The 59,081-nt window shown below is 40.8% G+C and overlaps 2 protein-coding genes across 2 annotated transcripts; one reads left to right on the forward strand and one right to left on the reverse strand.

The window, feature by feature from the left end:
- The first annotated feature begins 316 nt into the window (after window positions 1-316).
- On the forward strand, window positions 317-29,479 carry NUFIP2 (nuclear FMR1 interacting protein 2). Its single transcript, XM_036889850.2, has 4 exons — window positions 317-711; window positions 5,339-7,057; window positions 19,093-19,125; window positions 20,995-29,479. Exons 1-4 carry the CDS (start codon window positions 429-431, stop codon window positions 21,045-21,047), a joined length of 2,088 nt encoding a protein of 695 aa, XP_036745745.1. The 5' UTR covers window positions 317-428; the 3' UTR covers window positions 21,048-29,479.
- Window positions 29,480-29,651: 172 nt separating this feature from the next.
- On the reverse strand, window positions 29,652-35,884 carry CRYBA1 (crystallin beta A1). The gene is made up of 6 exons (XM_036889852.2): window positions 35,815-35,884; window positions 34,819-34,883; window positions 33,739-33,857; window positions 32,335-32,476; window positions 30,870-31,012; window positions 29,652-30,435 (listed from the first exon to the last, which is right to left on the reverse strand). Exons 1-6 carry the CDS (start codon window positions 35,843-35,845, stop codon window positions 30,288-30,290), a joined length of 648 nt encoding a protein of 215 aa, XP_036745747.2. The 5' UTR covers window positions 35,846-35,884; the 3' UTR covers window positions 29,652-30,287.
- Window positions 35,885-59,081: the final 23,197 nt, after the last annotated feature.

Consider the following 59,081-nt stretch of genomic DNA (forward strand, 5'->3'; position numbering starts at 1 on the left):
GCAAAACCAACATGTCCCAGAGCCAGTGGACTCCTCAATGGAATCTGCTACACTCGACACGAGCCTGCTTGCGGCCGAGGAGTGTAGAAAGTGCTGTTCGCAGACTGCGCGGTGAAGGAGAAAAAGAGGAGAGAGAGCCATACTGCTGACGTTGAAGGCCCGGCCCTGCGAGGTTGCACAGGGTAAGTGGCGTTGGCCAGGAGGCAGTGGCGAAGGGGAAGGAAAGAGGATTTGGGTTGGGGGCGGGGCCTGCGGCACAGCATGGCTCCTGATTGCCGGAGCGCGGCTGCCAATCTCACAGAATCGCTGGGTTAACCAGTGCGCTGGCGAGACGCGCTCAGATATACTGAGTGAGCCCTGAGAAGCAGTCTCAGATCCTGACGGTGCAGCAGCCCGCAGCCTCAGCCGGAGAGTCCCAACCGCTTTCAATGGAGGAGAAGCCCGGCCAGCCACAGCCTCAGCACCATCACAACCACCACCACCCGCACCATCACCCCCAGCAGCAGCAGCCGCAGCAGCCGCCGCACCACCATCACCATTATTATTTCTACAACCACAGCCACAACCACCATCACCACCATCATCACCAGCAGCCTCACCAGTACCTGCAGCATGGAGCCGAGGGCAGCCCCAAGGCCCAGCCAAAACCGATGAAACATGAGCAGAAACACGCCCTCCAGCAACACCAGGAAACGCCGAAGAAGAAAACAGGTCTGGGAGGGAGGACGAGTGGGGGAAGGGGAACGAGGTTGGGGGCAGGGGAGATGGGGGTGGGGCTGCATCGGGAGAGCGCGGCCTGGGTCGGGGTGTGTGTGTGTGTGTGTGTGTGTTTGCGTCCTGCGGGCCTGCGAAAGCCCCCTTTTATTCTAGAGCTTGGGCTGGGCCCGAGGGTTTGCAGCGCCCTCTTCCCCCTCAGCATGGGAGAGGCCCAGCCAGGCCAGTGTGACCTTCCCGGCCCTCGCCCGGACTGGAGGGAGACCCGGAGGGTCGGCCGTGGACGTCTAGCCGCCTTTTTACCTTCCCGCGCGGCCTTGGAGGGACCTTTTATTTTGGAGGCCTGAGTTGGGGTGAACCTAGCCCTCCCCCCGAGCCCTTCGGGTGTATCTCGGGAAGGCCTAGCGAATCCCGACTGGGGTAGTGTCGCGAGACCCTTTTGCGAGCGGCGAGGAGGGTAGGTGGGCAGAGTGAGGAAGTGTCTCCCTCACCCGCCACCCCACTCCCACCTGTGGCCTTGGGGTTCTCCGTCTGGGGGGACGATTGGGGCCCCTCGTTCTGTAGATAATGTCCATTCGTAGATGCCCCTTTTGGGGACCGGACGCGGCAATTTTTTCCCGCGGCTCCTTTCGAGCCCGGCGCCCCGGGCCCGCTCCCCCCAGAGCCGGCGCGGCTGGAATGTTCTCTCCTCCTCGCGGGGCCGCTTCCTGTCCGCCATGTTGGAAGCCGATTCCTGTCACCGACTCCGGCCCACAGAGGAGCGGAGGGGGAAGGGTGTCGAGGGGCACACGGCGCGGCGGAGCCGGGTGGCTCTGGATCCCCATGGCGGTCGCCTTGGCTGGCTGAGGGGGCGCCGCCGCCCCAGGCCCGCGGTCGCCCCTCCCCCCGTCGCCCGTCGGATTGTGTAACCCGGTGGCGGCCGCGCGGCCCCGGGCGGGTCCCTGGGGTGAGGGGCGGGGGCGGTTGGGGTGGAGGAGGGAAGCGGCCACGAGGGGAGCGGCCTGCCCCGGGCCCTGCGCGCCGGCGGTCGCGTTTCCCGCTCCCGGCTGAGGCGGGAGGCGCGGGGAGCCGTCCTCGCGGCAGAGTGCCGGGAGAAGGAAGCCGCGGGCGGAGGCCGCGGCCCTCCCCAGGGCAGGAGGACTTGAGGGGGATACATTTTGGGTAGAGGCGGTGCCTGAAGGCCGGGTGGGGTGCCCAGCGGGAACCAGGCTCCCCGGTCACGAGTTTCTCGGCCACAGAAACCTCGTCTCCTGCCAGGTTCGCTCACGACTCCGCGCCTCAGGCTTTCACTTGGGCCCTTTCCTTCTAGCAGCTCATTTTTACAAAAAAAAAAAAAGCTTGTTCTGTCTCCTTCCAACATGCACCCTGCACCTCTCCTCCCAACCCCCAGTACTTACTCTGTTGATGAGGAGAGAGATTAGGGAAATGTTGGATTGGATGGAAGAAAAGGAGAAAGGTTTTTTTTTACCCCTATTTCTTGTTCTTAAGGGTGAACCAAGGTTGCTTATCCATGAGGTTGGTTCATTACCCTTTTGCCTCGGAAAGAGACTCTTTTCCGTGTTAGTAAGAAAGGTTTTCCCATTTTAAAATCGATATTGATACCAAAACTTAACGTTTTTAGCAAATGTTAAATTAAGGGTAGGGTAGTCATTTTAGAAGACATCTGAGAAGAAACAAGTTTATAACCATGCAGATTTTAAAAAACGAGATCTTTTTTAATTGAAGAGAAATGAAAGGAATGGTAGGCAAATGAAAGTTAAACCCAGCATGTCAACTCTGATAAAAGCAGTTACTGAGGTTTGGAGAAAAACTGATGTTCTATTGCAGTCAGTTTAACTTGAAGACTGAGATTGAAATGCCGGGTTTTCCACTTTTGCGGGTGGTAATGGACTGATAGTGTGTGTAGTAGAAATGAACATAGAAACGTGTTGAGTGTTTAATTCTAGGGATTTGGAATAGTTTAGAAACTGTACCACACTAGATCGTAGTAATGTGAGGTCTTTTTCAACTTAAAGGTGAAAAAATCTTAACCTTATTGAGGGTTGAAATATATGTATTGTTGTTCAGACTGAAAAAATTGTATTTTGTCAGTCAGGTATTAATGTACTCCTGGAGGACTCCTCTCTACATACAGAAGTAGTCCCTGAACTATTCAAGGTGGCATTTTTCAAATTAGTATGTCTTATCCTGGAAGGGGATAAATAGGGGACACTGGCTTAGCAATTTGGAGAGAAAGTAAACAATTTGGGATGAGCAGTTTTTCAGACCTGTACAGGCCTAGTCACAGTACTTTTGCTTCAACATGCATAATGCTGATAGAAAATTTGTGAAGATTTTTGAGATGTAGCTAATGGGTTGGGGTGGGCTTTTATGACCCATCATTACCCCCATAAACAGTAGTAGTTTTTCCTTATCCAGAAGAGGGCGCAAGAGAAGGCCAAATGTGCTTAGTAATTTCGGTTTCTAATTCAAAAACCAGATTTATCAGGACTCAGGTTTTACTGAGTCCATTTGAAGTACGATTAGATGCTTTAGCATGGAAATCATGAATAATAAAGCTCTAGGAGTCCTTTGATTTCTCTCAGTAATTCTATATAGTATTTGCATTTTTCTTAAATACCTAAAGTTTTAAAAAGAAAATGCCTCTCTGGCTGACTTTTGCATACCAACAAGGTTGTTGTAGGAAACATTTTATATAATTAAATGAGAAATGTTTTTTGTCATTAAAACTTGGGGGTGGGAGTATAGTGGCTTCTGAGTTGTTTTTAAATTGGTGATTATGTAGTCATCTTAGGGAAAATTACTCCAGTTCACTTAGAAGTCTTGGCTTTGGTCCGACTTTGTTGGACTTTTTTGTTGTTTAAGAAGACTCTTGCCTTTGAGATCTGAAAAGTTATAACTAATGGGCCCAAGAGTATAAACCTTTGTTTAGCCTGTTAGAGTGTTAAATGGTTATATAGTTCTTCTCTTTGGTCTAGAGTTGTATATGGGTAAACTCATACCTGTTAAAAATGTTGAGAGCCTCTGTGTAGGAACTTTCTGGTTTTCTAAAGGTCTCTAATTTACTGTTCATAGTTAGGATTTTTCCACCAAAAGTTTGACTTGATTGGCTATCATAGCTTTTTCAACAGCCAAAAAAATAAAATGTAATTCCACGGTAGACTTTTACAAAACATATTCTCTAAGTTACAGGTTTCGTGCTATTCTATGTAGGAATGATTATGCCCTAAGTATGTTTTCTTACTTCCTGAAAGTTAAGATACTAGTAGAAAGTGACTTCATTTGCTCATTTTTAGTGTTCCCATCTTTGTCTCTGATACAGAATGAGTGACTTAAAATTATCATAAACCCTGTTGTAAGTCTTCCCAGATTGTTCTATTCCCCATCAAGTTCTTTTGAAACAATGGTTCTCAAATTTAAAAAGTCTTAATATCTCTTAATACTCTTAAAATACACAAAGGTATTTTGATGTGAGTTACAGCTATTGATATTTACTATATTGGAAATTAAAACAAAAATTTCAAAATAAGAATATGCAAGCTCATTTGCCTTTTAGATTTAACAGGCTACAGGCTCAAGAGAATGAATGAAAGTGCAAGGGCAGATTACTTGGTATTACTATTAAATACCACCCCCTCCTTGAAAAGGTACCTGAAATGAATGTGTATATCCTGTTTATCTATTTCTAATGACTTGACTTCAAAATCTTTTGGGCAATATATCACAGAAATTTAGATAAGTAATACCACTATTTTACTAGTAATCAAATGGGAAAAGTTGTTGGCTCAGTTGAATCACCTATAGTGTAGTAAACTGTTTGTGTTAGTTGGCGGTCTTTAAACTTGAATACCATAATGCTTTTTAAACTTAGAAGACTTTCAGTGTAGTTTTGTTAGAAAACATTTCCTTACTGCATCATTTGGTTAGGCAGTATGACAGTGATAGGAAACCCTGCTCTAGACAGACTGTGTAGTTCAGATTTTTGGGCAAGTTACTTAATTTCTCTGAGAATTTGTTTACCCAAATGTAAATTGAAGAAAATATGTAAGATGTAGAAACATTGGTACATAGGCATTTGGATTTCATACATTAATAGTATGATCTAATGTTTAAGAAATGTCAAAATGAATTTAAGACTAGTTTAGAAAAAGTCCACAGGTGTTATATTTTTGTTCAACAGGATAAAATAGAAACTGCTTATGGTGACCACCAGCCATTTATGGTTTCAGAGAAATGTACCCTTTAACGTCCCTGTAATACTTAAACAATTACTGTATCAATGTAACTTGGTTTTGCCCAGAGGGTAGCTTTGCTCTTCATTGTAAAGAGCCTTGTGAGAATGATGGGAGGTTGATTCTGTTGGATGAGAGGTTTTATAGCTTACTGCTTAAGAGATCATACCATGTTCTTTCTGACCCTTGGAATCCCAGCTCAGTTCTCTTAGTAGACCTTCCAATCTGTTGAATGGGGCTTGTGTGTCTTAGAGAGATGTGAGATAAAAATGTAAAGTAAAGCTAAAGCTCCGTGGCAATAATGTCTAGCTAATAAATAAATAGTCGTTTAGTGTTAGGTACTACTGTAGTTCATGTATTGTAATTTTTTAAACTTTTCTTTTTCTCCATAGGCTATGTTGAACTAAATGGTAATGCTGGAGAAAGAGAAATACCTTTAAAGAGCCTGGGTTCTGATGAAGCTACCAACCCTATTTCCAGGGTCCTCAATGGCAACCAACAAATTGTAGACACTAATCTGAAGCAGACTGTAAAAGCCAACACCTTTGGGAAAGCAGGAATTAAAACCAGGAATTTCATTCAGAAAAACAGTATGGACAAAAAGAATGGGAAGTCTTACGAAAATAAGTCTGGAGAGAACCAGTCTGTAGACAAGACCGATACTGCAGCAATTCCGAATGGTGTTGTGACAAATAATTCTGGGTATATTACTAATGGTTATATGGGCAAAGGAGCAGATAATGATGGTAGTGGATCTGAGAGTGGATATACCACTCCTAAAAAAAGGAAAGCTAGGCGCAATAGTGCCAAGGGTTGTGAAAACCTTAATTTAGCACAGGACAAAATAATGCAGCAAGAGACCAGTGTCCCAACCTTAAAACAGGGACTTGAAAGTTACAAGCCTGACTATAGTGAACAAAAGGGAAATCGAGTAGATGGTTCAAAGCCCATTTGGAAGTATGAGAGTGGGCCTGGAGGAACAAGTCGAGGAAAACCTGCTGTGGGTGATATGCTGCGGAAAAGCTCTGATATTAAACCTGCTGTGAGCAGCAAAAAGTTTGATGATCGGCCCAAAGGAAAGCATGCTTCTGCTGTTGCCTCCAAAGAGGATTCATGGACCCTATTTAAACCACCCCCAGTTTTTCCAGTGGACAATAGCAGTGCTAAAATAGTTCCCAAAATAAGTTACGCAAGCAAGGTTAAGGAAAACCTCAACAAAACTGTACAGAACTCGTCACCATCTTCATCTTCATCCTCTTCATCATCTACTGGGGAAACTCAGACCCAGTCTTCAAGTCGGTTATCCCAAGTCCCTATGTCAGCGCTGAAATCTGTTACTTCGGCCAACTTTTCTAATGGGCCTGTTTTAGCAGGGACTGATGCAAGTGTATATTCTCCAGGGAGTCAGCCACTGCTAACTACTGCTACTAATACTCTAACACCCATCTCTTCTGGGACTGATTCAGTTCTCCAGGACATGAGTCTAACTTCAGCAGCTGTTGAACAAATTAAGTCTAGCCTTTTTATCTACCCTTCAAATATGCAAACTGTGCTGTTGAGCACAGCACAAGTGGATCTACCCTCTCAGACAGATCAGCAGAACCTGGGGGATATCTTCCAGAATCAGTGGGGTTTATCATTTATAAATGAGCCCAGTGCTGGCCCTGAGACTGTAATTGGGAAGTCATCAGATCATAAAGCAATGGAGGTGACATTTCAAGGGGAATATCCTGCCGCTTTGGTTCCACAGGGTGCTGAAATAATCCCCTCAGGAACTGAGCATCCTGTGTTTCCCAAGGCTTATGAGCTGGAAAAACGGACTAGTCCTCAAGTTCTGGGTAGCATTCTAAAATCTGGGACGACTAGTGAAAGTGGAGCCTTACCCTTGGAACCCAGTCATATAGGTGACCTGCAAAAAGCAGACACCAGTAGTCAAGGTGCTTTAGTGTTTCTCTCAAAGGACTACGAGATAGAAAATCAAAATCCTCTGGCGTCTCCTACGAACACTTTGTTAGGCTCCGCCAAAGAACAGAGATACCAGAGAGGCCTAGAAAGGAATGATAGCTGGGGTTCTTTTGACCTGAGGGCTGCTATTGTATATCACACTAAAGGTAACTCATTTGTTTACTATACAAAGATTTGTATTGGTCATTTTAAAAATCGTATTGGTCAATTTAATATATACTTACAGCTTTTGTAGTAAGGGTGAATTTTGTAAATTACCATGAGATTCTTTAAGAATTTCAGAGCTTAGCTGAAAATAAAACAATGTGGATAAGCAGCTGATAACAAACTAATTCAGGGTCTTTGGAAATAGTACAGTTTAAGTTTGGAAATGATGTTCACTTTTCCAACTTGTAAGCAGTTCATTTTATATAGATAAGTGTAAGTGTAATTGACCTCCTGTCTGGTTCAGTGAATAAAGGGATGGGGGAGTGCTTAAAGGGATGAAATTATATTGTCTCTTGAACACACTTAACATTTTTCTTTGAACGGATGTTCCCTGTCCTTTGTTTTTTGTATCATATGCTTTATTAGTGAGCTACTCAGTAGTTCTGATGTGCTTAAAATGAATGGGAGCAGTGTTTTTATTGAAGTGTAATTGATATACAATATTATATTGGTTTTCAAGGGCAGAACAGTGATTTGACAGTTACTTACATTAGGAAATACCCCCCCAGCTAGTGTAGTTACTGTACTATCTGTCAACATGAAAAGATATTACAGAATTATCACTGTATTCTCTGTGCTGTACTTTCAACCCCAGGAGCACTGTATTTGAGAAAGAGTCCAAAAAGATAGTGTCAAACTATTTTTTTCTCTTTAAGAGAAGGAATGGGTGCTGAGTGGTAACTAGGAAATAATAGCGACAAACTACTATGGCAAGACCAGTTAGCGTTATAGGGACCAGGCCCTTGGGAGTCTGTAATTTTCATAACCCCAAAGCCTTTGTTTAAAAAAACGAACCATCTTTCATATTCCATGCTAAAAACTTCCTTAAGAGTACGGTGTATTTATGTCTTTAAAAAACTTGCTGTATGAGATGTAAATACTTAAAGCAAATAATGAGGTTTTATGAGTGATGTTACAACCTTGGTGCTTTAAGAGCATTGGTTTTTAGTCTTCCACCTCCATCCCCCAACCCTGCTTGCCTAAAGGAAATCCATACCCCGTGCACGTGTGCACAAACCTAATACATACTGTGAATTCCCATTTTTAACAGTGGCTAATTTAGGCAGTGATTTGCAACTGTAGGGAAGGGCCAGTATATCAGATAGTGGGACTAGTTAATTACCATATTCTCCCTGGGAGAATCCTTGTCACAGATGAATAACAAAGCTATGTTGTAACTTTTAAGCAAATTACCTAGTTGGCATACCTTTCCTTATCTGCAAACTGGAAGATTTTTAGTAAAGTAGATGTCCTATTTCTATTTTTCCTTTAAAAATTGAGAGTAAGTAAAGTTGCCTCTTAAGAGTTTAGGAGTAGAAATCCTTGCAGATAAAATTACCTGTCTTTTCTCCAGCACTGCTCTTTGGAGGCGATCCAGGAAATGCATGTTCTTAGGAAAGGTAGGGCAAAAGATGTTTCGTTTCTTAATACATGGTTAACAGTTCTGCCAATGGAGTAGTTGGGTATTCGTAGTGTTCTTTTCTGTGCCGTCTGCCTTTTCCATTATTTGGAAAATCTTTACTAAAGTATTTTGTACTGATGGTCATTATGTGAGCTTGAGAGGATAATCTGGTTGTGTTATGTTGTCCCACAACCTGTCAAAAATTTTGGGACAGGTTGTTGCATTAGGTGGTTTGTTGATTGTAAGTATCATTTTTATTCTGGGAAATTTCAGGGCTTTTTAGGTGGGAATAACTCCTGTTTTTTTCTAGGTATTCTGTATGCATTTTGCCTCTATAGATGGGTTACCAGATATGAAATCAGTGGTATTTAAATAAACTAATGCCCCTACATGGATTCTTTTATGTTTAATTTTGCTGGTGTTACAGAAAATTTGCTTTAGTAAAGTGCAGCAAATTGAGTTTTTTACATGTACATTTTGTTGGAATTAAATTGGTATTGATTGGGGTTTTTTTACCCCTTCTAGAAAAATAGGGAATGTTGTTAAATTAGGTTGTTAAGTGGCAAGTTCTTTGAATTCCTGCCAAATGTAGATTGGTCTATAGGTCACTGATTTCTCTTCCCTTTGAATTTGTTTTTAACTCACAGGTTTTTGAAGATTTGAAGATCTTTTTCATAAGTGAAGGCTTGTGGGGGGTTGTTATTTCTAAGTTTTCTTAAACTCTAAAAGGTAATAATCAGTTGGGCTTATTGGAATATCCTTTAGAAGAGCCACCTGTATTATTTTATTGTTTCTTTAATATAGTCTTTTCTTTAAATGTTCAGAAGTAGTCTCTTACTGAGTTGAAGTTAGGTTTAGAACAGCTTTCTTTGGAAATTGGTAAGCAGGTGTGTTACGTCTGTTCAATAGGAATATGGTGCATTTTTTTAGATTAAATACTAATTACTTGGAGCCTTAGAAGTGCTGCAGAATTTTTAAAATCTGTTAAGTAAAATTGAGGATATGAAATGATACATTGAACCATCAGAAGAAATTGATGGGAATTCTAGTGCTTGGAATTTTCTTTTAGCATTTGGTACATATGCTACCAACTTCTCTTAAGACTTAATCTCTGTGTTATCTGGGAAAGTATTATACCATTGCAACGCAGTCAGTGTTTAAGGTGAGATAGGCCCTCTTTTCCTGTTTACCTCAAGTGACACTTAGGCAAACTTGTGATACTTGTTTAATTGATTATGAAAAAATATAAGTATACACAAAAATTGAGCCAATAATACAGGGAACTCCAGTGTGTACCCATCATCCAGCTTGAATATTTCAAAAGCATTATCATTCTTGTTTCATCTATCTACCTTCACAGTTTTTTTGGTAGAGTTTTTTAAAAGCAAATTCCAGGTATCCTAACATTTTACTAGTCAATACATTGCATATGTTAGCATGATGACTTTTAGTGCACATCCAAGGACATATTTTCAAAGTAGTTATTCAGAATGTTTAGTTTAGTAGAACTTTTTGGTTTGTTGTCCCAGGCTTGTAACAGTAGATCCTAACTTTTGAGGTGAATCTTTGGTTTTGAAATGGTTTAAAGTCATTCAAAGCAAGTCTGTTTGAATAAAACGGATGGGTGTGAGTTGTGTGTTTAATCATAGGGTTAATTTAAACCATGTTGATTTATCTTGCCTGGCTAATACTGCACTGAAGGATACCAAGCATTCAGAATGCTGATGCCTTGGAATATTCACTAAAAAACAATTTGATATGGTAGATTTTACCTAGCAGGGAGAGAGACATGGGGGAGATGAAGAGAGAAATAAGACTTAATCCTTGATGTTTGGGGTGACTTACATAAAAGTTGTCTAGTTTAAAACATCTCTGAGGCAACTCCAGGCTATTACACGAAAGTTTAAAAATTTGTTTCTGTATTACCTCCACAGGTGACAGGTTTACTGGCATAAGTGATTTGATTCACTACATCTGGGCTGGGCCCTCGAATTTTTTTAATTGTTTTAACTCACTAGGTGGGTTCCAGTTGCCAGCTAGGACTGGGAGCTCTAGGTTGAGAGTTTTGTTCAGCTTAATCCTGCTTTCCTTTCCTCTGCCACTGTTTTCTATACTGTTAAGGAGTTATACAATAACTTGCATATGTTTGTGTTTTCCTTTCCATAATCATGTGCCTACGACAGGCAAAGTACTGTGCTTAGTTATAGAAGACTTAACTTTAACAGAATCTTTTCCTTTACTTTAAAGAACTTCAGCAGAGGAGAAAATAATATACAAGTTTATAAGGCAACATACTAACTGTCATAAGGATAAAAATAACTAGGAGATTTAAGTGGAGGGAGAGAATTTCTAATGGAGTAAACGTAGTAAGAGTAAACCCAGGATAGTATGTTTTCGTGGAGGCAGCAGCATTTAAACTGGGTTTTGATGTCTGGGAAAGATTTTTGACTTGGAAATGCAGAGAAGAGGAAGATAAAGAATAGAAAAGTTGGAGAATTCATGAGTAAATGTAAATATTGAAAGGGATCCACTTTGGATGTGGTGAGGCAATACAAAGGAAGGTAAATGGAAGCTTTTAATTTCAGTCTGGAGGCAGGTGAGCCATAAGATGTCAGGACCATAGATTGTAGGAATAGAATTAACTTAAAATGATGGAAGACAGGCATTTTAATGCTGCTATTCCCAATTTCTGTGTCCTTGGGCAAATTACTTTTAAACCTGGATTCCTAACTTTACAAAATAAGCATTTCAGCCTATGTTTTGTTGTATCAGATTGTACTCAACATTAAAAACTGAACTGGTGTTAAGCAATTGACTTGTAGACCTGTGTTCAGGTAGGTTAATATGGCACCAGTTTGTAGGGTAGATTGGAAGGCATTATTCTGATGACTAGAAGCAGAAGATCAGTTAGAATCTTGCAGTAGTCCAGGCATAGAAATAGAAATAACAAAGGTTTTCCCCTTTGTATTTGCAGTCATGTGAATGTATTTATCCAAAAATAAACAAACATTTTTAAGTTCTTGGGTAAGGGCACACGGGAACTGATAAACAATTCTACGTCTGTAGGATTTGGGAAACAGAATAGGGTTAATTGGGAAAAAGTGTAGGTTAATCGATGCATAAAACTTGACAGGAATTATGTAGACAGCTCAGATACTTGTTCACAGAAGTACCTGAATAAGTTTTCTCCTGTTAACACATTGCTTAATATAATTATTTGCACCTTTACTATCCTTTTTTTCCCCCGCAATTGCTCCATGATTACCAGTGGCATTACAGCTGTCTTTCTCATAACCTTACTGCAGGTGTCTGCAGACTGACTTTGGTTTCAGCCCTAGTTGAATTTCCTAGATTTGGGTAGGGTTCTTATTTTTCCCTCTAATATGGGACATACAGGATTATATATAACAAGTAACTGTAATATGGTGTTAAGATCCTTTTTCCCCAATAACTTGTCATATAACCATCCATACTGGATGCTTTATTTCTCTTTAAGTCTGCTTTTTTAGTGCAGTTATAATAAATTTACTTTGGTATTAGTCTAAGGAATTTATAGAAGTTAAAATTTAACACCCATATTTCAATAGCTTAACCTGAGGGTGAGGGAAATAACCACCCATGTTATAAAAGCAGAAATTGTCTGTTACTCTCATAGTAGCAGTTTCATTCCAAGTAACTTGAATTTGATGTTTTACCTTTAAGAGTAAACCAGATTAGAATAAATAACAACAGTAGACATGAGCAAAGAAAACAAAAACAAATCTTGAGCTTCAAGGTTCTAATGTGAGTATTTAGAGTGGTCCAGACATTTCTGTTTAGTATGTTTTGGTACAGCTCCAAATCAGGAATATAGGACAGAAATTGATTCACTTAAGAATTTGTTAACCATCTGCTGGAACGTTGATGACTTCTAACTACCTTAGCCAAGTTTACTTGAAAACGTGTGCTGTATGTAGATCTATGGGTGAAGTCAAACAGAAGGGAAAAGGATGTGGGGAAATAACTGACAGGCTTCTGCAAAAGAATAGGCAGGTACCATGGACTGTTTGAGAAAGAGGAAATCTGAATAGCAAAACATGGTATTGGGATAGCTTGTAGTCATCAAAAGATGGGTAATCCGGATTAGGAGGGGGAAAGGTTGAATTTAAATTTATGTCACCAGCCCTGCTAAATTTTACAGAATTTGATCTGAAATGGCCTAATAAAGAATTGGAAGGTGTGGTTAGTGGTAAACTGATCTGGGGGTTCTCAGTTGGGGGAGTCAGCTTGGTTGGCCTTACATTCATTTTCATTTTGCAGGGGAGCTATTACATGCTTTTTTAATTAAGTTGTCATTGATATACAATCTTACGAAGGTTTCACATGAACAAATATGTTAAAATGATTTTAGATGTCATTGTAAATGTTAAACTGGGACAGTAGTAATCATTCAATTGTAAAGGCAACAAAATAAGCCTCTAGTTGGCTTTAACTGCTCTTAGCTTTGGTCTTTTTCTTTGAAGGATTTTAGAATTGCTGAATCTGGTTAGTTGGCCTATGTATGAAATTGCTGTTTTTGTAGGTCAAAGGAGGTTGAATTATCAGCAGTTTCAAATGGGTCAGTCTAATATTACTTTGTTATATTGTTACTTCCTGACTGATTTGTGGGTAGTATTCCGTTAAATCAATATCTATTTGTTGCACCAGACTGTGTGAAGCAATTGTGGTAAGTAGTTGAAAGAGTTCATGTCATTAAGGAACTCAGTCTAATAGAGGAACATAGGGGGGAGAAATATATTGCTAGTGTGATTGCTCTGTAGAAAAATACATAAAAAGCATTTGGAACATAGTGGAACTCTCTGGGATGGGTGGTGAGGTCAGGAGAGGGTAGTTAAGATTCAAAAAAGAAGTGGAAGTTGGCTTATTGCACAAGGAGAGTCAGAATGTTTTAGGTGGAGGAAATGGAATAGTGTTCAAAAGATTGCCAGCCATTCAGTTTGTTTCAAGGAAGCTAAATGGTGCAAGTTAAAAAAAATCTTTACCTTGATCATCTAACTTATTAATATACCAGCCATGTGTCAAATGCTAGAAATAAATTTTATGCAAGACAAGCACAAACCCAATATCCCTGTAGGTGGTGAGAATCCACTGACATGTTTTGAACAGTTGGTCTCTCAGATTTATTTATTTTTTAATGAAAAGAAAAATAGCCATGCCGTAGAACATAGAAAGTGAGGCTTGATTGATGGCAAAAGAGGCTTGTTAAAACTTGGGAAATGTTCATAAAATACCACTTCTTAAACCAGGGTAGTGGATTGGGCTAGAGAGAAAGGAATAGGTGACTAGAAAGTTACAGGTGACTTAACTTTGGATAAGAACTGCAGCAGTTTATAGTAACCACATTGTTTTTCATGTAAAACCTTCATAAGGGTGTACATCAGTAATACCTTAATTTAAAAATTTCATATAAATAAAAGTAATACTTGCTCATGGTGAAAAAAAGAATTGCAGTAGTTGAACATTTCTTTACTAAATTCTCTAATTTACATTTCCTTAACTTCTCCCATTCCTGTATTCTCCATCTTCACTATAACCTTCCTGGTATAATTGTCTTTTCCTCAAGTGTTGGTGTTCATTCAGTCCCCTCTTCATTCTGCTCAAATACTTCCAGGTAATCTTGTCCAATTCTATCACTGTATATTAAGCTCAAAACAAATTCAACTGCTCTTACTCTGAGTTCAGAACACATAAATGTTGAATATATATTACTCCAATTCTATGTATATATAAAACTAAACTTATTTTTTTTTTTCAAAACCAGTTCTCTCCTGTCTTCCGTTTCAGTGAATTAGCATGTAACTTACTGTTAGGTTATATGGATCCTGTTCTAACATCTCTATTTTTTTCTTTTCCATCTCTAATACAACTGTCCTCTTTTCTTCATTTTCACAGTAATATTTACTGGGCTCTTTCTCTGTACTGTAGTCCCTCCTTATCCATGGTTTCACTTTTGCTCAGTCAGCTGTGACCCATAAGGAGATGATCCTCCTGACTTATCATCAGAAGGTCATAGTAGCCTAATGCTACATCATAATGCCTACATCATTCACCTCACTCCATCTTACCACATAGGCACTTCAGCACCTCAGTCATCACAAGAAGGTTGAGTACAATACAAAAAGATACTCTGAAAGAGACCGCATTCACATAATTTTTATTAAAGGATATTGTTACAAAATATTCTGTTTTATTTTACTGTTAATCTGTTACTATGCCTAATTTATAAATTAAACTTTATCATAGGTATGTATGTATAGGAAAAAACATTTTTTTTCCTATACATAGGATTTATATAGTATACATAGGATTTAGTATTACTGTGTTTTCAGGTATCAACTGGAGGGGTCTTGGAACATAACTCCTGCAGATTAGTGGGGGAACTACTGTATTGTCATTTTATCCATTCATTTCAGTTGCCTGGAAGAATCATTACTAATATTTAGTATAGTAACCTCAAATTTCTTCAGAGGTTTCCCTTCACCTAGATGATTAAATAATAAACTTCATGTGTGTGTCTTTGTGCCCTGTCCCCTAAATAGCAGAATAGCTTTTTTTCTTTTTCTAAACCTTACCTTCTTAGTGATTTTCAGCCCTGTTTCCTGAATAGTGTTCTTTGTGAAAATTTTTTCCTCTTAGTGACTTCCAGCCTTATAAGCTACTTGGGACTGCTGAAACATGGGTCAGCAAACTTTGTATTAAGGATCAGAAAATAAAACTTTAGGCTTTGTGAGCCATAGGGCCTCTGTTGGAATTACTTGATTCTGCATTGTACACAAAAGCAGCCATAGATAATATATATGGTGTGTCGCTCTCTTACAGTAAAAAACTATTTGCAAATACAGGTGGTGAGTAGAACCCTGATCTAGCACACTTCATAATACCACCGAGCTTTGTCCATGGTGATGCTTCTACCTAGAAAAGATGCCTTCTTTTTAAGCTCAGAGAAGCAGAACCTATCTATTATTGTATCTGTACCCCCTAAGTATTTTTAATCCACCTGGAAATAATAACTTGCAGGTATTTGGACTTCACTAAAGAATCACTGTGATAGGGAGCTATGTAGAAAGTAGTCTGCTTTAGAAAACTGAATGTTAAATTTTCTTCATTTTGATAAGTGATGTAACTAAGTATTTACAAGTTTTTGATACAGTAAAATTTCAATTTTGGATGGTGGTGATCTATAAATTGTGAATTTATAGAATTTTAACAAAATTACCTATTTTGGTAGGTATATGTTAAGAGCAGAAACTTACGATAGCAGGTTTTGCCCTGTGGCCATTTCTCAATAACTATTTGCACAATTGTATGTTTGATCCCTCCTTAAAAAAAGAACTGGGAAGTTAAAGACTTGGATGTGTGTGTACAAGAAAAGGTAGGATTAAAAGTAAGTTACTGTTAGGATTTTTTATAGTTGAATGTGCTTCATTCATTTGTTCAGCTGCTTCAGTAGTAATTAAAATTACGCAAACGCATTTCCTATTTAGAATCTGAATCAAGACTTTTGTGAAATGAAAGAGGGCAAAATATAGTTTACTCCTTTCCTTTGTGTTTTATATCACTAGCTTCCTATTGATTTTAGGATTGTTGAAGCATGGCATATAATGATGCAAACAATATTTGATTTATTTCCCTTTCTTTATGATTTTATCTTTGGATTTCATGGAAACTTTTATATTCTAATCAAGGAAATAAGTTGCTGGTAGTTACAGAAGTAATTAATATTAAATAACCAGAAGGGGAATTGCATTCATTTCTCAGTTCACCACTTAAGATAATGCTGACTTATTTCTTGGCTAGAAGTTAGGCTGGCCCATGGCTAATTTGTTAGCTAGGTCATGCATCCCTTTTTCCCTCCTCAAAAGTCAATCAAATTTACTACTCCAGAGCTTATATTTGAGGGTAATAAAACTTTCTTGCAGAAATCATTTAAAATCCATAGTATGAGAATAAAACCTAAAGCTGAATGTTTCCGTTTAAGCTAAGGAAGTGTCTTCAGTTCATTAAAGAAATTGGGTATTTGCGATTAGTTATTTTTGTCTTTATTCTAAAATTGTATGTTTGCTTTGCTTTTAAAATAATATGATTGCTACTGTGACTGCATATGTATAGCTGACCTCATCCCTCCTCCCTCCAATAAAAAGGGCAGGGGCAGGTTGATGTTTCAGGTAGGGAGGAGAAAAGGAAATGTTATAGCATAGGTTGGTTAAAATGAAAAATTTTATTATTTTTTGCCTTAACATACAGCTAAATATACATTATATTTGCATTAAGCACACTTAATGACCATTCAGTAATTGATGCATACAGAACTCCTCAGGAATTTAGTAGGTGCAAGATAGGGGATTTCTATACTCCATTAAAAGAAAGATAGTATTGGTTGTGTTGGATTAATTTCTTAGTAGTAAGACCAGCCAAGGAATTCTTGGATTTCTTAAAATAAGCCATTCTGAGACAAATTTGTAAGATAATATCTCTAATGAATATTTCAGCTATTTCTGATTGTCTGAAACTAGGAATTAGAAGTTATATTGGAGTATTAGGTAGGAGTGCTATGAGTAGAATTCCCTTTCTGTATCATCTTTTTTTCAGATTAAATTGGTTACAAGTCTCTCCCCTTCTTAGACCTCCTAGGAGAAGGGAACTCCCAGTCTTTGGATGGGCATCTACCTATTTAAAGACCATAGCATAGCATCCAACTAAACTTGGACCAAGTGACAGCCAGTGCATTACAGGTCATGGACTTGGTTCCAGACCACCCTAGTAAAGTGACTATCACAAATAAGCAAGTCAATGAATTTTCTTGTTTCCCTCTGCATATAAAAGTTATACCGTAGCCTATAAAGTGTGCAATAGCATTGTGTCTGAAAAAAAAGTACATACCTTAATTTGAAAACTACATAATTACTAAAAAATATTAACCATCATTGAGCTTTCAGTGAGCCCTAATCACTGATCACAGATCACCATAATAAATACTATAATAATAATGATAAGGTTTGCGATATTGCAACAATTACCAAAATGTGACACAGGGACATCAAGCAAGGGCTATTATTGGAAAATGACAGTGATAGACTTGATCAACACAGAGTTGCCACAAACCTTCAATTTGTTTTTTAAAAAAAAAGTGGGGGGTGGGGAATGGGTGGGGCAATATCTGAGAAGTGCAATAAAGCAAAACGCATTAGAAGGAGGTATGCCTATATTTCCCAGTTTTTGTTTAATCAGGGAATTCAGTGGATTCTATCTGAATAATTACTTGAATCATTTTAAATAACCTTACTGCTCCAAACATCCAATTCTGGTAAATTTTTTTTAAATCTTAGTTTTTCAGAAGTCAAAGAAGACTTTGATGGGGGCTGGGGGGAGGTAAGGAGGTTGGCAAAGAAAATGTGATTCTACCATTCCTTACCCTCATCCATACACAGAAAACAAAAGTAATAATTTCAGATCTATATCCTTATTTTAGCCTTGGGGGAGGGATTATGTTGTACATTAACTGTAATCCATGTTCAGATACATCCTGTTTTAATAAGCTCCACTTTTATTGTTGGTTGCTGATAAATTTTACGTAAGTACAGCTACACAGAATCCAGTTACAGAATAAAATCACCTTTGTCTTTTCAAAATGGTGGAAGTATGGTGGAGGGAAGAGCACTTACTCTCAATATTATAGTTCATTCCTGTTACTCAGTAATTTAATTTAATCTAGTAGAGTATTTCCTTTCAAGGTTCACTTCTTGGGTTCTTGTGGTATAATGGTCATCTACTGCCTTTACTCATGAAGACTTCAAATAACCTCTCTGTGAAGCTTTCTCATATGCTTCTAGGTAGTTCTTCTTACCTCGTCTGTCACTACAGTTTGGTCATATACATATTTTCTGTATCCTAAGACACCAGCATGAGCACATTGTAGATTACCACATTTTAATAGAATTATACCATATAAGAATTGTGTGTTACTAGTAAAATGGGTTTTGTATTGGCACTTTGAACTTTAATGGCTTAAAATAAGAGTAGGTGTTGTTTGAAAAACAGAAATACCTGCCTATACCAGAGTTAAGTAATATTTTAGTAAGGTATTTTAAGGATCAGACTTAGTTAATCAAATTTGATGAATGCTTCTCATTAGAAGACTTGGCCACTGCAGTGGAGGGTGATGGGTTGCCAAAAAATACTTCGTGTTTTTTTATAACAATGAGCTATTATGAGAAATAAATAATTTTCTCTATAGCATGCTTCTCCTATATCTTTGCTATTTGTGTAGACAGAATCGCCCTTGGCAATTTGATTTCAGATAATAATTGACTTTATGCAGTCAACACTTAGCAGCAACCTGAATAACAGTCTTAGGAATTATAGGAAAAAATATGTATTTTGTCTGAGCATTTAGCACTGTGCTATTTCAACCCTTCCTCCAGCTCAGCAGTAAGCAGTCTAGGTTTTTTAGATTTAAAGTGAAAAGTATATCTTTAAACTTTGCTGTACAAAACTTAGTGTATAAAGTGATCCTTCTCATTTTTTTCTTTGCAGAAATGGAATCTGTTTGGAATTTGCAGAAGCAAGGTAAGAATGGTTAGGTTACCTGAAATGTTAGTGCTAATCACTAATTGCAGTACATTATTTTTGAGTGGGAGTAATATGAATAGTGGCCTACCAAATAAATAGACTTTGTATTTTGTGTTATTTAGTGCTGCAGTCAAAAAACACTAGTTATACCAGACTGCTAAGGACAGGTTAACACTGTAAGTGAAAAGAATATATGAAATAACTGCCTGCTGGGTCAAGAACCTAAGTACCCCTCCCTTGCCACCCTCCATTGGTAATTAAGACATAATATAAATACTTTTAATCTAGGAAACCAGCATGAGTAAGTGTTTCCTCTTATGGCAATCTTCCTCTGTATTTGTGTGGTAGACAAGGGATAGCCTAAGGACTAAAATTCATACTTCAGGAAGATACCAGCTGTTTTAGAAACCTATTTGGGCTCTCTATTGTCTTAATATTATAAAAATATAGTGGTTGTGGAATATCTGAAATAAAGTGAGTTTAGGTTTGTAGAACTAGTTGCTGTAATAGATTTGGGCTTTTAGAAGCCTGTAATTGAATTGTATCCCATTTCACATCCACTTTGCTTGTTAATATAAGTGAATTTCAGAAGAATGTGAAATTCCTAGAATTTCAGAACTTGAAGGGTGTTAGAAATTCTCTTCTGTCTTCGTATTTGACAAATTAGGAAACTGAGGCCCAGAGAGGTTAGTATAAAATCTAGAAAGTGGCAGGACTAGAGTGTAGGTTTCCCTGATTTCCCAATACTCCTTCCATCTCTCTCGTTCTTAGGCCAGATCTTTTTTATCTAACACAGCTGTCGCCTGAAGATAACTAAGAAGCTCTTAAACTATTTTGAGTTGCATTCTGTGTACCTTCTTACTCAAATACAAATGAAAAAAGGTAGACTAGAAAATACACCCTGCAAAAATAGACCTACCTCTTTTTACTGTTAAAGTGACTGTTAACTACTAAGCATGGTATTGTCTTCACGGCAAGTTGCTAGTGGATGGCCCTAGAAGAGATAATAGTATTATCCCTGGACTAAATCAGATTGGCTCTTAGGCTGTGGTGAGCTTGAGTTCTTGAATATTATTTTTAAGCCTTCATACATTTCCATTAGGTGACAAATTTTATTGGTTACTTACTTTTCATTAAAGCATGTATGCTTTCAAAAGTTCTTGTGATAAGTAGAAATAGCGTGTACTAAAATCACTGCTTCTCTAGATGAGGAAAACAAACAGCTAAATAATAGGAATTTAGAATAACACTGGAGTCCTTGCCCAGACAAATTCTGTTTCATGCTTTGAACCAGGAGATCCGCAGGCTTTTACTGTTGCTGAGAATAAAGGCTGGTGGTGCTATGGGAAATTAGGAAGAAAGAAGAAATGTCATGATTAGGACTGCACTGGTAGTTTTGACAAACTAACTTAACCTGAAGTTTTTAGTATTGGGTGTTACTTGAATAATTCCTTACTAGATAGTCCATACTGATTAAAATAAATTTTAACTTTATTTTGTTGAGAAGAACAAAAATAAATCGGAGTGTTTATGTTAATGTCGGATGATTGACAAAGCTTTTTTGTTTGCTCTTTTCAAATGTATTTAAAATCAAGAGAAACGCTTAAAGAAAACTCTCAACCCTCTCTAATCTGTAGGAGTTGAGGCTCTTACTGGCTGGAGGACCCTGTTGCTAGAATCTTTTGGGTTGAGAAAAAAGTGGATCATACATGTGTTAATACAAAGAGGAAATAAATGATCTTTAAATTGTGTTTTCATAAGAAAGGGGGCAGTTTAATGATGGGTATTGGAGATTTGTTATTGGAACATGGGTTTTCTGGGATTCCAGGCCTTATTTTTAATTTATGTTTTTAACCTTTCCTCCAGATCCCAAAAGGATAATCACTTACAATGAAGCCATGGATAGTCCAGATCAATGAAGAACCAGACTGCCTATTTGTAACTTTTCTGCAGCATTAGAGCCACCATTCATGGGGGACACAAGGCTTTTATGCTCCTAGATCTTCAACGCAGCAGAGGAACCATAAGTAGAATCACAGGATAATATATACAAATATATATATATACATATATATATATAGTTATTTAAAAAAAGGCAACTGAAAGTAATTAGACTTCTTAAGGAATCAAATTTATTTCAAGAGACTACACATGGTTATTTAATCTCCGGTACCGAATAGTTTTTTTATTTTTTTTTCTTCTTTTTTCTCTCGTTGTGTTTTTAAGTGTGAATGCAAGTGATTAATGAATACAGACTTATTAACAAGCGTGGTTCTAACGTTCCTGCTGTCATCAACTTGGGCAACAAATGACCCACTGGAAAGGCAGATCCACTCAAGAGATCTCTGTATCTTGTTCTGTGACTAAAGTGATACACTAATCACGGGAAACCCAGAATGATTCAACATTTTCCCCCATTCCTTCTTTGATCTTTAGTTGTATTTTGAGCCCTGCGAGAATGCTGGATAAATGCCTTGAAGTTTGCAGGGGGTATATATTTTTTTTAGCGATTATGATTTGCATGTCTTGCCAGGAGTTAAGCAGCCTCTGTGGGGTGTTGGGGAAATACTTCTTTTATTTTTTTGTGGGCTTGGGGATAGGGGAGGGCATTGAAGTTCTACAATTCTGGAATAGTTGGTGATGTAGTTCACTTGGCTTCGGTTACATATTGGACTTAAACAAGTCAAGAATCCATGTCATTTTAAAAAGTTACAGAACAAACAATTGGCTTTAGGTATTTAATATGGAAAAGTACTCCTGTGCCCATATTTTATGTAATTGTATAAGTGGGAGCAAAAATATATTCTGCTTTTCAACTGTAGGTGCTCCAGACTTGCTCTCTTGTCACTAACACTAAATGTGCTGTTTTCCTTGTTTTTCATCAAACATCTAAAGAGAAACTTCCGTACTTTTCTGAAATTCTCTTTTTAATTTCTCAGAAATAGCTAAAAGGGGAAGAAAAAATTCCATGAAAACTATAAAACTATTCATGTTTTTAGCAAGTTGAGGAGGTAACAAACCCTGCCTATAGAAGGTATGTTTTCATGCAAACTATACTTCTGAGCTTATTAGCTTCTAATTATATCTTAATAAGTATATTTTATTACTAGAGCAAAATGGGTTTTTTAAGGAAAATAATGTGAAATTCTGGAAATTTTCTTTTGGGCAGAGAAGAGCATTAGCCCTGTCTTATCATCACATTGCCATCCTGTTGCACTGCAGCTTGTATATAGCATGCTAAAATAAATTTTTGTGTGTGTGTGTGCAGAAACTAAGGGTCCAATTTAAGATTGGGTGATGTGTTAGTGGCATAAAAACAAGTTCTCTGGCCTGACATAGCATCACATCTCACACACACACAGAAATGAGTATATCCATGTGTGTCAAATACAGGTTAAAATAGCAGGGCATTTAATATAGAGAGATGTAGTCTTCTAATAAAAGTAGCCTGGATCCCCTGGGGTATTTGGGGGGAAAGTAACTACTTTTGTTCAACCCCTTTGCTTAAGAAATGTCCAGTTTTGAGCGACTGTAGTACGGATGAGTTTTTTTTATTTTGTTGGTTATATGAGGCTTTTAACAAGTAGTTTGTGAAAGAAGCTGTTGGATTCAACATAGAATAGAGAAAATATCTTTATAGTTTGAATTTCTGCCCTGCTTAGATTTTAAAAGTATAAGCATGGATTGCCAATTCCACTTGATGTAAACAACTTTTTATACATAATATATATATATATACATATATATATAATAACTTATTGTATCAGTCCAGGTTCAGAAACTTGTGGTAGGCCAGTTCCAGATAGTTTCATTTCACCTGTAAACTGTATCACTTTTACTGATATTGTAATTTTCAAATGTATAATATGTTTACAGATGTGCCCTGCATTTAGTCTGCCTTGTTCCTATTTTGATTTTTGTTGAGTCTCCTGCCTGCTTGCCAAAAGCTAGGATGCTTCAGGCCCATGTACAATTGAAAGCAGAGGCATCCTTGAGCTTTAAAGCATTGAACAAACTGGAAAATGCAACATACCACATAACTGAAGTGAAAGAAGTCTGTGTTTTTGTGTTTTTTTTAAATAAAAATTTTCAAAAAGTTAAAAAAAAAGATATATAAGGTTGATTAAAAGTATAAAAAGGCTCCAGTTTGTTTTATAGGTTTTAAAGTTCTGCTGTGTGTTCAATTGCCTTGTGTAACCACTTGTCGCCTTAGGGCCAGATCCCCTACCCACCCCACCTTGTTCCCCTCTCCTTTTTTTCAATGTCCATTTTGTTTGCCTGGAACTTAAAAGCTCTTCTGTCTCACAACTCACAAGAAACTTTCTGGGTTTGTGACACATAGAGGTTGAACAAATATGTATTTTAAAAGGGAGGGGGGAAAAACCAGCCCCCATCTGAATTGGGCTTTTTAATTTAGAAGCAACACTTACTTTAAAAGTATCTTTTAGGAAGCTGTTACTGGCTTTCCTTTTTCCCTTCCATATCCCTCAGGCCTCCATGTTGAGAGAAGCCAAAAACAGAATGTATTCCTTCTCTGTCCAAAGGTCTTTTGAGAGTCTCACTTCTAAATGAAACAATGCAACATTTCACTTTTATTTCTCCACTGAAATGTCCTTGATTGTATGGTTAGAGGTATATAGTTAGGAATGTCTCAACCTTCTGGGAACCCTAGTGCCCCATCATATTAACTGTCAGTATTCTTTGGGCATTGGGTTAATGGACTTAATTGCCTAGGTACAAGCAGGACTTTGGGACAAATCTCCTTTGTGCTGTTTGGTAACACTTAACTCTACTTGTTGAAGTCTTTCTCCTTAGGTCCTCACACAATTCCTTATAGAGCACTTATTAAAAAAATCTTAAGAGTTGATCTGTTTTCTGATTATTTTTGTGTAAGCTTCTAAACAAACTTCAGCTGTGATTGATTTAGCACATTTAAATTAACAATGTGTTACTATTGCGTATAAAGAATTTTCCTTCAACTCCGAGTATTAGTACTGTAGCATAAACCAAATACAGTCTAGAGGGGATTTTTAACATCCCTCCATTATAAGGACTGAAAAAGGTGTGTATTGTGTGTGTGTATTTGTTGAGGGTGTGTGTGAGGAAAAGAGGGAGATAATAAAAATTAGTAAGTGAATGTGTAAAACATTAGTATTCAGAGAATGAACTTGTATTTATTTTGTGCCATTTGTTTTCATTACACAATAAAGTCAGGTGGTTTTAATCCTTAAAAGGGTAGTAGTTGAAAAATGGCACTAAGAATGAAATCATGACCTATATTTTTAATAGCTATGAAGATACTAATTATGGGTGAAGATTTCTTTTTAAGTGTGTCTTGATTGTAGGCTTCTGTGTCACATACCACTCTTACAGATGTCTTGAATAATTTCCCTTCCCCACAAAAGACAGGGTGTATTTATCTTTCTCTTTGTTCACCCCTACTTTGCTGAACTGAAGTTAATTGCATAGCCTTTCCTCTGACCTTGGTAAAGAACTTTCACATAAAGTATTTACAGTATCTGTAGTTGGCCCTTCCTCCTCTACCTTCTAGGAGGAGATAGACGACTAAGAATTTGTTAACACGAGGTCTCCATTTTGAAATTTTGCCTTTCTCCTTAATCATCTGCTTGCCTAGCAATTACTCAGAATCTGCAAAAACTTTATAAAGGGAAAAAAAGTGCAGCATTGTTTTTCCACATAGTTTTTAGGGAAAATATGATGAACCTGTTATGAGTGTTGTCCACAATACAAAATGTTTTCTTAACAAAACATTACATAACAGCTGTTGTTTCATACTTGGTTGGTAGGCTTGTTGCTAACTCAAACAGAAGCATCTAATGGTTTATCTTTTGCTGTCAACTTATTTAAACACATAAAAGCCATTTAGTGTAAAATGGTCATGTACCAAATGGCCACAGGCAAGGAAATCTGGATTTTAAATTCCACTAGTCATTCAAGACTAAGATAAATTGATTTAAAGTGTCGCTTCCAAGGATTATGACTCTAATTATGCCACTGGGCCGTACAACACATGATCCCTCTATACCTATGCTGACTGCAAAACATACTGTAGTGGGACAGACAAATATGCACAGTAGTTATGATCGGGTCTGTTGGTGCCGCATAGCTGAGGTAGATTCTGAATAGGCAATGTCTTATCCTACTCATAACTGCTTGATTTTAAAAGGTAGGATTTGCTCATTTTTTTCCTCCTGAAGTATTGGTGTTTGTTTAAAGGGGAGGGGCAGAGGAGAGAAAAAGACTAGAATTAACAATAGCTGCTCTTAAGTTTGCAGAGATGCTTAGGTTATTGTTCTTGATACTGATAATATTTTTATTGTGATTCATCAACAGAGCACCAGAATTCTTTTATGGTGAGAAGGATGGGCTTCTGCTTTCAGTATCTTAAAATGTTTTTTTTATGTATACTTAAATCTGTTCAGATGTCTAAGGACCACCCTGGGTTGATTTAAAGAATAATGAATCATTGGCTCACTCAAAAGCACTGCTTTCTGGAGTTTTAAGTTGTTTCACACTGTTTTGCTACTCGAGAAGGGTTTTATGAATAAATAGTTTTAAGTTGTCTGCGTAATAGAACCATGAATGGTATGTTGCTTTTGCGTTACTGGGAGTGTCAAATAGCAGTTACAGGCTAGGAACCTATCGAACAGCCATCCTTACTTGGGATTGCTGATTCAGACTTCCCTATTACCCATAAAATTTTCATGTCCAGAGTTCTAAAGCCATTTTGTAATACTGCAGTGTCCCTTTTCTTACAGCCTTATTAAAATAGCTACAAACATTTTTCAGTGCAGTGTCCCTTTTCTACAGCCTTATTAAAAGTAGCTACATTTATTTTCCAGTTCAGTTTCACTTATATTGTATATCAAAGTTCTACCCTACAGACCAACAAACCAACATGAGGTACATCACATAGCTTTCCATAGACCCCTTTATCCTCAGGTGCTAAGTAAACAAAGGCTCCAAAAATGGATACTGCTTTAGTAATGTCTGCTTTATTAAAACTTCTTTTGCTAGATGTAAAGATTTGGTGTTCACAGAAATGGTTTTAATATGTAAATATGATACCCGTTTGTCTAATACTAGTCTGTTTCATTTATCCTCTAGAGGAGGCTCCCTTCATGATTGTGAATACATTTCATTAGGTATTGTTGCATTTTTTAGAGTAAAAATACAATTGTTTTCTGTCTTGGATTAATCCTGCTGCTGCTATGAGAAACTGAAAATCAAGAATGTGATGCACTTTTTCCATTACTATATACCATACCTTTATAGGTGGTTTGATACCTTTCCTGTAGCACAGCCACTAACAAAAGTGAATGAATCTTAAAATCGTTTTTGGGAGGGAATCATTACAAGTGGTATTGGCTTATGAAGGACAATAATCTAGGAAAATAATTCTCTTACACTTTTTGGCCTTAAAATGTCTTCTACTACTGAAAATCTTTTAAATCTTAATTTTGTTTTTATTCCCTCTCTGCCTCAAAAAGAGGAGTTGGGAAAAACGGTTAAAAGATGTATCATTGATTTGTTTCTGATCTGTCTTTTAGGAAGAAAACAATTGTCTACTATATAAGCTGGGGATTTATTTTTTGTTTGTATAGAGGAGAAATGCCCTGAGCAAGTCAGCTTTCATTTAATCAAGTCAATCAAAAATCCCAACTATTCTGCTTCTCTAGTATGTTTATACTTAGCAAAGATAAACTTCAGTAGGAATGATACTTAACAAGAGGAAGATTCATATCTCAAGAACATAGCCAAACTTGAAGGAGTTTGAACCCAAAATAATGGAGGGAAAAAATCACCAAATGGGGTAGAGGAATATGAGAAAGATGTCCAAAGTTACCTGGTTATTATATTTTGATGTTGCCAATATTGCAAAGCCAAATTTTTAATTTGCTTATTCGCTATATTTGTTGGCCAGAGATCTATTTTTATATCAATGTGCCTTGCATGTATACTTAAAAAAAAAAAATTGGAAAGGCCATGTAATAATGCCTGAGATAGTTGATGGTTCTTACCACCTCACTAATTTTTATGCAGTATATGATATGCTCATTCTATCGCCCAACTGGTGCTCTCTGTTTAAAGTTACAGATCTTGTCACAAACTGGAACTATTTTGTAAACTGGGGAAGTGATTTAATTTACTATTTTGTTGTTTTGGGGGGTTTTTTTTGTTTTGGGTTTTTGTTTTTTTGTTAAGTCTGTTAGTGGCTGTTCTGTAGTAGGAAATAGTAAAGGATTCTTCCCTATCCTTCCCCCCTCAGCACCTTCAAGTAATGTGATGACACCATTTTTTGTGTGCTTTGAAAAAATTTCAGCTTGCTGTCTCCTTTAGTGTTACAAAAAAGTGTTATAAAAAGCATTTTTGCAAAATCTAGGGAGATAATGTCTAAAAATGACAACTAAATTAAGATTATGACATTGATAATATTTTTTCAAAGGGTCAAAGTGTACAAATTAAATCTTAAATGTGCTGTAGTTTTATGTCATGGCTTTTAAGAAAAAAATGATACAGGTTATTAAGGTGCTTCAATTTGGAATTCTATGTGAGCTGTGATCCAAGTTACTGGCTCTTTCCAACTTTAAAATTTTTTATTGTTAAAGCACCTTGCTTAGAAAATTTTAAATATGTCTGCAACAATTGTCTCAAAATAATGAACTGTGCAATTCTTGTCATTAAAAAAAAAATCTGAACTCTCCCTAATGTGACTTGTTAGTTTCTCTGTATTTCCTGCCAGTGTAAATGTGAAAAGCTTTGCTTGCATTACGTTTTAGAAATGCATTTTGCACACTTGAATTTTGCCGAGGCTCCATGAGAAGGTTAGATCTAAGTAGATGAATAAAGCTATGCACATGTTTTGAAAGTTTAATTTGTGTGTCATTACCAAAAGTGACTTATCATTTTGCTGTTCTTAACTTTACTGTCTTTAGAAACATGGCTGAAAGTTACAGTTCTGGGCTAGCTCCTCTGGAACTAGAATAGAGGAAAACAGGCACCTGTTTTAATAAACTTAAGTTTAAATGAGAGCTTGACATATCTTCTAAATAAAGGGCTTTTCTTGAAACAGGACAGCTTTACAAACTGTTGAATGCTCTGACTTCCTCAGTGAAACTGGTTTATTTTGATCAAATAGAAATAGGAAGTAATTCAAACTGAAAGGAAGGACCTTTGCCCCATGGAGTTCTGTGATAATTTTATGTCTTAAACCTGATTTAATGGTAGGATAACCTTTTTACCTTTGTTGCTTTAGCATAAATTGGGTTTACTGAATGAATGATTGACTTGAAGTTAGAATCATTCACTTGTTCAAAAATCAAAGCACAGGTTGTTTAAAGATAATGTATGCCTTTAAAAAATTGCCCAAGCTGTTTAGAATAAGCCTAGGAATTGGGCAAATTTGGTTAATTGCTACAGTCTGCATGTACTAAATAGCTTTACTTGTATGTGTATTTGAAATACTATGTAGATGTCCTGGCCAGGTTTTGTCAAATCACCTTTTAAAAGATTGTTTTGTAATCTCTTCAGGACCTTTGTAGACAAGGCTAATAAGCCTAAGAAGATAATAATAATGGCACTTCTCCATGCTTCTAGATAAAAAATACTTCCATTTTATACCTTTTTCCTATGTGTAAAGAGGATTACTTCTCCTTCAAGTGTACTCTTGATAGGTGTGTTGACTTGCAAAACAACAAACCACATCTTCTGAAAGTGACAGTTAAGAACTAAGTATACTAGTCAAGACTAAATAGGTGGCCCATAATGCATGTCCATAACAGCATAAATGTGGGAGTGTGGCATCATCTTAGATGACTGTGGCTACTACTCAGCATCTGTCAGAAGTTGACTTGTGTTCAGTCTTTGAACTTATGGAAAAGCAAAGCAATTCCTGCGTCTTGTGTGCATAGCATTTAGGAACTGAGTTACCTCAATCTGGGGAAAAGGATAATTAGCACACTACTACTATGTTCAAGGATGTTTTTTCCTCTCTCTCCCAACTGAAATTTTTTCAGTGTTTGGTTAGCCCAGTCAAAAAGATAGGCCTTTTCTAGATAACAGAACAGTGGCCAGGAATTTACCCTGTTGCTAAGTGCATAGGTATTTGCCATAACTGTTTCTGATGTCATGGATTCTGAGGAAGTGTCAGTTACATGATGATCTTCCTTCATTAAAGATGTCTTCATGTTCAGTGTTTTAAAAATATATATTACAAACACTCTACATCCACACCCAGATTTACTTACTTTATCAGGAAAAAAAATTCAGAAATTTGTAGATCAAATTGAGACAATGAGTGTACATTGTTGAATAAAAAATGTTAAAGTTTCCTAAGTGTTTGTGTTACCATCTTTTGTGTGCTTTAAATTTTTTTTAAATGACAACTAAATTAAGATTATGACATTGATAATATTTTTTCAAAGGGTCAAGTGTACAAATAATTTAAATCTTAAATGTGCTGTAATTTTATGTCATGGCTTTTAAGAAAAAAACCATGCAGGTTATTAAGGTGCTTAGATGTTTATTGAAAAATCGAATGGGAGAGCAGCTATCCTGCCTTTTTGCAAGATATTGATCCTTAGGTTTTTCCAGCTGAAATAGGAAACCAAAATTGAACTACGCAATTAAGCAACTAAAGTAAGTTGCCAGGATTTGGGATTTATGTAGGAATATATGACAGTGCATATTTGAGAAACTTCTCAAGTTTAGCATTTGAGTTGGTCTCAAGGTGAAAAAAGATCAACATTATTAGAGTACAGAATAAGGAAAAAAGATGAAAAAACATTTACTGAAAGTGTCACTTTTAGTCACTATATATAGTCTGATATATTTGGGTTACGTGATTTAGTGGCCTTTGAGATAGGTAATTGTCCTTAGCTTGGTAAGTAACTTGCAAGGACACAAAAGGGAATTTGGTTTTTACTGAAACTTGTCTTGAAAAGTTAGGCACTTCAGTGTGATTTATATAAAGCATGGTAGTTAATTCAGTCTACAACTTTTTTTTTTAATGACATTTATTGTGGATTTTAGCTAACATTCGGAAGCAAGTCTGTGAGCAGAACATAAAATTCATTCTAGATTGCTTATTAGCAAGGTCTCATGCTTGAGTTGTTCTCTTACTTGGAGCTTTTAATCCACTACTGTTGAATGCGGCGAATTGATTGAATCTGGGAAGTCTGGGCATGAGAACCCCACTCTCTCCAGTGTTTATAGTCTCCTCCATGATGGTCACATTCCAAGATATACTGATACCCACGGTATCCAGGATACTGGTAACAAACCCAGCTAGAAAATCCAAAACATTGGATTATTTAAAACTATTTAGGAACCTTGTCATCATCCCCAAACCTGAGCCTTTCCTCAACACAATCGGTACAGAATGCTTTTAGGCTTAGAAAACAGTAGCCATCCTAAATGTGCCAGGCACAACTTGTGAGCATAATATGGCTAGAACTAGTTGAAAATTAGCCTTGATCATCAGAAAAGGTATGAGTAGTCAACATAAATGCCTCCACACAGGAATAAGGAATGACCTTATTAAGTGGTAGCTGGTACCAAGAACTTGAGGTTCAAAATTACTGATTACTGAAATGTGACAGCCATACCAATATGATGTACGTGTCTGAAATCTGACATGACCATTAATGTATTAATATTCACAAGGTTGACACCTGCAAGAGTTACTCTGAAATGTGCGCCAACCCTGTTTTTGCACTTACGCCCCACATGGTATCTTCATGGAACCAACTTCATTGTTGAACCAGCCCATGGCTTGCAAGGAGGGGTAGTCATCACAGATCTCCCACTGGCGTCCAATAAAGTTTCCTTTCTCAAAGATGGTAATCTTAGACTCCTTATGATTCTGTAATCAAATTTTTGAAGTTAAAAAATTAAAATTATTCAGTACCAGTGTTACGGCTGTCATCATCAATTACCATATTTTTTAAATTAAAAACACTTGTGGTCTACAGAGGGAAGTACATGGTCATTGAGTAAAAATATTTCAGCCAATGTGGAGATGTACAAGAAAAACATTACTCATAATCCTGCTTAATCCAATTTAATACCATAACATTGAAAATGTGCTAATAACTGATAGAGTACTTTAGAATAACTACAAACCAATGAAGAAAATAAAATGGAGCAACAAAAAAAAAACAGCCAACCAAGGGATTAATATGCACTAATATGGAACAAGTTCCCACAAATTAATAGGAAAAGTAATTAGCCCGTGTGTGTATGGTGTTGGAAATAAGCTAAAATCTAGTAGGGGATATGAATGCTACACAACATTAAGGCAGAGGCTAACCCATATGAAGTACAAAAACAGGCAAAACGTCCTGGTGGTAGGAAGTGGGGAGGAGCAATTGTTTATAGGGTGATAGAATTGTTCCATATCTGAATAGGGTGTTGGTTACTTGGGTGTACATATTTTTCAAAATTCATGAGAATATACACTTGGAATCTATGCATTTCACTATGTGTAAATTATACTTTACAGGGGAAAGCACCCAGATAGAGCAGTACTTTTTAGATCTAGAGCTGTTTAGGTTGCCTTCTCTACTACTTCAGTTTTGGTAGGAATTTAAGATCATTAACAACTAAAATGAGATCACATGCTAAGAGAGAATATTTGCAAAGGTTCTAGCCTAGCCTCTCCCAACAGAGGGATCATTTTCAGCACAGCCCTAAAGGTTATCATGTTTCTGCTTGAATTCTCCAAAGACTATAAAAGCATCCCAGTCCTGATGCGTAATTGAATAATGCTTAGTGTTAGAAACAAGAAAGTTATGAATCAAAGGTAAGACCCTGGAAGATGTGTATTTCTTCAGTCATCCCACTTATTGAAGGGTTACTTCAGCATTTCCCTGTTCCTAGATAAAATGTTACACAAGTTGAAATTTAATTGGCCAAGGATTAACTTTGTACTACATGGTGAGTGTTCTCACTAGTTACCCTTTTGCACTTTCGAAGATCTGAGTTCTTGAGTGTCCACTTCCTGCCACCCTTACTTTAGCTTAATGAAAGTACCATCTAATACAGAAAAACAAACAGAGCAGTGTTTTCTTTGCCTCTTTTCTGCCACATTTCAGCATACCTGATGAGAAGTAAACTGTCAGTCCATAACTATCCTCTCTTGCCCCACTCCCCACATGCACAGAAGTGAAAATTTCAGAGACTCACAGCTGAACAAATGGGGCGGAAGGACATGAGGCGCTCAATGTGGTAAGCATTACTCCCGCTCCAGGCATCCCAGCGAGGGTATTCTCCTCTCTCCAGGATAAATTGTTGCCCACAGAAGCTGGTATGCTCATAACCAATCCAGCTGTCAAAGACAAGTAGTGGTGTTTGTTCCTGGTGTTCAGATCCTACATGGCCTCATGGAGAAGGCATCTTTTTTTCTGAATGTTCATGGTAGGGTAAAATATCAAGCCAATTCTGATACAGGCATACAAAGCAATACATTTATCACAAGAGGTGGGGAATGAGTTGGCAGTGGCACTAAACGGAGGTTTGTAAATGTGGTATTTGTTTTGGGGTTAATCCACTGAAAGGGTCTACTTCCCTGGCTTTGGTAATGTGTATGAGCAAAGTCACTCTAAAGTTATATTTCCTGTCTCGCCAAAATACCTTATCCTCTACTTGGAGCTCCAGATTCGGGATCTAGGGACTGACTATTGTTTTGGCTGCAGCCAAACCTATTGGCTTCTTCCAAAGGATGAGTAGGCCACTGATGGATTACTCGTCTCATTTCCTTGTCACTTTGAGGGTTCTTTTACCTGCTATCGCATACATAACCTTATTTATTAAAACACCTCAAGTCAATTTTTTACAACCAGGTGTCAGGTACTCAAGACACCTCAAAATATTCAACTTTTATTTAAAAGGATTGAGAAGCTCAATTCTGGTGGCAAGCAACTGGTGGAAGCCTGTCTACACACAAAGCCGGTTCTGCCTACGCCAACACAGAGTCCTTTCCTTATGTATTTTCAGGCTGATGATAAAGGCCTTGGCTACCCTGCCAAGAGTCAGAATACAAAACAAGAGAGGAAGATCTCAACTGCCAAAGAGATTAACCATCAACAAGAAACTCCTGGAGACTAGGAACTAATGTGGCTCTTCTAGGGTTGAGTTCCTTTTCACACAGAGAAATAAGCTAGGAGTGTCTGTTCTGGGACGTGCAGGAGTTAGCTGTAAAGAGGCTGCAGCTTGACAGTTTCTCTTTTCTGTAGGCAAGAAAAGTCAAGGATCATATGGTGGTTCTGAAGGAATCCGAGCTAGCAGCCTATGGACTTCAGAAGCACAGATCGGACCACTGTTACTGCCCCGCCCCACAGTACGTATTTCTTTAATTGTCCACCAAATCTTGTAGCAAGCCACTAAGAACTTCATGTTCCTTCTAGTTTTGAGTTATTAAATTACAGATGTAGTGATTTTGTTCGAGATTACTTCAGTAACGAGGTCTTTCCCCCAGAAATGCCTAGAATCTGGGAGAACATTTTTCTTCCCTGATGCCCACCTTTATGGTCCTATGTCTAAAGGGACCAGAATTAAGGGGCCGACAGTTCTGCTGAGGTCTATACTCACGCTCCACATTCCACCCTGAGAGACCGGATGTTATCAAAACTGCGCTCAGAGATGTTTGGGCAGGAGCTGGTGAACTCCATCCTCTTGCCCTGGAAGTTCTCCTGGTCATAGATGGTTATCTGAAATGGGGTTGAATGGGAGAACAGAGTTAGAACATGGTACATTAGGAAGAACAGAGGCCCAGGTCAACAGCTTGTATCTGACCTTGTGGTTTCTGTCACTAGCTGTAGCACGAGGTGCCTGATGAGGTCTCTTCCAGTGTAAACAGGGTAAGAAGGGTTTCAACTAATATCACCAATTGGTGGTATTCACATGCCTGGGCTAGGGATGAGGTGTGGGGGATGGGTGTAGGATAGGAATGGTCTGCCAGGGACAATAGCTGAAGTAAACAGATCAGGACCCTCATTCCACTTTGCTCCCTGCCTAAGTGTAGCCAAGAGGCCAGGATTCTGGGAGTGCCAGGGGCTCCCTGTGGATTATTTCTTAGCTTCTCCAGCCATACCTGCTACAGGAACCCAAGGTATAAAGGGAGAGTTGTGATTAAACACTCATACCTTGAACTAGAACTTGGCTCTTAACCTGGCTAGAGGGCAATTCCCAAAGCTGTAAACTGGCTTCAGAGTTGCAGTAAAGAGGGTACAGGCATGGGGGGAACGGTGAAAAGTCCAGGGATCAGCCATTTCAGTCAATGGGTACAACCAGCCTTAGGTTGGGAGTCAGGAGACCTGGGTCCTAACGCCTATTTGGGGTCTGGGGGAAACCTCTCTTCATTTCCGGGGCCTTGGTTTCCACGTGGCATAATCCCTCTGGGCTGCTCTGTTTCCTGATGAGTTTAGCAGTGTGTAGGAGTGTTGCACCAGAAAACTAGGTATCATCTCCCACCCAACATGGGCTTCCAGGGCTTCTGTCCAAACAGGGCTTCCTGAGAGGTCTGCCCTGAGACAGCACCTGGACACCCCTACGGACGGGTATTTGGTCACTGTCCTGTGGACAAGCACGGCCCTGGTGCCTGCTCTGTGGTGGCACCTCACCCCTGCCTGTTGGATTCCTCGATTTCCCATGTGGTGGGAGTAGGCTTACCTTCCACGGCCCCACGGACCCCGGCATGGGGTTGGTTTGAGCCATCTTGGTGGGTGGAAGGGTTTCTGAAAGACAGAACACACCAATGACATGGCCTCCACAGTGGGGGATGTGGTGACAGAGCACAGGGAAAGTAAAGGAAGCTCAAAGTCCAATAGACTGGGGTTGGGATCCTGGCTCTGCCCACACTAGCTGATCTGTGTTCCTGTTGAAATACCCTGGGTGAACATCTCAGTGACAGGGCCTGGTTCTCCTGAGCGAATGAGGTAGCACCATACCAAGCCCATTGTGGGGCACTGGGTATTGGGATGGAGGGCAGGCAGCATTGAAAAAGACTTACTGAAGGAAAATGAGGAAGAAAAGAGGATGGTGATGGCTAACATTAACAATGGCTCACTCTCTGCCAGACTTTGTTCTAAATGCTTCACATGCATTATTAATATGTTCAGTCTTTACAACAAGCCTATGAAGTAAGTACTGTTATTATTCCCCTTTTACAGATGAGGATATGGAGGCTCATTAGAGGTTAGGTAGAGAGAAAAGATGGTAGGAAGAGTAAAAGAACAAAGGAAAGGAGGGAGGGATGGAAGAAAAAAGCCTGTTGTGTATGAGGTTTCTTGACTCAGAGCAGCCATTCACGGCCTTCCCTCTGGCAATATTGGGCCCAGGGACGGGTACAATGTACACTTGTGATACATCTTTCCATTCTAAACCTCTGGATATGCATTTCCCAGCTCCTGCCCGCTTCCTTCTGCCTATGCCCAGGAGCCTGCTCATTTCTTGGGCCCCCATGGACCTTCCCAGCCTTGACTGCTAGGACACTGTCTGTTGCCATATAAATGACTCTTGGGGTAGCAAGACAAGGCCACCTCCCCCCAGAGCTTCCCACTCTTCTCCAGCCATCTGAGGAGGCTCTGACCATAATGCAGGAAACCGGGCCCCCTCCTGGACATGTCTCTGCAGGAGGAGGAGAGGGAGGGCACGCGCTGGCCTTACCCAGCTCCTGCTGCACAGTCTGGGTCTCCATCTGGTGCCACCGCCTCTGTGGCCCTGCTCTTTATAGCCCTGGGGCTGATGGCCTCTGGCCCTGTCAGCACTCTGCTGTCCTGCTTTTGTTCCCCCTGATCCCCATAGCTTTGATGGCTCAGACTGCTGGGCAGGCATCCCTCAGGCCTTTGTTTAGACCAGGAATACAGAAATCCAGAGAGGCCCTGCTGCTGTGGGCTTGATCTCAGTAGCTACCGCCTCTGGGAGCAACTGAGAGGTGAGGGCAGGTCTCTGCATGAGTGCTTGTCCCCTGTCCTTCTCCAGGTCCCTCACGCCATCCCCAGGGCCTTCCTGAGACCCCTTGTGATATTGAGCACATTAAACACACCTCACTTCCCAGATGGGATACACATTTCTTTGTTGTTAAAAAATATGAAAGGATTATTACAGTTCTGAACTTTATTATCAGCAACAAAAAACATTCACTGTGACCTCAGGAATCTTTATTATACTGTATTTATATATAAATATGTAAGAGTTGAATTTGATTATGGTTGACTAAGACATAAATCTCTGTAACTTATTAAATATTTACTCATTTTACTTTTGAAGTTTAAAAAAATTTGGTGCAATAAATCTTTTTGGGTTTTTAATATATTGATTTAGGCCCCTGGACATCTCACAGGCCCAAGGTCCTAAGCCTAGACTTCCCTAAAGGGTAAAGTGATTTCTCCCTAGAAGTTCAGGGCAATTGGTGAGAGTAGTGTTGGGGAATTGTAGACATCCCCAGGAGCCCTGAAGTAGAGGATGTGTTGCTTAAGCTACTGTGAGAAGTGGGGTGCAGTGGGCAGAGAAGTCTTTGAGCAGGCAAATGTGGGTTCAAATCCTGGCTCCCCTGGCAAAGTGACTTTGGGCAAGTCACTCAGCCTCTCTCAGTTCCCCAAAAGGTGATAATATCCAACTGACAAATTGCAGGTTTATTATTACTTATTACCCAGCTCTCTATCTGGTGGAAGATACTGTAGAAAATCTCATAGCAACTTGGAGAGAGGGAGAAACTTTTCCCAGGAAAGCTCTTCTGATCCTCCTGCCAGTCTCTCCAGCCTGTGAACTCGTTTGTTCAGAGTCCCCTTTCCTCAAAACCCAAAATCAAGGAGCGAGCTCGGGTACGTACATGTATTTACAGGTTTGGGTAGAAATTTCAGATGTACAGATCTGACACTAAGCATGATGCGCCACCCCAGGACACTTCTGCTGCTTGATTAACTGGTGATGTCTGGATCAATAGCTGGCAAGAGACAGAGTTGCCTGGATCATGGCAGGCTCTGGCCAGCTGATGGCTGTACAAGGGCTTAAGGCTCCAGCTGTCCATGGCAGGTGGTTCTTCTCCACCTTTCCTTCTCTCCCTCTACAGAATTGGGGTCTCAGAAAAACACTTATTTTGTCACTTGTTCATTCATTCATTCCCTAACCCCTGGACTGGCTCAGGTACCCCCACAGTGTGCATCCATGGCACCCTGGACTTCTCAAACTATTGCATTAATCATGCTGTAGAAATTACTTTAGAAACTAGAAATACTGGGCTCCAAGGAGGAGAACTGTAGAGGACATTGGGGGCTCAAGTAGAGGACAAAACTTTTCACAGTATACTTTCCTTACTTTTTGAGTTTTGAACAATGAACAATATGATATTTTCTATCAAAACAAGTAAGGTTTGGAAATGAACTGCTTAATTATGTGCTTCTTCCACTTAGAGTTCATACTCTGAGGGTAGGGGCTTCATCTATCTTGTTCATTGCTATATCTTTAGCTCTGGGTGTAACTTCTAACTCAATATGCTTTGAATGCATGAATGAATGAATGATATCCTAGGAGGGGTTTCTGTAACTCTGGGGACACAGAGGTAACTGTAATACAGTCCTTTCTCACCTTTGCCCCAACTGACCAGCATGTATTGTGTGTGTGCTTCATATAATGTCACATCTCAATTTGGGAGCTTTAAACTCTCCTTAAGTATTAGTACAATGAAGACTAAATGAGCCAATTTTCTATTTTTGTGAACAAGTAGGGCTTTTATGTTTGACTGAAAAGCCCAACACACATGCACAAAACTATTGTGGGGGGGGACATCAGGGTTATTGTGCAAAAAATTTACAAATACCCACCCAATATTTCTGGGGTCAAAAGCAGCCCTAGCCTGTCCTCTCTCTTCCTTCCCTCAAATACCTTAAGTCCATGACTCCAGCGCTAATCATCAGGATTTCCACATACCTCAGTATGGTTTATAACCAAGTTCTAGAGACTGTCTAGAACTGTTGCTTCACCTGCACCACGATGGTTGAGGCTTTGGGGCTCCAGCTCCCCCCACCATCTCTTTCTAGGAAAGTCAGGGCAGAGCCACTCAGGAGTGGGAATGAGGGAGCAACCAGCTGGAAATTCCTTCTTCCCAGCCAGGTTTGGGTCTCTCCTGTCCATACTAACAGCAACTACACCTTACTGAGCATTGACTGTGAACCAGACAGTTCACAGTCTGGTGACATGAAGCAGACACAACTGTTCCTCACAACTATTCCATGAAGTAGATCATTATAATACCCGTTTGAAAGATGAGCTAACTGAAAACCTGAGGGGTCAAGTACTGGGCCAGGGAAACCAGCAGGAACTTAAATGCATGTCTATCTACTCCAAAGCTCATAATGTTTTCCCTGGGCAACCTGACCCTCTAGCATAAAGCAAGATGACAATACCTACCTGACTTTCTGCTGTCAGGTGAAGAGAAAATGATGGTGTTAGGTACTCAGAACTCAATAAATGGTAACTACAATATTGATTGTTCCAAATCAGATACCATCTTGTGCCAGATTCTCAGAGAGACAAGTGGGAGTAAGCAGCAAAGATTTTAGAAAAACTATCAGATTAAAAAAAAATGTTTTCTTTGAATTTGGAAAAGACTGCATTCATTCAGCTTTTCTTTTTTTCCAAGATTTTTTGTAGTTCATTTTAGCAGTGCATTCTGTCAGCCTAATTTTCTGAAGGGCACTGATCTATTGGGGACCTGGATTGTGAACTATGTTCTTAGTACACATACCCATTGCATGAGCAGGTGGGACAGCTGGCTGTCTAGTGGGATGGGCTATAATGTTTGGAAGTGATGAGTGACACTAAGGGGAATGAGACTCCCCCAATGTAACATGGTCTGTTTGAACCTTGGGCTCCTTGACACTAGGGCTGCAAGCCAAGCACCATAGATGCATAGATTTTTAAGGATGACTTGGATCCCCAGGCCTTGCCTCTGGGCCTAGGGAGCCTCACAGGATGAGGCCCAGTGCAGAAGGGGTGAGGTCATGGGGCCAGGGCAGCTCCTGGACTCAGCACTTTGTGGCAAGAGCACAATGGGGCTGACCAGATGGCTGAGCAGCACTTCTGTTGTTTGGGAATAAGCAGGATGGGTACAAAGCAAAGAGCCCAGTCAGCATTCAGCCAGCCCCTACCTCCCGATAAAGGGCTGCTTCTGGGGGATCTTTTTGCCCTAGCCCTTGCTACCCCTTTAAGCAAGCAGGAGAGCCAAGGCCTGGCTGGGCCCAAGAAGGTGCAAGTGCTGGAAGGGAACTTGGGAGGCATTTCTGAGCCCTTACAGTGGGCATCCTTACTGTTTCCAGGCATAAATGGGGCCCACCTGCTCGGGAGTGCTGTTGTTCTAAGAGTCCAGGCTCCCTAACCTGCTTCCTCTATATGGCACTAGCTGGTGGGCATTTCACTTCACTTCAGTCTGACCGAAGCTCCCCATAATGCAGCTTAAGTCATTTCCTCTCAATTGGAACCCTTTGAAACTGTTGGCAAAACAGATCGAGGATGGGACTTCTCCCACTGGGTGACACTCAGCCCACTCTGTCCACTTACTACAGTTGAGCATCCGGCTCTGTGTCTCACTTCAGGTGGCCGGATTGAGCAAATCAAAACACAAGACACTCCATTAAATTTGAATGCCAGGTAAACAATGACTATTTTATAGTATAAATAGGTGCCAAATATTTTTTATGTTAAAAACCTATTTTTTGTTTGCCTGAAGTTCAAATCTAACTGGACGTCCTGCATTTTACCTGCCAAACCCAGTCTCCTTCTACCTTTGTAGGGAGCACACTGTGATGCCTCTCTGTCAATCTGCTCCTCGTCTGTCATCTGGAAAAGACAGAATAAAAAACCACCGCCCAGAAAGCCTTTGGTTTCTGGTATCTACCACTTTAATGTCTCAACCAAAATTCCCCTGTTGATTTCCTATCTTGGCAAATAGGATTTTAGTCTTCCCCCTCTCCACACTCCTAGGGATATATTGAAAATTTTGCTTAAATCCATATTCAGTGGATCTGTCTCTATGACTTCATAAACTTTGTTTATTACTGGACCAAGTTTTGCATGATGACATTTTCTTTTTGAACCATGAATTGCTTTCCTGCACTTAAAATTGCCTTTTTTTCATAGGTTCAGTTTTCCATTACCTTCATTAAATACCTCTTACTTAATACAATATTTTGCACGCTGAATAGATCTCAGATCATCTCTCTCTTCCCCCTGGAAGCCTCTGGTCTCCTGCTCCAGTCTGAAGAGGTGTCTCTCTATGCCTCTTCACAGGTGTTGCCCAGAGACTTGTCTCAGCTAACATCCTGGGAATTCTGTGCTCCAGGATCGAATCACATGTCTTTCTCTTACATAGTTTACCTCCTTCATTTGGTAAAGCACAGTCTCTAAGTGTCCTGCAATGGAGATAAATGGTGCATGGAGATAAATGTTTTAAGATCAAAATGTCTAAAAGCATCCATTATTTTGGTCTTCTATGTGCAATATTGCTGTTGAGAAGTGTGATGCCATTTTGATTCCTGATTCTTTTTATGAAAATTCTTATTTTCGTTCTAGTAGCTTTTAGAATCTTTTATAAAAAAGCCCCAGTGATCTGAATTTGCCTTGGTGAAAAATTTTTTCCCCTCATCTTTCTGGATAGACTCTTCCAAATTTCAGGAAAGGTATGCCCTTCAATTCTTGGAAATGTTCCTGTATTATTTCTTTAATCACTTTCTCACCTCTGTTTAAAATGTCTCCTTTTTCTGCAACTTCTCTTGATTGGATATTGGGCCTCCTGAACTGATACTCTAGTTTTCTTTTGGTTTTTTTAATTCTTTTTTTAAATTAATTAATTGATTGATTTTGGTATCATTAATCTACAATTACATGAGGAACATTATGTTTACTAGACTCTCCCCATCACCAAGTCCCCCCAACACACCCCATTACAGTCACTGTCCATCAGCATAGTAAGATGCTGTAGAATCACTACTTGTCTTTTCTGTGTTGTACAGCCCTCCCCGTGTCCCCCCCACATTATGTCTGCTAATAGTAATGCCCCCCTTTTTTTTCCCTTTATCCCTCCCTTCCAACCCATCCTCCGCAGTCCCTTTCCCTTTGGTAACTGTCAGTCCATTCTTGGGTTCTGTGAGTCTGCTGCTCTTTTGTTCCTTCAGTTTTTTTCTTTGTTCTTATACTCCACAGATGAGTGAAATCATTTGGTACTTGTCTTTTTCCACCTGGCTTATTTCACTGAGCATTATACCCTCTAGCTCCATCCATGTTGTTGCAAATGGTAGGATTTGTTTTCTTCTTATGGTTGAATAATATTCCATTATGTATATGTACCACATCTTCTTTATTCTAGTTTTCTTGTATTTCTCTTCCATTGTTATGTCACCTTGTCTTTTTGTTCTGACATCCAAGAGATTTCCTTGACTTTAGCTTTTAATCCTATATGTGTTTCCTATTGCTGCTATAGCAAATTACTGCAAACATAGTGGCTTCAAACAACACAAATTGATGATCTCACAGTTCTGGAAGCAGGACTGCATTTGTTCAGGAGGTTCTACTGGAGAACCTGTTTCTATCCCTCTTCCAGCTTCTAGAGGCTGCCTGCATTGCTTGGCTTACTATACCTTCCTCCAGTTTCAAAGCCAGCAGTGTAGCATCTTCCAGCCTCTCTCTGACTCTGACCTTCCTGCCCGGCTCCCTCACAAAGCCTCCTTGTGATTACTGACCCAGATAATCCAGCACGATCTCCCCTTCTCAAGTTCCTCGGTCACATCTGCAAAGTCCCTTTGCCGTGTAATATCATATTCATAGCTTCTGGGGATTAGCATGTGGACGTCATCAGAGGGCTTCTTCTGTCTACCATAAACTCTTTCATCAAATTTGTTATTTTAACTGTCACATTGTTAATGTCTAAATGCCCATTTTTGTTTTCTGATTGTTCCATTTTTAAATCATCCTGTTCTTGTTTCATAGATGCAGTTTTTTCCTTTCTCTGAGTCTAAGGCTATTTTTGCTTCTTTGAAGTTTTCTTTATCTCCTTACACTATCTCTATTCCCTTTGGGTTACTTCTGTCAGCTCATTTTGATTTTTTTTTTTTTAATGTTGAAGGCTTTCCTCAAATGTGTTATGATCTGCAGATGTCCTTTCTTATTGAAGAAAAAGCTGATTGGAAGCTGATTGGGAAAAACTGATTGGAAGTTCTGAATGCCTGGGTGAAGACTGTCAACCAGTAGGTTTCATTGCATTACAACAGGGGGACCAACAGCTTTATTGTTCCCAGTCAGTATCTGTAGGTATTTTCTTTGGTTGGTCCCGTTTCTCCTGAGAATGATTCTCTGGTATCTTTCTGGCTGTTGGTTTTCCAGGGCTGGGTGGAAGGAAACAGGATTAGTGCAGGCTTTCACTTAGTCTTCCTGGTCTTAGCTCAGCACCTCACCTCTCTGCTCCTCTCCTCTGGAGCCCCTCTGATTCAGTCTGCACAGTCTCATCTCCTAAGAGTTTTGACCACTCAGTGTGGGGAACTAGAGGCTAATACTCCATATACAGAGCGCTCTGTTGGAGCCTCTTTATGTGACCCCAGCCTCCAGTGGGTATTTGTTGCCTCCAATTCCAGGCCCTTTTCAGTGTTCCAGTGGGTGGTCATCACTGGACTCTCTTAGATCTGACTGTCCTTTTTGTTGGCATATTTTGCCATTCCTCGTTCACTTTTTTTAAAGTAAACTTTCAGATTTCAGAATTGTTTTGGATTTGCAGAATTACTGTGAAGCCAGTACAGAGAGTTCTCATGCACCTCACACCTAGCTTTCCCTATTATTAACATCTAACATTAGTGTGGTACCTTCATCACAATTAGTGAGCCAATATTAATATGTTATTACTAACTAAAGTCTGTATTTAGATAGATTTCCTCACTTTTCCCCAAAGGCCCTTTTGCTCTTATAAGATTCTAGCATGGATACCAGATTACATTTAGTTATCGTGTCTCTTTAGGTGCCTTTTGTTTGTGAGAGGTCCCCAGACATTTCTTGTTTTTGATGACCTTGATGGTTTTGAGGAGCACAAGTCAGGTATTTTTATAGATTGTCCCTCCATTAAGATTTTTCTGATGTTTTCCTCATGATTAGACTGGGGAAGTGTGTTTTGGGGAGGAGGACCCACAGAAGTAAAGGGTCATCATATGCAGGGTACATATTATCAAATGGCTCATCACTGTTGATGTTAATCTTGATTGCTTGGCTTAAGATAGTGTTTGTCAGGCTTCTTCACTTGTAAAGATTTTTTCTTTTCTTCCTTACCCTACTGTATTCTTTGGAAGAAAGTCACTGTGCACAGCCCACACATAGGGAGAGGTGAGTTATGCCCTAACTCCTTAAAGGCTTCTGTTCAGTTTTTCTCTTAAAGATCTAACTTAGAGGTTATGTATGTCTGCTAGTTTCATCAAGGATGGAGTTTGTATTTCTGTTTTTCGGTCTCCATATTCTGCTTCTGTACTTTTTAACCTTTCTCCTACTCTTTTTTTTAAGTCTGTAAACATGCTTAAACCTCCCTCATCTCAAAACAAAACCCAAACCCACCCAGGAATCTGCTTCCCTCCTGATGTCACCCACTCTCCCTCTGCCTATCATAGCCACTGGCCTTAAAAACAAAAAAAAAACCCATCCTCGCCACGTCTCACTCTTCAATAGCAGCAATCTTATTTCTATCCTTGTCACTCTTTCAAAACTGCTTGGCAAGGGAGACCAGTGTCTCCCACACTGTCACAGCCAGTGGACTCTTCTTCTCTACAATGACTGGCCCACTAAGCATGTCCTTTAGAAAACTCTTTTCCCTTGACTTCCGAGTCACTGCTCTCTGCTGCTCCTCCTCAGTTTTCTTAGGCCATTCCTTTCCCTCTTCCTGCTCCTTCCGTGCCTGCCTTCCTCAGGGTCAATTCTTGGCCCTTTTCTCTTCTCCTTCTGTACTCTCCTTAGATAATTTCATCTACTCAACAACCACTTTCTGTTGATGACTCCCAAATCTATATTTCAACTGACATCTCTCCTTGTATTAGTTTCCTAGGGCTACTGTACAAATGACCACAAAGTTGGCTTAAAACGCCAAATGTATTCTCTCACAGTTCTGTAGGCCAGAGGTCTTAAATCAAGGTGCCAGCATTGGTTCCTTCTGGAGCCTCTGAAGCAGAAACTGTCCCATGCCTCTCTCATAGCTTCTGATAGTTGCTAGTAATTCTTAGCATTTCTTGGCTTATAGATGCATCACTACAGTTTCTGTCATGGCATCTCCTCTATGTGTCTCTGTGTCTTCACAGGGCGTTCTGACAAGGACACTAATCACTGGATTTAGGGCCCACTCTAATCCAGAGTGAGCTCATCTTAATTTACCTAATTTCATCTTCAGTGACCTTACTTCCAAATAATGTCACAACCTGAGTTTCCAGGTAGACATGAATTTGGGGGAGACACTATTCACTATTCAACTCCAGTTTTAAGTATTCAGCTACTTCCTGGACGCCTCCAGTTAGGTAGCTTCCAACATATTCCTCAACCCCAACAGAGCCAAACTATTCATATTTTCTCTACTGTCACCCCTCCCCTCAACCTGATTTTCCTCTGATTTTCCCTGTTTCAAAGATGGTACCACCATCCACCCAGTTATCCAAGCCAGAAATCTGGAAATCAATCTTGACTCCTCTCTCTTCTTCACCATCATATCCAGACTTTGGTTGAGTCTTACTAATTCTACCTTCCTAATAGTTCCATATGTCTCTACTTCTCCATCACCGTTTTATCAGTTTTTATAAGTTTATGTGCAAGTAACAGAAAACCTAGTGCAAATGGGCTCAGACAGTAAGAAAATCACTTAGTTCACCTAACAGACAATAATGCAGGAAGGTAAGCTTTAGACGTTGTTGATCCAGTGATGTTTCAATGATCTGGGTTTTGTCCATCTCTGTTCTACTGACTTCAGTGCTGGCTTCATTCTAAGCCTGGCTGCTTTTATGCTTGTTGGAGGTTTTCCAGTAGCAATTGGGGCTGTGTGCTTCATGGTTCACATCCATCAGGAGAAAGAAAGAATGGGAGAGAGACTTCTTTGGGCTTTCTAAAGAGTAAGGGATAACTGTCACAGTAGCCACCAATATCCAAACCTCATGCCTTACTGGTGAGAATTAACTAGAGTTCAGTTTGTTTCATTTATATACACATACACACACACACACATATATGTATGTGTATATATATATATGTATTTATGTGTGTGTGTGTATATATATATATATATATGTATGTATTTTTAAAATTAGCCATACAGATAAAATGGAAGATTTCTTTGTACTTCCCATAGTCTTATTACCCTTCCACCTCCTCAGAGGCAACCACCATCCTGAGGTTAGTGGGTATGCTTCCCGGCTATGTTTATATACTTTTTCTTACATATAAAATTATATGTATAGTTTTTTGTGTGTTTTGTAGAAAAGAAAGTACATAATAATGTACATGTGAATGTACATGACACATATAAATTCTGCAAATCACCTTTTTTCTTCCTTCAACATTATATTTTTGAAATTTGCCCACGTTGCTATATGTAGCTTATGTTTGCTCAATTTAGCTCTGTGACTGGCAGTGTTAGATTTCTGATGTTTCCACCCATAGACTCCAGGGAGCTACTGAACTCTCTTGCTATGCTTCATGGCTCAACGATGCAGTTTTTCTAGAACCTGTTTGTCTATAAGACAGAGCTTTTGTTCTCTGCTTTGAGCAGGAAAACTTGTTCTAGATCACGGGCCTGAGGTCACATCTCCCATCCCCAGAGGGGCATTCAATTCCTTCTTCTTATATCCTACAGGACTCTTGGCTTTAGCTTGTGATAAGTGAGGCCTGAGTGTATTCTATGACTGGTCATGAGAGACCTACCAAGAGTTTTTTAGGTTTTTTGGGGTTTTTTTTAATGAAATCTAACATATATATAGAAAAGTGCACAGATCATGAGCAAACTGTCTACTGAGTTTTTATAATGTGCACACACTTGTATAACTGCCATACAGATCAAGATATAGAACTTACTACAGAAGCCTCCTCATAGCTCACTCTGGGCACAACACTAGTCTCCTCCAAAAAGTCACTATGATTCACATTTCTAACAGCATTAGACTCATGCTGACCACTTGGTACTTTATGCACGTGGAGTTATATAGTATATAGTCCTTGGTGTCTGGCTCCTTGCTCTAGTTATGTCTGTGAGACTCTCCCATGTCATGGCATGTACCTATAAGTCTGTCCATTCTCATCGCAGAGAGTCTATTCTATGAAAACACCATGGTTTTTAAATCCATTCATTCTAGTATTAAGACAGTTGTGTAGTTTCCACTTTCAGACTAATACGAATAGAATTGCTATCAACATTTTAACAGGTATTTTTGGTTAAGAAATATATGCATTTCTTTGGGAAATATTCCTAGGGGTGAATTGCTGGGTCAGACATATGCTCGGTGTTAGCAGACACCATCAAATCATTTTCTGAAGTTGTTGAACTAATTTACACTTCCAGTGTTTTCATGTTTGTGGACATATTAGAGGATTTAGGACCAAAGCAGATCTCATCCCTCAAACTACATGCGACTGAGAATTATTACTGTTCCTTTTCAAGGAGAATAAATTAAGCTTAGTGTCAGAACACCTAATTTATACCTTTTATACTTCACGATATGTAAGGACAAAGTACATAAAAATCACTGCAGTTTTGGGGCTTTCACTATGTGCCAGGCACTCTTCTGAGAAGCCTTCTCATCCTCACTGCCACTCTAGGATGTAGGTATTATTCTTGTCTCATGTTTTGGGTGCAGCAGCTGCAACTCAGAAAGATGAAAATAACTGTCCAGGCGACCTGGAGCCTGAGTACAAAGCCTGAGCTCTGCCTGCTGCATTGCAAATATGCGCCTGTGTTCTCACTCCAGAGAAGGCTCAGCCTTTCTTCAAAAACCTCGTTTGTGGCCTTCCTAAAGACCTAAAATACAGAACCATATATTGTCTGATATGCCTACCCAGACCACATGAAATTTGCCCAACTGCTGCTTGCAATGAATACCTTTTTATCAGTGGATGAAAACAAGTGAGCAGTCACCTTGAAGACTTCTGCGCGTAAGTCTTGTTTCTTTCGGGTAAGCCATGTGTTACAGGGGCTAAGTGCTGGCCCATAGTGGTACCTTGGTACCACTGGCTGAACAAAATTGTAGAAAAATTCACGTTTGTGTTACTGACCAGGGCCCTCTTGGCTGAAGCTCCTGGCATCTAATCTCTGACCACCAGGGGGCACAAGCCTGTCCCTAGAGCACCCTCATTTCTAGTCTTCCGTCAAGGTCAGTACCCTGAGGACAGTTCTCAGGGTCTCAGGGAAGGGAGAGAATTGGATTTTTCGGGGTATGGTCCCAGGATCATAATCACCTAGACAGTGTGGTTACAATGCAGGCTCCTGCTTGTTCACCCCAGACCTACACATCTGACTTTCTTGGGGTAGGCCTAGAAATTGCATGCTGGACAAGGGTGCCATGGGATTTCTTTCTCTTCTTTTTTCTTCATGCAGAGATTCAGACTACTTGTGTTCAAATACTGACTTTTTCACATGTTAACTGTCCGACCTGGAGCAATTTAACTAACCTAAGAATCAACATTATCATCACAGGGGATCATAAAGGCACATCCAGCTCTTGGAGTTGTTGTCAGTAATAAAATGAGACAGCCTATGCAGACAGCTTAGCATGGTGCCTGGCAGTATCTTAGCACTTTTAAAGCTTAAGATATTATTATTGTTGAATAAAATAATATTATTAAATAACTCGGAGGTGGGAGCGTGGTGAGGAGGCAAGAACATGATGGATGAAAACTGGAAGAAGTTTGGGATATCTGATTCCAGTCTAGGGTTGGCTGCTCTCACCAGCTCGCTGCCCCTGGGCAAGTCACTAAGTTCCCTGAGCCTCAGTTTCTACACAGATAAAATGAGGGATAACTGGTCTGTGAGATTTCCTTCCAGGGCTGACATTTTATAAAAACTTCACAGGGTTTGAGGATCCTCCTGAACCCACAAACACACACACCCCTCTGCAGCCCCTGTGTGACTGGATCACATCATCAGATTACATTGCTCATTATCTGCTTTTGGTGAGGAGGCCAGAGCCCATGTCTTCTTCATCCCAGGGCCTCAGAGCCTGGCACACTGCCTACCACAAGGTTCCTGGGCAATAAAATCACTTATGCTGGAGAAAGTAGAAACAGAAAGTGTGATACAAATGTGAGGAATGAGGATAATTTTTATTCCTAGTTGGTCTTTAAGAAAATAGCTGTTGGGGTAAAGAAGAGAGTTAGGCTCAGAATGGCTGAAGGTGCCTGGGGACCCAGGGTGGGCATGCTGGAGTGCTGGGTGAATGGAAACCTGGGTGTGGGGAGCGAGTGTGAGGAAGCCCAGGCAGGAGTGGGCAGCTCACAGTGCAGTCCACCTGCCAGGCTCCTCCTGCAGCTGGCCTTGTGGTTGTAGCCATTGATTTGTTTTTTGTGAGAAGCAGGAATGGGGCCGATGTCAGCATAGGAACCTACACATGGCAGACCGCCCAATATTTCCAGTATTTAAGGGGATTTAAGAATTCAAATTTTAAAAGACTTAAGATTTAAAGAGTCATGCCATGTGAGAGGATTGGGACAGTCTTCACATTTTGATAATAAAGCAGAAAATTATGAGCCGGAAAGGCAGAGTGCCTGGCTCAGGATGACACAGCAGGTCACAGTGGAGATGGGAATGTGGGTCTGTCAGCTTCCATCCGAGGGCTCTGCCCCAGACCCTGCTTCTTCTGACTCTTTTAAACAAACAATGAATGCACACACGTGGAAATGTTTCTGAATGTGTGGTTATGTCTGTACCGAGATTTGGGTCTGTCCAACTCTGTGTGTCCAGCTGCCTCCTGTATCAGTCCGCCTAGGTGTCCTTCAGGCATGTGAAATGAAATGCTGTTAGACAAAACTGTGCTCATTACCTTCTTCCCAAGTTGTCTACCTCCCTTTTGTGCTTTCTCTCAGGGCAAATGGTGCCACCGTTTGTTATCCTGTTACTCATATTAGAAATCAGGATGCCAGTCTTGAGTCCTGCCTCTCCCCAACCCAGTCATCACCAAGGCCTGTCAATCCCATCTCCTGCTCTGTCTCCATTTCATCCCCATCCACACTACTGAGGCTTCAGTCCAGGGATTCATCAACTGCAGGAACCTGACAGATTCCTAACCAGTCTCTCTCCACTCCACTCAGTCACCAGTCCCCAGCAGTCCAAAGCATCACCTGCAGGCTATAAGCCACGACCCTGGTCAAATACTCACTGAGGTCTTGTGCTCAGATCTAAGGGAATCATGCTGCTCAGGACAGACCTGTTCCAAGAGATGAGCAGAGCAAGGGTGAGCTGGACAAGTAAGTGGGTAATAACAGTAGAACATGTAAGTGCCACAGTGGGAAAGTATGGAGTAAGAGCTGCCCGGGAAGACACTGACCTTGCTGTGTTGAATGAGTAAATCTGAGTAAGTGAATACAGTGCTTCTAATCCTGTGAGATTTTGGTGTCTGCTTCCTCTGTGTCCTGTGGGCTGTATATGCCCTGAATATGGTGAATATGTCTGTGCACATATGTGTCTGTTAGGATTAGATTCAGCTGTGAGTGTCAGATAACCAAAATAACAGTGGCTTAAGCAACATTGAAGTTTCTTTTTTTCTTCTGACTTCAGGTTCAGGCCTAAGGGGCCTGAGGCCGGTGTTGTGCTTTTAAAACAAGATTACAAATTCTTTGACATGCCTCTCATTGAGAAGTGCAGGTCTATGTCCCTTCTCTTTCAACCCGGGTGGGCTGGTGGCTGCTTTGGCCAATAGGGCAGGCAGAAATGATGCAAGTGACTTCCAAGGTTCGGTTGGAAAAGGCCATGGAGTGTCTGCCTTGATCACTGGAATACTTTCTTTGGGAGCCCTGAACTGCCATGTAAGAAGTCCAACTCTACAGAGGCCCCCATGCCGGAGAGGCCACATGGGTGGGCATGCGGATGCTCCCATTGACAGTCCTATCTGCGTCTTTCAGCTGCTTCTGCCAAGATGCCAGACACGTTTGTGAGGCTTTCTTGGACCCTCTGAGCCAACCCATTCACTAGCTGAACACCAGGTGACCTCAGTTAGTGGCACAGGAGCAAAAAATTACCTAGCTGAGCCATGCCTGGAAGTTGAATATACATTTCCATGCACATCAACCAACCAGGATGTAGTTATATGACCACTCCTCCTGAAAAATAGGCTGAGAAACCAGATCTTTATTCTCAGTGGAGAATCACCCATCTATAAATAAATAAAAAGCTTTATCACTATAGAAGAAAAGGAATCCCCTATTAGTGGGAGGTTAGGAGTCTCCATCACTGTGTGTATGTATGAGTGTGTGTGTGTGTGTGAGTGTGTGTGTATCTGGGAAGCAGATGGACTTGGAATGTTCAGCTCTGGTCCCACTTGACCCTTGCTTCACCTGACACCTACTTCCTGGTACCCACATTTACTCTGAGTGCATGAGGGGTCCCTGGATGGAGCAGTGATTTCCTAGCATCCTGCAGACAAGGAAGAAAACATACAGCCTAGAACCTGGGGCAATACTCTGAGCCTGGTTTGGAGAGCCCAGGCCAAGTGGGCCAAAGACCTACTGTCTGGTCTTTTGGTCCCAGGGAGTAACCTCCCTCCCTGCCAACTTCCTGCTTCTGCATGGTGAAACCAGTTCACGCCAGCATTCCATCACATCCTCCCCTGGGCGGTGCCTGTCTGACTTGCGTACATATAGTATTTATCAACGCTAGTGAATGGGTGGCCTGAGTGACTCTGGGTCAGTCAAATAGTGAGGATTTGTGATACCACTGGAAGCGTGTCTCAGTGGTTGGCATGGCTGTAGCAAAGAAAGCCACCAGACATGAAATAAAGGACATCTCAGCAGGAACCATGTGTGGGTCAGTGACCAGATGGATGGTGAAAGTACCAGTGAAACAAATCAGGGGAAGAGGACATAAAGGGCTGAGTTATTGCACCCTTGCAGATCACTTGAGATTAAAGTGAGTTATGCAGTTTAATACAGAAATAAAGTTCATATCTATTTCCTATACCCTCCTTTACCCCATACAGGACAGTCAGTCATTCCTGCTATGCTGCATCAAGTACTTTACTATTTATGACAGGAAGCTGTGAAGATGGAGCCACGCAGACCTGGGTATGAATTCCAGCCCAATGACCCCAGCTAAGTTACCTAAGCTCTCTGATCCTCAGTTTCCTCTGCTACAATGTTGGGATCCTAGTATCAGCCTCACAGGATTGGGGAGAAGATAAGAATGAAGCCAGGAATGTGAAGTTCCTACGTGTCTGGCACTGGTGCTATCCAGCATCTGCTGGTTCCGTCACATGAGTGAGGACCAGAGAGGTAGAAGTCCAAAGTCACACTGGAAGTGATAGAGACTGGGGCTCCTGATTTTGGGCTCAGATGCTAAGAGAGATCAGGAAGGCCAGATAAACTGGGAAGGCTCTCTGAGGAAGGGTGCTTTCTACTGAGGAGACATTCCTAAACTTCATCCCCAAGTTTCGCTAGGCCCCTCCACCAGCTGGGAGAAAAGGGTTTCATTAGTAGGAGCTTCCACCTTGGGGAGGGAATAGCCCCAGCTTCTAATTCATAACTGCCAGTGCTGGCCAAGCTCTCCTGGGGCCAGGTGGTTTCCAAGGCAGGCTTGCCTGCCTCTCCACATGGGTGGCTACAGAAGATCCTCAGGGTGTCCGCACCTGTGGAGGGAATTTCCTAAACTTGGAAGGCCATGATGATAGCTAGGACCTGAATGCTGGAGGATGGGGGGATTCTCGTGGCTTCTGTTATGTCGAGTGGGCAGGATTCTGAACACAAGGGATGTGCATTGTGTCTCCCAGCTTTTGCCCCAGGCTTTTCTGAGGTGTCCTCCTGCAGGGCACTGGGGATAAGCAGCCCACGTTCTGTGTATTTCCTGGACTGCAGTGTCCTTGAGCAGGCAGCAGACTTATTTTGGTCTCCAGCTCTCAGCAACAACTACTCCCTTTCAGGTGAGAGGGTGGTGGGCCTGGCTCTGGAGGGGCTCCAGAATCCGGAGCCATAATAAGAGGGATTTAGAATAGACTGAAAAAAATGTCTTCCTGATGGGGAGGAGGATAAGGCCCCAGAGCAGGCCTTGGCTATGGGACTGGTTCAATGGCATTTTTTTTGCTGGGATTGGAGAGATGGAAAGGCCTTTCTCCTGTGCCCTACCATCTCTAATCCACGTCGAGCTCTCCTTTGGGAGGCTACACAGTACAACATCACAGGCTTTGGAGGCAGCAGATCTTGATTGAAATCCTGGATCTGCTATTCAGTTTTATTATCTGTAAAATGGGAATAATCATGCCTACCTTAATGCGCTTTGGGAGGACTTCAGTAAGAACAGATGTGAGGAGCTTTCTTTTCTGAATTGCCTAGTAGTTTTCAATTACTGGGAGATTATTTCCTCAGATTTCGGTACTCTTCACAATGTAACAGCTACAGACATGACAATTAAATTCAGTCTGCATTATTAACATTTTCTCCATCAGTATCTTAAGTCTAGACAATCAAACAATAAATCAAGCCCTGTTTTTATAGTGTTTGCCAATTTCCATGGTGTAAATACTCCTACTGTGGCCAATTTCATGCTACCAATGAGACATAACAGAACATAAGAGTTGGGAAGAGACATTCAGTAGTACTCCAATTTATATATTTCTACCATATAAGTACAATAGATGTAAATAACCTTAGAGCATAAATTATGGTTATATGTGGTGAAATAATTAGGAAGTTATGAGTTTTGTTTTGAATATAATCTACTTAATTGTATATATAATTCTTTGTCATGGCTGTGCTCAACAACTGACTCTGGAGATGTGACGGTCGGCTCCTGTGAGCTTGTTTGAGCCAGCTCTGGCACACCCTGCACGGGAAATCAGGTGGGTCTTCTAAGTGGGACAAGTGGCTCAGTGTGGCGAGGGAAATTGGACAGTACCCCCTACTGTAAATAGGAAGCCACGAATCAGATCCCAAAAGCCATTGTCTATGGTATGTGTATGGCTAGATCACCCAATTATTCAAAAGAAGCCAGAAATGTGGATTTTATGTGATTCTCTTGATGTAAAAATTTTGGCAACAAATCAAGACATTTTTGAAAATACAATGCTAGCCAAATAAAACACACTTATGTGCAGAATGCAGCCCATGGGCTTCCATTGGTGACCTCTGCCTTCATATGCACCTCATGAGCTATCTTGTTGGGGACCCAGTGAACAAGGCCAGGACAATAGCAAGATGAGTGAGGCAGTAGCCTCAGGCACAACATTAAGGGATGCCAAAAAACTCAAGAAAGTATAGTTTAATGCACTATTTTTTTTTTAATCAGAACTGATGCAAAAAATTTCATGTTGGACAAAATGTTTTCTCTAAAGATAGGATCAGTAACAGTGTTGTGTCAGGCCACACGGGAGGCTGAGCCCAAAGGAAAAGTTCCTAATACTGATTTGGGGCTAGTGGAGCTGGTGGGCCCTTCCATCAATGCCATGCTCTGGCCCTGTGCTCTAAGGCTTTGAGGAGGGCAGAGATATTCTAAGATTTGTGACTGGAAATTTTTCCAGGGCTTGGCTCTTCTTGCAGGTTTCTATGATCTGTGTGGCCCTGAGGAAGGTCCAGAGAGGTCTGCCCATCAGCCCTCCCCAACCCCAGAAGATCTGAGCTCAGAGGAGCAGGATTCACCAGGGGTGGAGCTGATTTGTGTGGTAAGACCTGTAGCTGCTGAAAACCTGGGGATTCACTACCCCTGACTCTGCAAGGTCCCTGCTATGCCACAATATCCTACGACATGGGGCCTCCCTCTTCTCTCTGACTTCTAGCCAGTCGTGGCATCTTGTTTACCTTTTTTGGAAGTTTTCCCTTTTGGAACCCACAATCTAAAGGTTACCTCTTTCATCCCCTGCCTCTGAATGGGAAAACACTTTGCTTAACCTCGGCTAGTAGTTCTCAGTGGGGGAATTTTGTTTTCCAAAGGACATTTGGCAATGGAAACATTTTCGAGGTGCTACTGGCATCTAGTCAATAGAGGCTGGAGGCGCTGTTAAACCCCCTATAGTGCACAGGACAATCCCCTATAATGTAGAATTATCCCATCCAAAATGTCAATGTTAAGGCTGAAGCTGAGGTGGAGAAACCCTGGCCTGCACAGAGAGATCTCTGCCCCATTTTCAAAGCTCTCCTGAGAGGCCATGTCCTCTTCTACTGTCTCAAAGTCTTCGCAACCAGAAACATCTAACCTCATATTGTTATTTTAGAACTTCCCCCCACTAGCCTTCAAAGGAGATAGAAAATAAGTTTCTCAATCCCTACTCTCTTCTTGGGCTAGCTGGCATTTCTCCTCCTTCGTTCTATGCCTGGTTGATTTCTTCCTCCTCATCCCTTCTGCTGCCGGGACTCAGATCAAAAGGTGGGGCTCAGTGCTGGTTTCTTGGATTCGAGAAGGAACCTGAGCCTCTGCTGTGTGGAGAGGTAGGTTAAGGGGCTGGGAGGTGAGTTTCAGAGTCCACTGGGGACCACGGACTGACAAGGATGAGCAGGGAGCCCACCCAGTGATTCATAAATGTTTGAGCAGTGGGGCACAGGTAGTTTCCCCTTGCCACCAACTCGTGGCTGTCGTTGCTTGGCAAGAAGAGAATAAGGTTCCCAGAGGTTCCACCCACCAGGTGCCTCCGCCCAGGCTGAGGAGGCAGACGTAGAATGCCAACTCTGTGGCAGCTCCTGCTTCCTGGGGGAAGTTTGAATAGTCAGACTGGGAGTTTCTAGTATCTCACATTTATGACTGAGCACCTACTAGATGCCAGGTATGAAAACTAAGGTTTCTGTGTGTGTGTGTGTGTGTGTGTGTGTGTGTTTTAAATTAGATTTTTAAACCTTTAAACTAGGGTTTTTTAACCCCCTTTGGTTATCTATTTTTTTTTGTGGTAAAATATAACATATAATATACCATTTTAGTCATTTTTAGGTTTACAATTCAGTGGCATTAAGTATATTCACAATGTTGGGCAACGATGACCACTACCATTTGCAGATGTTTTTCATTCTCCCAAACAGAAACCGTAACCCATCAACACAAACTCCCTGTTCCTCCCTCCCCCGCCCCTGCTAACCTCCATTCTGCTTTCTGGCTTTATGAATTTTGGGAGGCTGCTTGTGAGGTATGCTACCTGTAATTGTCACCAGGCCTCTGCAATTAGATATTAAAATCTCTACTTCACAGATGAGCAAACAGCCCCAGAAGTTCAGTACCTGGCACCACAGTCACATAACTGCAAAGTGACAGAGAGAATTTGAACCCAAGTCCGTCACTCATTCATGCAAAAAACATACATCAAACGCCAAATTCCTGTTAAGCACAGGAGTAGTGACAAAGGAGATAGGGCTCCTGTCGTCAAATGATTCACATCTAGTGATTGAGATAAATTTTCATGTAAAGGATGTGATTTCCTGTAAACAAATGGAGATAACAGACTGTGTACAGCAGACATTGCACTAAGCAGGAGGCCACCATGAGGGTGGTGGGGCCTTTCGGGGATGGGATCAGGAAAGTTTCTTAGAGAAGGAGCTGCATGAGCTGAATGTGGGAAGATAAATAAGGACCTCCAGAAGGCTGTAGATATCTTGAGGAACACTAATGAGTACTTCATGGAGAGGTGAAGAATGGCACACTGACTAAAATTCAGCAGCCAGGGAAATGAGAACCAAGAGCTCTGGCTTTTGGAAAGTGAAAAGAGAGCCCAGGATTCTGTTTAGGAGGGATTAGGGCAAGCAATCAAATTGCCAGGAAGGAAACCAAGTCAGCAGCGAAGGCTGGGGTCATGCCTTGACCCCAAGTTTGCACACTGATTATACATGCTGCTACTTCTATATTTACATTGCTTGTGTACTGGGAAGGCTGAAAGAGGGTGCTGATGGAGATAATGGTGCAAAGCCTCCCCAGACCATGCCTTAGAAATGTTTGCAGTAACTCCCAGGATTGGAAGCTACAGAAACATAAAAGAAGATGAGATTTTTGCAATGTGAGGCCTTAAAGAGCATCCACTGGGCAAGGAAGGGGCCGTTAGTCCTGGTTCTTCCAAATCCTGGCATGACGACCGAAAGTCGCATGTTACGCTGAGACCTGGAGGAAGAACAGTCTAAGTAATGAATAATAGTCTGTTGTGGCATCTTGGAAAGAATAAGCCTGGGGCTATGTAGGTTTGAAAAAAATGCCCAGGACAGTTGGAAGGTTTGAAAGCCCATTTAGTTAAGAACTTTTCAGTGGAACCCTAATCGCAGCATGATGTGCAGACTGTCTTGGTAGTTTTCAGGTTGCTTGGGGCTCCTTCTGAGATTTGCTCTTTCCATCCTTTCCTCCTCACTGTCCTTTGCTCTACCAGCCTGTTCTTCTTGTCCTTGCCAGGCAGCGAGTGGCATGCCCAGGCTTCAGGCACGGATGGAAATGGAGTTCTTGCTGTGGACAAGAAATAGTTAATGCAAATATCTTTCTGTCCGAGCTTTATATTTTCACCTCCTTCCCTCTTTACTCCTGTCTCCCACCTCAATCCCTGCCTTAAGGCTTGTGATTTCTGGTTCCAAAGGGACCCAGACTGGGGTCCTGGGGTCTTCTCACTTCCTAGAGGGAGAGACCCTGTGGGAGAGAGGATTCTCCCCAAATGCCTTGCCGCAGCAGCCCTGAATCCTGCCTGAGGTCACAAGGGATCTGGGCTATTTACATTGCCTGGGTGGTGCTATGGTCTTTAAGGAGTTGGCCTTCCTGGTGGGGCAATACTGTCTGTTTGGGTTTGATGTTTCACTGCCACCCCTACCCCTTGTCCCACTAGTACTGACTGCCTTGTGTCCAGGGCCATGGAGAAGATGATCTTCCTGAACTCCACGCTCAGGGTGGGGGTGGGCTGCTTCCTCCTGAACCTGGTGGAGCTACACTATTGAGCGGGGTCTTCACCAGCCAGCCCCTCTTTGTGGCCTGCCCAGCTGCTGCCAATTCTGAGGTTGGCCTGTCCATCCTCCCCTGCTCTGCTCTGATGAGGACGGGCCTGGGCTCCAGGTGCCCTCCTGCCGGTGAGTGCCTGGGCAGTGCAGACCCCCAGAACAGTGCTCTGCAGGCTCCCTGCACAGTGGTGAGAGGAGCTGGCTCAGCGTAGCTGCACCTGAGACCTGATGGGACAATGTCACCTGGCAAAAAATTCTGCTGTTGCCATCACTCTCCTGCTTGATCCTTGAGGGTGGGAAATGTGGAGTGAGAGTGGAGAACCCTACCTCCTCCTGAAAGCATCATCTCAACAGATGTAATATAGTCAAGTGATTATGGGCAAGGTTTCTGGAACCAGACTGCCAGAGTTCAAATCTCAGCTCTACCATTTACCAGCTGTGCGACCTTGGACAATTTGCTTAACCTCCTTATGCCTCAGTCCCTTTACCTGAAAAATAGGAATAATAATAGATGCTACCTCATAAGAATGTTGTGAGGATGAGTACAGTAGCAGCTGAGTAGCCGAGACATCTGCAAAGCCTAAAATATTTACATATTTACTCTTGGGCCCTTTACAGAAAAAGTTTGCAGACCCCTGTGCTTGGCCACTGGGGAGCCTTTGTAGAATTCTAAGCCAAGGAGTAACAGGTTCGTATGTGTATTTTAGAAAGATCACTCTCAGCCACATGGAAGATGGTTTGGAGAAGATGAGGTGGCAGCAGGTGACAGTGAGGAGGCTGTCGTAGTAGTCCAGGCAAGAGCTGATGAGGCCTGAGCGAGGCAACGGCAGTGGGGGTGAACGAATGTTGCAGACTGGATATGTATGGATCAGGACCAATAGGACTTGTGTCTGGGTGGATGGGCTGAGGGAGTGGGAGGAGGCAGGGGGATCGGAATCCTGGCTTCACCAATGGAGGGTTAGTGTTACCAGCCAAAAGGAAGAAGTACGTGAAGAAGCTTGTACACTTGGCTTCGAACATGATTCATTTGGGGTATTTGCAAGAGATGGTGAAAGTACCAGGCTAGCCACTTGAATGATGTCTGCCGTGGAGATCTGAGAGTTTCCATTGTGTGGGAAGAGGTCAAGAGTCCTGGGAATGAACAAGATCTTCCAAGAAGGGGGTGTAGGTTCATAAGAACAGATGTCAAAGGAAGAAATCCTGGGAAGCACAAAGAGGAAGTGTATCTACTAAGGAGATCCAGGAGAAGAGATTGTGGAGGCCAAGCTGAGAAGAGAGCTTCTAGAAGGAAGGCAGGTCAAATAGGCAGTAGTCAGCGAGCCCAAGAGTTAGCCATTGGGAGGTCACGGCTTGGGTGACCAACTTGTCCCGTTTTGCCTGGGATTTTCTATTTTAGCACTGAAAATTCGGCATCCTGGGAATACCCTCATTTTGGGCAAATTGAGGACAGTTGGCCACTCTACTGCTGATCTTGCTGAGAATGATGTCAAGAGAAGTTCAGCTTACAAAGTATCTAACTTCTGGAGCATCATTTTCCCAATGAGTTGACAAACCTATGTTCTAATTTGACTCTCTTTGAATCACTCCAAGCATAATAATAAAATGAGGCCCTCTCTTTATACAGCATTTGGCCATTATCAACCTCATTCGATCCTTATACAACCATGTGAGGTAGGAGTTTGGAAATGGAAATGGAAACTGAGAGGCTGTCATTTGACTAAGCTCTTGTGGCAAGTCAGTGGCAAAGACAAGCTCAGCTCCATGCCTTTTAACTCCAGAAGCACATGCTCTGGCTGCCTCCTTAGCTCTGCTTTTAGGCATCTACATTCTAGGACATCAGGTTTGTAGCTGCTGGGGCT

Source organism: Manis pentadactyla, chromosome 4, assembly GCF_030020395.1.
Source record: "Manis pentadactyla isolate mManPen7 chromosome 4, mManPen7.hap1, whole genome shotgun sequence".
NCBI classification, from domain to species: Eukaryota; Metazoa; Chordata; class Mammalia; order Pholidota; family Manidae; genus Manis; species Manis pentadactyla.

Coding starts and splice junctions, on each gene's coding strand:
- NUFIP2 (XM_036889850.2), top strand. CDS start 429: ATGGAGGAGAAGCCCGGCCAGCCACAGCCTCAGCACCATCACAACCAC. Junction 712..5,338: donor AACGCCGAAGAAGAAAACAG/GTCTGGGAGGGA, acceptor TTTTCTCCATAG/GCTATGTTGAACTAAATGGT. Junction 19,126..20,994: donor TTGGAATTTGCAGAAGCAAG/GTAAGAATGGTT, acceptor CCTTTCCTCCAG/ATCCCAAAAGGATAATCACT.
- CRYBA1 (XM_036889852.2), bottom strand. CDS start 35,845: ATGGAGACCCAGACTGTGCAGCAGGAGCTGG. Junction 32,477..33,738: donor CTCAGGGTGGAATGTGGAGC/GTGAGTATAGAC, acceptor TGTCTTTGACAG/CTGGATTGGTTATGAGCATA. Junction 31,013..32,334: donor TCCGCCCCATTTGTTCAGCT/GTGAGTCTCTGA, acceptor ATTTGATTACAG/AATCATAAGGAGTCTAAGAT.